General features: G+C 39.3%; 3 protein-coding genes, 1 long non-coding RNA gene and 1 pseudogene across 5 annotated transcripts; 4 read left to right on the top strand and 1 right to left on the bottom strand.

The window, feature by feature from the left end:
* Positions 1–408: 408 nt before the first annotated feature.
* LOC118562438 (lipopolysaccharide-induced tumor necrosis factor-alpha factor homolog) lies at positions 409–5,451 on the top strand. 2 transcript variants are annotated; one of them, XM_036134826.1, is made up of 5 exons: positions 409–457; positions 545–646; positions 2,636–3,016; positions 3,317–3,464; positions 5,231–5,451. In XM_036134826.1, exons 3-5 carry the CDS (start codon positions 2,641–2,643, stop codon positions 5,334–5,336), a joined length of 630 nt encoding a protein of 209 aa, XP_035990719.1. In that variant the 5' UTR covers positions 409–457; positions 545–646; positions 2,636–2,640; the 3' UTR covers positions 5,337–5,451. The 2 variants fall into 2 exon arrangements, with proteins under 2 accessions (XP_035990719.1, XP_035990720.1); XM_036134827.1 differs by having other exon boundaries at positions 422–457; positions 545–583; positions 2,636–2,848.
* An 11,740-nt stretch (positions 5,452–17,191) lies between these two features.
* On the top strand, positions 17,192–23,077 carry LOC118562439. Its single transcript, XR_004930618.1, has 4 exons — positions 17,192–18,010; positions 18,580–18,621; positions 20,472–20,552; positions 22,401–23,077. It is a non-coding gene; the product is annotated as an uncharacterized LOC118562439 (long non-coding RNA).
* Positions 23,078–33,842: 10,765 nt separating this feature from the next.
* Positions 33,843–35,854, top strand: LOC105920057 (cell death-inducing p53-target protein 1 homolog). The gene is made up of 3 exons (XM_021312325.2): positions 33,843–34,123; positions 34,226–34,373; positions 35,618–35,854. The coding sequence occupies exons 1-3, from the start codon at positions 33,844–33,846 to the stop codon at positions 35,721–35,723; spliced, it is 534 nt and encodes a 177-aa protein (XP_021168000.2). The 5' UTR covers position 33,843; the 3' UTR covers positions 35,724–35,854.
* A 3,816-nt stretch (positions 35,855–39,670) lies between these two features.
* Positions 39,671–41,951, bottom strand: LOC118562434 (annotated as a pseudogene).
* Positions 41,952–47,994: 6,043 nt separating this feature from the next.
* Positions 47,995–52,959, top strand: LOC118562437 (DNA translocase FtsK-like). The gene is made up of 5 exons (XM_036134825.1): positions 47,995–48,045; positions 50,562–51,134; positions 51,321–51,353; positions 51,462–51,609; positions 52,526–52,959. The coding sequence occupies exons 2-5, from the start codon at positions 50,567–50,569 to the stop codon at positions 52,629–52,631; spliced, it is 855 nt and encodes a 284-aa protein (XP_035990718.1). The 5' UTR covers positions 47,995–48,045; positions 50,562–50,566; the 3' UTR covers positions 52,632–52,959.
* The last annotated feature ends 2,074 nt before the right edge of the window (positions 52,960–55,033 follow it).

The following is a 55,033-nucleotide window of genomic DNA, read 5'->3' as shown; positions in this document are numbered from 1 at the left end:
CTCCTGTGTGATTTTGGTGAATTGTTTTATCTTTAAAATAAACCTTTTAAATGCAAATCTGTCTCTCGCTTGATATTTGGTTCACTGATCTCATGTTCATTACAGTTTAAGGGCTAAAAAAGTGGTGTTTGCATTATATATCCCCTTTAAAAGCCCCTGAGAGACTTTTCTTCAAGACTACGAGAGTCTTGGGCAAGAAAAGTAAGACTTAGAAAAATAAAAAATACTAAAAGTAAGCTAAAACGTAGTCTAGCTTTTACTAAACTACAATGGGCAAAGTGTTGGCAGAAGACTGAAATTTTTTAAAGAAGCTACACCCATACAAATTTCCGCTTGCCTGCTGTGTTGCTCCACCTTTTCTCTGAAAGGCTGCAACAGAATATGTTACCCAGTGTCAGATTAATAAGACGCCCTGATTGTACTGGTTGTTCAAGGCATTCAGTAAATTCTTCACCAGGTAAGAAAATCATATACTTACAGTTTATTAGAAACGTTAGGATAAATATTCTTGCTTCACTAATTCTTTAACCGTTGTGTGTTTCAGCATAAAGGTTAATCGAAGTAAATTGGAATATGCAATCCGGTGAGACTTCTTTGTCAGAATAAAAGTACCTTTTTCAAAAAAAAGAAAACAACCTATAAGCAGGTATTAAACATACTGTTCTTAAAAATTGTTCCATAAACTTTGTTATGCTCTGGTATTCTATTCTAATAGCCTGCAACCGCCCCTGAGCAGGTAATTTGGTGAGCAGAAAAATATTCATAATTAACAGAAATAAAGGCTTGAAAGCATCAGTCTGTGTATAATAGTTTCACACGGAACTGAGTTACAGAAGTAAATTAACTTCTTAATAATATTGTAATTCATAGGCTGCACCTTTATTTGCACTTTTGTATGTCTTTCATTACCCGTTTAAAGCCTGATACATGCAAATGTGAAGAATATTCACATTAAAAAAAAGAAAATCTTTAAAAAAAAATACAAAATAAAACATTAGGCTTTCAACTTTTCTTTGCATCGTAGTTGATACATTAGACCAAAAAATACATTTTCCTGATGTATTCATTTGTATGTTGTAAATTGTATGTTTAGAAAAATTCTGACTTTGTTGAAGAGGTATAGGTCTATTTGAATTAAAAATGATACATTTGGAGCTATAGTCAAAGATGATACACATTTCTTAGAAAATAATGCTAGAAGGTGTGTGTCAGTCATTAGGTTGCAGCTAAGGGGAAGAATTGTGTGGAAGAAATGCCTTTTATTCTGAAGAAGCGTCAGTAGCAATCTGTATAGATCGCAGTGTATGAAGAGGAGGGTAACTCTGTTCCAAGAATTAGGTGAACAGGTTTAACAAGGAGTGCAATCTTAAACTGCATTTCTTTGTATTTTCCATAACCAACTCCATTCCTGGCATTTACCACTTTGTAATGAAAATGACTCATTACTCCATTCCTATTTTAGCAAAAGCTTAAACTCTGTGTTACAGTGGACAGTCCAATTCGAGTATACTTTTGGTATGAAACAGGTGTTTTCTTTCAGGCAAACCTTGCTCATCACTCCAGCACAGTTATTCTGAGAGAGAGGGGTGAGAGCAGGACCAAAACTGACAGATCCCTACTCTTTGGTGCGAAGAGCAGTAATGGCTTTTTACAGGCCTGCAGCTCCCACAGAGATCAACTTATTTAACCTCCATTTTCTGAATACATAATGTACTGACTACTTTCAGGATGGAAGGACAATATTACCCAGTATAGCAAAAAGTGTTTTTTGAACAGGATTACCAACTATAACCTGACTCTCGCCAGATGCATCTCGTTCCGCCTAGCTTCACTCACATCCATCTGGGACCTCTCCCATAGAGAGGGATTTCTCCAACCAATTTTATTGTCTAGCCAATCAGGACGCAGGGCTGGAGTTTCATAGATGTGACGTAGTGGAGAAGCGACCGTGACATTAAAACTGTTTTGATTCAGATAGCAATGGCGACTCGCATCGAGGAAGCAAGCGTTAACATTGATGCTGCTATTTCTTCCGTGTTGTCCAATCTACCTAATATTGTTTCATTAAAAGAACATCAGAGAACGCCTCTGAAGGCTTTTGTTGGTGGAAACGATGTTTTCGCCCTTCTCCAGACCGGATTTGGCAAGTTTGTTTGTTAGCGCGAACCATGTTAGGAGGATTTTAGTCCTCGACGCGGTCGGCCTGGGATCGACTCCGACCCGCGGCGCTTTGCCGCCTGTCTTCCCCCCTCTTCCTGTCAGCTCATTGTCAATAAAACGCGTGCCACTAGAGCCGCAAACACATTTAAAAAAAAAAAAGTTTTGTTTTTTCCTGCATCGCTATCATCAGCGTCACGGGTTAGCTTCGGTGTGAGTGGTTGAAATAGCATATCGAAAAAGATGACAGACAAGTGGCTTATCCAATCATATGCAAGGATTTTTGATAAGGCCCAGCCTTCAAAAAAGTCAATTCCTATGGAGATGTCCCAGATGTATGTGAGTGAAGCTAGGCGGAGCGAAATACATCTGGCTAGAGTCAGGTTAACCAACTATAGCTTTAATACCACAATGTTAAACATTTAAATTTGTTGTCATGATCACATAATGACGATAAAGATTCTTGATTCTTTGACAGATAAAATGGGAAAAGGCGACGCACCTCCTCCAATTTCTTCAGATATCCCAGCGCCACCATATCCTGGTCCCCCTTTGGTCAACAACGTAGTCCTCATGCAGCCTGCACCCCAGCCTGTTGCCCAGCAAATTCCCCAGCTTGTTGTGCAACAATACCCCCAGCCTGTTATTCAGCAATATCCCCAACCTGTTGTTCAGCAATATCCCCAGCCTGTTGCTCAGCAAAATCCCCAGCCTGTTATTCAGCAATATCCCCAACCTGTTGTTCAGCAATACCCCCAGCCTGTTGTTCAGCAATATCCCCAGCCTGTTATTCAGCAATATCCCCAGCCTGTTGCTCAGCAAAATCCCCAGCCTGTTGCTCAGCAAATTCCCCAGCCTGGTAAGAAATCACAGACCATATTCAGTGTCATTTACCTTACATGCCATTTTTCTTTTAATTCTGTATCAGACCTTTTCCTCAAGTTAGTTATTCTCTTCATAAATTTGCTAGAAGCTTTTTACGCTATATTCAGTTAATTCCATTCTTTTCTTGCTTAGTTCAACATGTTGCACAAGTTGTTGAAAAACAAGATCTAAATGACTTTTTAAACATCTTAAAACTGAAAAAGTTTCAAGATTAAAATGTATATACTAAATCTCCAGAGCTAGTGGTGTCTCTTTAACAAAGTGTCATTGACAGTGACCCAACAGGTGGCTCCACAAATGAGGCTCACTGATGCTCCAGGAAGAATGCAATGTCGATATTGCCAGAACACTGTTGTGACGTCAACCGAATACAAAGTGGGCATGTGCACCTGGTTAATTTTTGGAGGCCTTTGCATTTTTGGGTGAGTGAAAACAATCATATAAAATACTCATGCTGTTGGGTGGTTGGCCTAAATAGTTGATACAAGTTACTGACAGTATAAGGGAATGAATGATTGGGTTGCCACTATACAATTATAAGATTGACATTTAAACCTTAACATAAACTTGGATACAAGGTGGACAACAATAATATTCTACTAATACAATTTTTGGAGAATTTGAGTATCTCATATCTATAAACTCTCAGTGAAACATCAAATCTTGACTGTAGTTTTAAAGGGGCCATGACCATCCATCCGTCCATCCATCCATTTTCTGACCCGCTTAATCCCTCATGGAGTCGCAGGTGTTGCTGGTACCTATCTCCAGCATTCACTGGGCGAGAGGCGGGGTACACCCTGAACAGGCCATGACAACAAATTTAATTTTCTGATGTTTTGGGGGTAAATTTCATTTGTTGTGCAATAATGAGGTCATGTGAAGTTCAGAAATTTGTATCAAAGAACCTGCTTGGGGGCGGTCAGCTTTGTCTATTTGCTGAAAAACGGTGAGGAGGGACTGAGGAGGGACATTTGGCCTGACAAAACAACAGGCCGATGTTATTTTTTTAGTAAAATTCTTTAGATAATTTACACATGTAGGCATATCAGCTACATGAAATGGTTCGTAGTGATGTCATGGCACCTTTAAAAGACAATCCTAAATAAAATAAGAACATATGGTAGAGCGGCACAGAGTAACACTAACAGAGCGCTTGATAAAGCTGTTATTGATCAGATAAATAAAATTTTATTTTCTGTTTCACAGCGGTTACCTTCAGCAGGTAAACACGCCCACAGCAACACACCTCAGCTCCCTGCAGCCCCACCGCGGGTTTCTCTGTTTCTGTCTGAATATGCACTTAAACGGCCTCTATAAAATAAACTGCACCTGTCTGAATCGCAATGAAAAGTATTGCACATAAAGACGTGTTTATTTACACGTCTTTAAGGTGTGGGGAAAAAAAACAGTCAGACCGCCATTACAGATTTTATCTCGTGCACCCCCTTGTAGCAGCTTGTGCAGCCCTCTCCCTGTGCTAATATCATCACGCCATGGCCTCCAGCAGTTTGTAGCTGAGTGCAAAGTGGCCAGGATGAAAGTCAGTTCCTCTAATTCAGAGGCCATTGATTTAAACTGCAAAAATGTGGACTGTTCCTTCCAAGTTCGGTGTTAGTCTCTACCCAAACAGGAGTTCAAGTAGGTGTCTGTCTGTCATTTCCACTCTGGCCTGACAATAAAGGATCCTTCTACTCTATTCCATGCTCAACTCATAACAGTTTATATTTACATTCATTTAAATAATACAGACTTAACTAAAGGCTAGTTTAAAATTTATTCCTAAGCTCATTTCATAACAAAACAGCGACAGCACCAATTTTACCAGAATACAGAAGTGGCAGAAAAACAATGTTTCCCATAGTTTTCTACTGCCCCCATGAGGCATTTAAACACCATTGCATATAAATAGTGAATCGTAGAGGATTGTAAACAAGTGCAGGAACAAAAGTTTAAAGCCCATATTAAAACGCTGATGCAGCATCAACTCTAGATGTATCATACATAATTAAAAGATCTTAAAAATCAAGCATTAATTTGAGTTTATGATCATAATATTTGGAGTTTTACAACTCGAAAAACAACTCATGGAGATTCAAAGATAGTTAGCTTACCAGCTTTAACAAGTCACACATCAATGCAAAGAATAAATTAACATTCTGTCTTTTTATCCTTTTCTCCACACCAGAATCTGGCCCTTCTGTTTGATCCCCTTCTGTGTGCCGTCTTGCCAGGATGTGCAGCATTCCTGCCCGACATGCAACCATGTTCTTTACGTCTACAAACGCAGCTAAAGCATTGAATCCTGCATTGAGTGAAATGTCTGCTGAACCTCTATTAGGTTGGACTGTAAATACATTTAGTATGTTTTCCCAATGTGTTTTAACAAATCATTAAAATGTGACATAACTTTTGCTGTGCTGTGACTGAGGTTGGATTTTTAAAGGATAATTAAAAAATTTAAGGAAATAATTATTGAGCGCAAGATCAGAATCATTTTTCTTTACATTAAATCTTTAAGCAAAGCTTTGCTCAATATTAAATGGCTTCAATACTGATAATTGACAACTTTTGTTGAAACATTTCTGCCATACTTTAACATTAAAAAGAGTTTTTATTATTGACCTTGACAAATATTGACCTTGACAAATAGTAAAATTTTTGTAACAATAATCTATATGTTAAAAATATTGAGAGATATTTTTAACTTGAATTTCATGAAATATTCGGATTAAAGTATATTTTTACCAAAAATTAAACACAAAAAATATTTTATAATTATGCAGAATTAGATCACATGGACATTTATATTTACTTGATTATTACTTCAAAAAACACATTCCTGAATCATGATTAATCAATGGTTAAATTGAATACCAATCCTCACTAAAATGTATTTTTTACTTTTTTGTTTCTTTAATTATTTTGAGATTGCATTAAAATCAAGATTAAGTATAACCATTTTTAAATTAAAATGTAATGTCATGTGAATATATTTTATTCTTTGATTGGGGTCAGGATGTGGTTTTGTTTACCGAAGTATATTTCTTTTATCATAAAATACATTTGATGATTGTTCAAAAACATAATCATTCTCATTATTTATAAATCAATAAAACAAGATGCTAAAATATTTTTTAAAGATCTGAAATGTTTGTTCAAATTTTCTATACTTTTCAGTTTTCCTTATACTGCAATAAGTGTTTTTGAGCATTATAAAGATTATGTATGTATGTATGTATGTATGTATGTATGTATGTATGTATGTATGTATGTATGTATGTATGTATGTATGTATATGTATGTATGTATGTATGTATGTATGTATGTATGTATGTGTGTATGTATGTATGTATGGGACTGTACTTCTTAACAGCGTTTCTTCTTTTCTATAAGTCTGTAGTAACGTGTAAGCTCTTCTGCCATATATTTGTGTTCACAAACTTTGGTTCAAGTTTTCTCAGTCTGTCAGTAAATTCTGTATCTGCTGATGTAATCTCTTGGTTTACAGCTTGGTCCTCCAAGACATTCCAAAGAGATCACATTAAAGGCATACTATGCAACATTTTTCAGTTAATTAATGTGTTCCATACTGTTTTGGATGATTAAATGAGTCATTTCAGGTCGAACAAAGGTTTTCTCGGCCGCCCTGGGGGTCTGTGGGGGAAATACCGCACTTGCAATTTACGGCCCGCACACACAGAAGTCTCGCTTTACGGCGAGAACTCCGTGTTTTTGCCCTGCCATTCACTATATGCACGCGCGAAAGCAACAACAAAGAACCGCGTGTTAACGTCAAATAAACATGCAAGCATATCGAGTTTTATTATTATTATTATTATTATTTATTTTATTTTTTTTATGTTGGCGAGACGCTACCGCGGCGAGGCGGTGGCGGTAGCGTCTCGCCAACATAAAAAAAAAAAAAAAAAAAAAAAAAAAAAATAAATAATAATAATAATAATAATAATAAAACTGGCGAGGCGGCCGCGGCGGCCGGCCGCCTCGCCAAGATAGCGCTGCGGGAAGCTTGATGTTCATACCTTCACTGTGTTAGTCATTGTTTGTACTGCCGTTTTTTCCACTTTTCGTTGCGTTCGCCTGTCTGCTAAGCTCAAAACAACCGCGCCTGGCTTGACGGAGAACCAGAACAGCTGAGCATCTTTACGACAGTGCACTTTTACTTTCGCCCTCTGGGGGGAGCCTCGCTGGAAAATCAACCCCGGTTGCATAGTATACCTTTAAGGCTGGTTCACACGGCAGGATTTATAGCTCGATTTTCGCCCCGATCTCCCCTTCGGCGTGTCTCTTAAAATAATCTTAAGAGAATAATTTGCCGTGTGTGGTGTCTCACAAAGACAAATGAGTATGGAGCCTGTTGAATGTGGCTTGTCAATGAGATTCCCTACCAACTGTGAATTGATTTAAGCACTGCTACCTCTCAATCCATTTTGATTTTCTTTTTTTTTTTATTATTTATTTCTTTTGCATGTCCTATTGAGTAGTAAGTAGTGTTTCCTAGTGTTTTATTAAGTAGAATAATGGCTGTAACAGGGAATTATTAGTTTAATAAATAATAACTTGTGAAATCGTAGTTGTTTGTGATTATTTTAGTCCAGAAATTGAATGGTCTCTAAGAGCTATCGAATTATCTCCTTTTAAGTTAATAACTGAATCAACTGAGACATTGTGATTGGCTTGTGGTAAAGGAGTAAAGATTAAAACTCTGATTGCAATTCTAATTTGAGTTATCAGCGTTTGCTGGACAAGTCTAACCGGTCATCATCTGGTTAAATAGCACTTTTCCAGTATAAATAAGTTAATAACTGCTAATTAATAAACAAATTGTTAGTGTTAATCATTACAGTCTCATAGCCCTTCATCACAGCCATTTTAATTAAATTTGCTATATTTGAATTAAATTTCCTGACAACTATAAGGACTGTAACCCCCCATCCCCCCATACAATAATAACATATGGACTGTCCTCACACACACACACATACCATGGACTGTTCCCCTCACACACAATTTGTATACAATCTGTATAGATTCTGTAAATCTTATCTGCCATTAATTATCTTGTATTATAAACCCGCTAATTCATATATAATCCTATTTCTAACATTCCTGTATATTCTGTATAATCTGTGCATATAGCTCACATATTTATATTTATACACAACATTGTACAGTCCCCTACTATTACTTTTACTTATACATACACTTAAAAATAATATTTATATCCTGTATAGCACTTCTGGATAGATGCAAACCACATTTCACTGCTTTGTACTTGTGACAGTGCAATGACAATGGAGTTGAATTCTATTCTATTCTATATATTATTAAATTATAATAGCAAATTATAATTAATAATAATCTTCATAATCATACAGGTGTTGTTGCATAACACACGTTAATTAGGGATATTGGACGATAGCTGGTAGGAAACATAGGATTTTTGCCTGGCTTACGCACATCTGCGATGTGTATAAAGATTGTTAGAAATTAATTAAGGTGTTATATATTTATTTTCAAATCTCGAAAATATATTTACAAAGAAACATTTATTTATATAAATGTGTTTATTTATTTGTATGTCACATTTTTATATTTGTATTTTGTTTATTTATTTGTATGTCACATTTTTATATTTGTATTTTGTACTTGGATATTTATAAATGTATGTATATGTATATATATCCTTTTATATTTATTCAAATCTTTTTAAGACAATCCTCACTCCATAGAATGAGGGGTCATCGACATTTGGGCCATAAATACTAACAATACATAACTTTTGGTTATAAATAGATATTTTTATTATTATAAATCTACTTTCAGGATCTATAATTTTGTCTAATATTGTAAAACTAATGTTTTTGTTGATTAAAATTGCTACTCCTCTTTGTCTAGAGTCATAGTAGGCAGCAAACACGTTAGGGAACTCAGGTGATTTAAAGGCATACTATGCAACATTTTTCAGTTAATTAATTTTGGATGATTAAATGAGTCATTTCAGGTCGAAAAAAGGTTTTCTCGGCCGCCCCGGTGGTCTGTGGGGGAAATACCGTACTTGCAATTGCAAGAGCCTTCGGCCCGCACCCACAGGCTCAGAAGTCTCGTGCAAGACCGCGAGAGTCGGTCTTGCTTTACGGCGAGAACTCCATGTGTTTTTGCCCTGCCATTCACTATATGCACGCGCGAAAGCAACAACAAAGAACCGCGTGTTAACGTCAAATAAACATGCAAGCATCTCGAGTTTTTTTATTATTATTATTTTTTATTTATTTATTTATTTATTTTTTGAATGTTGGCGAGGCGGGAAACCCTGATGTTCATACTTTCACTGTGTTAGTCCTTGTTTGTACTGCCGTTTTTTCGACTTTTCCTTGCGTTCGCCTGTCTGCTAAGCTCAAAACAACTGCGCCTGGCTTGACGGAGAAACCAGAACAGCGGAGCATCTTTACGACAGTGCACTTTTACTTTCGCCCTCTGGGGGGAGCCTCGCTGGAAAATCAACCCCGGTTGCATTGTATACCTTTAAGATCGTTTACAGTTCTAACTGATTTATCAGTTTCTTGCAATAAGACTACATCTGCCTTTAATCTTGTAAGCTGGTTAAACATTTTCAACTTTTTCGCTCTTGTGCCAGCTCCATGCACATTCCATGTCACAAACCTTAAATACACCATAAATGTGAGCGACAAGCTGAAGCTGGAAAGTGCATGTCCCTATAGAAACTGATATACATAGACCCAGGGGACTTCATATAAAGTGCTTGTGATTGTCTGATCGACAGGAAAGAAGCAGAGGAATAATATAAAGGAAGACAGAGAATTAAGAAAGTGCAGAGTGAGAAGGGGTGGAAGAAAAATAATTACAACCCATGCCCCATGTACCCGGCCGTGACTAACAACCATACCGTGCCAATGTGCTCTTGAGCTGTGCATACATTTAATCTATCACCGTGTTCCATTCTTTTCTCTTTTAACAAGTGTCACATGGTTTAAATTGACCTGCTGTGCAGTGTTATGGCTGCAGTGGGTCTCTACCTTATTTTCCTTGTCGGGTTAGAGAAACAGGCCTTCTGCAGGTGGGATGCATTTCCCTGATTAGTGCGCTGCTGCTTTAAAGCTGCTATGCTTGTAGCAGAGGAGAGGCTCTCTTCCTGCTCTCCCTCCTCAGATCCCCATTTGGTTTGATTTGGTTGGTAGCTTGTCTTATGGTTGCGTTTTGTTAGGTTTGTTTTGCATTTGCTTATTTCTGGTTAGTCATGGTTTCTTATTTCAGGTATTCTCTCTTTGGGATTTTATTTCTTTAGTATAATTTAATAAAATTCAGTTTTAATTTAACCAGAAAATTCTTGTGTGGTCTCCTTGTAATGTTATCCCATCAAACGAGCCTGGTGGACGTAACACAAGTATATGTGCATTATCCATAGTAAATAGACTCAGAACCTTTAAAAGCAAATGCTGCCCAATCGGAGTGTCTGAGCATAGTGGCGTTATGGCCAACAAAAATGACTGAATGATCAAATGAATGTTGTGCGTTTAATGGCAAAAAGAAAGCCTTTCTCAGAGATGGCAAATGAACCGCCAGCAGATTCAGAGGGTCTAACCACATTTATGAAGTGAGGTCATCTAAGACATGTTTGGAGGACAAAAACAATATTTCTGTAAACAGCAGGTTATAGAATAAAATAAAAGGAATAGAAGAATGAAGTATACAGTTAAGTTGACTTTTTTGGTGTGTGTGTGTGTGTGTGTGTGTGTGTGTGTGTGCACTTGTCTCTCTATACTTGTGTGGCTCAATCCCTGACGGAAGACCAACATTGTGTGGAGATTCTCAGTTGTGTGGACATTTTGCTGGTCCACACAAAAATAATCATGCAATAGGCTCCTTTGACCCTAAAAATTACCCTGTAAATTTTTTACAGGTGGACCCCAGTGAGATAGGAGTCACTGAAAAGTGTGTGAATGACTCTGCTCTAGATCACCCTCTAATGGAAACTCTCTTGCACTGCAACGAAATAAGTGGGATTTTCTGATTGGCTTGTGTTGGGAATTTTCTGATTGGCTTGTGTGGGGAATTTTCTGATTGGGCAGTTCTGATCATGTGACACCATACTTAGGATGCCACTCAGAAAAGGATTCAAAGCCAAGTCCATTCTATATTAAGAAGAGAGGATGCTTTTTATCTAATGTTTTACTTGTTTTACTTGTTGAAATTAGATCTATATGGAGTTAACAGATTTTTTTGCAAATGGATTTCTTTTTAAAATAAATAAATAAATGAATGAATAATATTAATAATAAAAATAATGATTATTAATAATAAATGATAATCATAATTACACATTTTAAAGGCAGTGGTCTATTTATAGTAGTATTTTAAAAGCTTGGCATCTAGTGTCAGTATTAAAAAAATATTTAATTGACTTCCTGGTAATTATAACTTGAAACTTTTGGAAAAATATTTCCCACAACAAAAAGAAACAATTTCTGTTGAAAATAAACAACATTTTTGTAAAGACAATTATTGATTAAAAAATGACTGTTATATTCAGAGGGTCCTTTGCACATTTGTAAGTTTTTTTACATGTTTATTTTCAATTTGTGTTATTGAAATAATCAACTTAGAAGATATTTTAATTTATGTCTCACAAAATTATTTATCTTTGGGTTGGAGATAATCATTAAAACTTGATTAAAAAATGACAACATTTATAATTTAATTTATATCCCCACAAGACAATATTGTAATGAGTTTTGAAAAAAAATAGTTTGTGGTTGCAAAAAAATATATCCCAGATATTTGTCACCAACATCTGATATTTATAAAATGTGATGAAAATGGGCAAAACCAGGTCAACTACTACATTTGTGAGGAATATTTTTCTAACCTTCAACTCTATTGCATTCTTCAGTCTATCTGGAGCCCCTCAGGCCGATTGCCCATCCCCAGAAAAAGGGAGATTTTTGATCTTTTGGTGGAAAACAGAACTTTTTAAAGTTTTTTTATCCCCCTTTCACAGTACTGCAGGTGCCCCAAGGTTTTCAGCTTATGCCTTAATAGAAGGCCTCAGAAGCCTGAATCGGCCATTCAGCGTTGGGTTCTGGCACTTAGTAACTGGTTACAGAGATACTGGTGGTCTCATTTTAACTGTCTAATCAGGCCCTTCGCAACAACACCAAGTATGCCCCAATCGGACTTTCATAGCCCAAGCAGCAAGATCAAACACACTACCCTTTCTTGTATGTAAATGAAGCACAGCAGCACTGAACACTGACCATTTTGCGAGCTGTAGGGTGGAGTTAAAAGTTCATGCATGGGTCAGTTTTCTTGTCAGGTGTTCCCCTTTCAAAGGTGCCATGCATGAGTGCAACAAACTAACCTATGTGCAGAAGGAAGCAAATACAACTGTTTTACAAAATGGTGGATTTTTCCTCACAAATCCATTCAAAGTTATTGCAGTGCCCTAAAGAAAATGCCCTTTGGGACAAATCAAGGCTTATGGTGGAAGGTAGGAGTGGCCTTTCAGGATATTGGTGGTCTTTTTTCGATCGTCGTATTGGGTTCTTTCCAACAGTGTTAAGCTCGGCTCAAAATAATGCTCCAACGCTGAGAAGGCCCTCCAAACACACTCCCTTTTTGGACCTGTTCCCCTTAGAGTGTGTTTTCAGTTAACCTTTAAAACAGCTTTCTCCCAGCCCATGGAGCAGATAGAGAGCCCATATTCATAGAGCACCTTCCTCTTGCAACCTAAATCATGTGTGAAAGTTTTGGTAAGTCTATGTTAACTAGAATTTTCGCAGGTGTCTCTTTTTGCAGCAATACATCTTCTGGTGCTCCTTTAACCCTATTTGGATCTGCAAGGGTCGACAGAATTGTTGAGTTTGTCATAGAGGGCTGATTTTTAGAAATGTTGTTGTGGGTGAGAGACTAAGTGGATTCTGTGGCTTTGGTATCTCTGGGTCGTTTTAGCTGGGTATGACAGAGGCAAGAAAGGGCAAATAATTTAACCTTTGACACCTCATAATTCAAAGACACCATGTCTGAGCTAGGCCAAAATCGGTATGCAGCTTCCCCTGCAAAGCCCCTACAGGCATGTAAAATACCAGCTCACAAGGAACTTCCTACAGCTACTTCTGGCTGGCAACATGCTAGCCGTTAGCCGCTAATGGGGTTATGTTCAACAACTCCTGGAGATGCCACTCCATGAGTTGGGTCGAAATCCTTTGCTGGGAACTGCCTCAAAAAGGAGGAAAACCCCAAAGGTCACGAAAGGTCAGTAATTAGATTGGCCTTCTTCAGCCACGTAGACTCACAGAATCTGGCTGCAAAACTCAACATTTAACTAAAAAGTGGTGTAGTGTCATTCCACACAGGTTGGTGTCACAGTGGAGCCTGGGTGGGTCATTGCTTGGGCGTCCGCCTGGTCTTAATGGGGTCAGAGGCCCAAAGGCAGTCTCAATCTGACATTGAAGGAACCCTTATTCAACCTCCTCTGCATGTCCCTGTGGTCTATCTGGAGCCCATCAGGCTGGTCGCCCATCCCCCCTTTCACAGTACTGCAGGTGCCCCAAGGTTTTCAGCTTATGCCTTAACAGAAGGCCTCAGAAGCCTGAATCGGCCATTTAGGGTTGGGTTTTGGCACTTAGCAACTGGTTACGGAGATACTGGTGGTCTCATTTTAACTGTCTAATCAGGCCCTTCGCAACAACACCAAGTATGCCCCAATCGGACTTTCATAGCCCAAGCAGCAAGATCAAACACACTACCATTTCTTGTATGTCAATGAAGTACAGCAGCACTGAACACTGACCATTTTGCGAGCTGTAGGATGGAGTTAAAAGTTCATGCATGGGTCAGTTTTCTTGTCAGGTGTTCCCCTTTCAAAGGTGCCATGCATGAGTGCAACAAACTAACCTATGTGCAGATGGAAGGAAAAACAACTGTTTTGCAAAATGGTGGATTTTTCTTCACAACTCCATTCAAAGTTATTGCAGTGCCCTAAAGAAAACGACCTTTGGGACCAATAAAGGCTTATGGTGGAAGGTAGGGATGGCCTTTCAGGACATTGGTGGTCTTTTTTCGATCGTCTTATTGGATTCTTTCCAACAGTGTTAAGCTTTGCTCAAAAGAATGCTCCAACTCTGAGAGGGCCCTACAAACACACTCCCTTTTTGGACCTGTTCTACTTGTAGTGTGTTTTCAGTTAACTTTTAAACAGCTCTCTCCCAGCCCATGGAGCTGATAGCGACCCCATATTCATAGAGTGCCTTCCTCTTGCAACCTAAATCATGTGTGACAGTTTTGGTAAGTCTACATTAAGTGGAATTTTCGCAGGTCTCTTTTTTGCAGCAATACATCTGCTGGTGCTCCTTTAACCCTATTTGGATCTGTAAGGGTTGACAGAATTGGTTGAGTTTGTCATAGAAGGCTGATTTTCAGAAATGTTGTTGTGGGTGAGAGACTAAGTGGATTCTGTGGCTTTGGTATCTCTGGGTCGTTTTAGCTGGGCATGACAGAGGCAAGAAAGGGCAAATAATTGAACCTTTGACACCTCATAATTCAGAGACACCATGTCTGAGCAAGGCCAAAATCGGTATGCAGCTTCCCCTGCAAAGCCCCTACAGGCATGTAAAATACCAGCTCACAAGGAACTTCCTACAGCTACTTCTGGCTGGCAACATGCTAGCCCTTAGCCGCTAATGGGGTTATGTTCAACAACTCCTGGAGATGCTACTCCATGAGTTGGGTCGAACTCCTCTGCTGGGAACGGCCTCAAAAAGGAGGAAAACCCCAAAGGTCACGAAAGGTCAGCAATTAGATTGGCCTCCTTCAGCCACGTAGACTCACAGAATCTGGCTGCAAAACTCAACATTTAACTAAAAAGTAGTGTAGTGTCATTCCACACAGGTTGGTGTCACAGTGGAGCCTGGGTGGGTCATTGTTCTGGTGTCCGCCATGTCTTAATGGGGTCAGAGGCCCAAAGGCAGTCTCACTCTGACATTGAGGGAACCCTTATTCAACCTCCTCTGCATGTCGCTGTGGTCTATCTGGAGCTCATCAGGCTGGTTGCCCATCCAAAAAAGGATGATTTTGACCTTTTGGTGGATAACAGAACTTTTTTAAGTTTTTTTATCCCACTTTACCAGTACTGCAGGTGCCCCAAATTTTCCAGTATATGCCTTAATAGAAGGCCTTAGAAGCCTGAATCGGCCATTCAGGGTTGGGTTCTGGCACTTAGCAACTGGTTACAGAGATACTGGTGGTCTCATTTTAACTGTCTGATCAGGCCCTTCGCAACAACACCAAGTATGTCCCAATCGGACTTTCATAGCCCAAGCAGCAAGATCAAACACACTACCATTTCTTGTATGTCAATGAAGCACAGCAGCACTGAACACTGACCATTTTGCGAGCTGTAGGGTGGAGTTAAAAGTTCATGCATGGGTCAGTTTTCTTGTCAGGTGTTCCCCTTTCAAAGGTGCCATGCATGAGTGCAACAAACTAACCTGTGTGCAAATGGAAGGAAAAACAACTGTTTTGCAAAATGGTGGATTTTTCTTCACAACTCCATTCAAAGTTATTGCAGTGCCCTAAAGAAAACAACCTTTGGGACCAATTAAGGCTTATGGTGGAAGGTAGGAGTGGCCTTTCAGAACATTGGTGGTCTTTTTTCGATCGTCTTATTGGATTCTTTCCAACAGTGTTAAGCTTTGCTCAAAAGAATGCTCCAACTCTGAGAGGGCCCTACAAACACACTCCCTTTTTGGACCTGTTCTACTTAGAGTGTGTTTTCAGTTAACTATTAAACAGCTCTCTCCCAGCCCATGGAGCTGATAGCGACCCCATATTCATAGAGTGCCTTCCTCTTGCAACCTAAATCATGTGTGACAGTTTTGGTAAGTCTACATTAAGTGGAATTATCGCAGGTCTCTTTTTTGCAGCAATACATCTTCTGGTGCTCCTTTAACCCTATTTGGATCTGTAAGGGTTGACAGAATTGGTTGAGTTTGTCATAGAAGGCTGATTTTCAGAAATGTTGTTGTGGGTGAGAGACTAAGTGGATTCTGTGGCTTTGGTATCTCTGGGTCGTTTTAGCTGGGCATGACAGAGGCAAGAAAGGGCAAATAATTGAACCTTTGACACCTCATAATTCAAAGACACCATGTCTGAGCAAGGCCAAAATCGGTATACAGCTTCCCCGGCAAAGCCCCTACAAACATGTGAAATACCAGCTCTCAAGGAACTTCCTACAGCTACTTCTGGCTGGCAACATGCTAGCCGTTAGCCGCTAATGGGGTTATGTTCAACAACTCCTGGAGATGCCACTCCATGAGTTGGGTCGAAATCCTTTGCTGGGAACTGCCTCAAAAAGGAGGAAAACCCCAAAGGTCACGAAAGGTCAGCAATTACATTGGCCTCCTTCAGCCACGTAGACTCACAGAATCTGGCTGCAAAACTCAACATTTAACTAAAAAGTAGTGTAGTGTCATTCTACACAGGTTGGTGTCACAGTGGAGCCTGGGTGGGTCATTGTTCTGGTGTCCGCCATGTCCTAATGGGGTCAGAGGCCCAAAGGCAGTCTCACTCTGATATTGAGGGAACCCTTATTCAACCTCCTCTGCATGTCGCTGTGGTCTATCTGGAGCTCATCATGCTGGTCGCCCATCCCCCTTTCACAGTACTGCAGGTGCCCCAAGGTTTCCAGCTTATGCCTTAATAGAAGGCCTCAGAAGCCTGAATCGGCCATTTAGGGTTAGGTTTTGGCACTAAGCAACTGGTTAAGGAGATACTGGTGGTTTCATTTTAACTGTCTGATCAGGCCCTTCGCAACAACACCAAGTATGCCCCAATCGGACTTTCATAGCCCAAGCAGCAAGGTTAAACACAGTACCATTTCTTGAATCTTAATGAAGCACAGCAGCTTTGAAGATGGATGATTTTGCGGGCTGTAGGATGGATTTGAGTCTGGGTTGATTATCTTTGGAGCCTATTAGCTGTTCTTGAGGAGTAGTTCCCCTAATAAACCTAATATGTATATCCATTGCTCACTTAAAGTACAATAATGTTGTGCAGCAATGTTAGGAATATATTATTACCTAGTAGATGCCTAAAACCAGGTAAAACATTTATTTTAAGAACAGGCAGAAATAAAATACAAAGTTTAAAATGTCTTAGTTCTGAATGGACTTAATTATTTTTGTGTAGTGGGGGAAATCACACTGAAATGTAGCGGAGGCTGAGGTCCAAGAGATGAGCTAAAACAAACTCTCTTTGGATTAAGATTATCAGATGTTTTTCTTCTTTTTTTTTTACAACCAATTTTTTGCATCTGTAGTTTATTTCAATTAAGTAATCTTACACATGTAATATGATGTGCATGCATTTATATCAATGTTTACACACAATATTATTTAACAAGTCACTCCTAAAAGTTACATACCCAAAGAAATAAACTATGTGTAGTTATTACATCTTTAAAATCAAGTTACTGTGACTTATAATGTCTTCCATTTCGATTTAGATTTTAGCAGACCACAGAAAAGTGTAAGGGAGGGGGAGGGGAGCCTTCAGTTGAACACCTGCACTGCTGACCTTTCAACAAGCCTAGTTGAATTCATGGGAAATGGGAATCTGTTAAACTAATACAAAATGGATCTATGCAATGTCTTCAAATGATTCTGCATCATGTAAAAAAACATGTCTAAAATTCTAGTTCAACAAGATAATATGTTAGTAAAACTAGTTGTTGTTTTTTTTTTTATAAATTTTCTTCCAACAAGCACATTTGCCAATAGAACTAAACATTCGTACAGGTCTTAAACGCATCTCAAGAAATGTATCAAAAGTCACTTGCAGCAGGAGCAGAAACAGGAGCCAGGTCAAGAAACAAGTCTTGTAATCGGAGATAACAGCATTTTTTCCGAAATCTTGGGAAACATCATAGAAGGTATGATTTTTTTTATTTGCATATCAAACCTGTTGTTGCTTTCTGCTAATAAGACAGGGAGGGTTGCTTTGTAAAGCAGTTCATATGATGTGATTTTTACACCCACAGCCCTGCAGTGTCTGTTGTTCTAATTACTACTCTGCAATAAAAACAATGCAGTAGAAAAGCTTAAAATACTGTAGTGGTGTGCTATGTTGAGTTTGTGTAGAGCTCCACTTGCTTTCTGAGTTAGGCTAATCAGATGCTAACTGTGCTGAGTGCACCGGGAGTTGAGGCTTCATTTACAGCTTTGGCAGCTTGAAGTGCTACAAACTTGTATATAATATATTGGTTTTAAGGGTGTAAATGTATTTTTTAATACCTGCTGTGAATAACCTTAAGTGCTTTGCATGTTTTGTTAAACATAATCAACATTTACTCAACCATAGACTTTGTACATTTTGGCTTTTGAAAGCTGCTGCAAAAATGTGTTTTATTTATATTAAAAATATATGATATGATATAAATATGATATTTATATGAAAGAGTTTATTTCTGTTTTTATATTTATGCAATGGTTTTCTCTGCAGATAATGATCAGCAAAACAAAGGAAGGATGAGGGAAGGAAAGGGTATGTTTACTTTTTCTATATTGTTATTATTATTATTTATTTATTTTATTTTCACAACAAAATATAAAAAACAGAATCCTGTTTCACTAAAAGAGAAGAAAATGTGATGGACAACTGCCAAAAAACCCTCAAGGGGCTTAATGAGTGGCAGTCTCCATACTAACAAATATATTTCAAGAAGAAAAAGAGAAAAAACAACAACAACAAACAACAACATTTCAATATATAAAACAGTTAAACATTTAATTTAGACCACAAATCTATATGGAAAATTTAGACAACTAAGTAGCAGCAACTTTCCTCTCCGTTTAAATTCTTCTTTAGAAAGATCTGTCAGTGATGTGGGAAGACTGTTCCATATCATTGATCCTCTGTATAATAACTGTGTTTGAGTTGTACAAGAGTAAGGAGGCCTGATAAGACAACTACTACGAGTTGGATACTGGTGAAATTCATTATTAAAAGTAAAAATATTACAAAAGTGCTGAGGAAGTAACTTTTTTATAGACCTATAAACGAATAAAGCTATTTGAAGTTGATTCACTTGATAAACACTAAGAATACTTGCCTGAGCAAACAGTGGTTGTGAGGGGTGTCTACGATTTACACAAAATATTAGCCTTAAAGCTCGCTTCTGAAGTCGAAAAACAGATTCCAGTTTAGTTGGGTGGGTACTAGCCCAACCAACATTACAGTAATTGATATATGGATATAACATTGAATAATATAACATAATTGCAACTTTTTTGTTAATCAGGTGACAGATTTTTCCTAGTATACCAACCACTTTGGCTAGTTTTGTACTTATGGCACTAATGTGGGGTTTCCAGGATAAAGAATCATCTAGAATAACACCAAGGAAACGAGCAGATCTAACATTAATAGAAATATTATCAATTTGAATTTTCAATTGGAGGTTTAAACGTATCAAACTTATAACCAAAAAATATATAACTTATTTTTTTATGTTAAGTGACAATTTGTTGGACTTGAACCAATAGGATAACTTGTCAAGTTCTTCATTAACTACCTTTATTAAAATTTCAGGATTTTTATGGGAGTAATACACACTTGTATCGTCTGCAAATAAGATTTTAGAAAGTTTATCTGAAACATTAGGGAGGTCTTTAACATATATTAAAAATAACAAGGGACCAAAGATGGCCTCCTTATGGTAAACCGCACTAAAGAGTATATGAACTATAGAACATAGAACTTTACATTAGTGCTGCCAAACAAAATTTTATTCTTGCTTAACTCTTATCTCTGTGCTGTTTGTCACAGCTTGCAACATTTTGCATTTTTGACATACTCTCACCTACCCCTTATGATACCTCTGAACACAGCCATTATTGTCTAAAATGCTGGCAACCATCTCTGAGCACACCCTTAAGTGAAAATGTCCAAACTGTTCCCAAAGTGTCAATATTTAGTGTGACTATTATTTTTCTACCAATGCCTTTGCATGGATTTCATTAGAGCTTCACATGTTTCCACTGGAATCCTTTTTCACTCTTCTGTGATGACATCCCGTTACCCTCAGTCTCTTCTGGCAAGGCAGTGGTCATCTTGTGAGTGTGTAAAGCGTAGTTATGTTTGAATACTGCTTTAATCTCTGGACACTGTTGCAACAGGTCTTTAAAAGTGGGGCGTGTGAAATGAGAAAGGAGCATTAGTTAGAACTTTTATATTATGGACATATACAAGTTCTAACTAATGCTCCTCTCTCATTTCACACAATTTCAAAGTTTTGTAAATTCCTACAGAACACTTTTGCTACACAGGTTTATTTCTTTAATGTCTTTTAAACATAGGGGTGTTAAGGTGACAGGCATGTTCTTTTGTTCTAGAACTTGATGCAGTGACCCTAAGATCTCCAAGTGAGAACCAAGGAGAACCATCAAAGCAGTCTAAGCAGGCAGGAAAAACTGGTAAGCTTTTTTATTTAAACTATTGGATTCTTTGTTTTGATAATCCTTAATGCATTTTTTTAATTTGATTTCCCTTTTTGTAATATTAAAGTATAAAACCGAAATGAGTTTTTTTAAATAAGTCCAGTCATATGAGAACTGAATTGGAGTCATCAGCCTTTAGCTGGTGTTCTAATTTATTTTTTTTGTGATATCAGTGAGACTTCAGAGATATGTTCCTTCTGATATACTGACAGTCCAGTGGCAAAATATCAAATGCTTTTTTTTCCAAGTAGCGGCACAGGAAATTGTCCCAAAACGGGGTTTTACTAGTTCACCAGTCTGACAGAAATAATCCACAGTGATTTGTAAAACTTGCAAGGAACCGGTAAAAACAAAGTCTGGTAACGCAACCAACTTGTTTCATTACGTAAACTGCTCACACCCGCAGCAGCGCGAGCTGTTTTAGCCCCGCCCCGCTCCGCGTCATCTTCGGAGAAATCTTATGGAGCTTCTTCCAAAACAAAGCAGGTATAGCAGCTAAACTGAGCTCCCTTCTTTGTGATAAAATGGTATTGGTGTATTTATTTTGGTAATTTTACTGGTCACTTTAGTTTATTCTTTGTCAGTATTTAATAACATAACTCAGGTCTCTTAAGTTATTTTTCTTAAAAAATATCTGTTATGGTTAAAGTTGGTTAAAAAAGATTTAATTGAAATTCTGTGTCTGTGTTCTTTATTAAAATGAAATAATTTAGCAATATCATAAAATATCCAGGCAGAGCTGCACATAAAATATGATATTAAATATTTTCAATAATTATCGATATCGATCAATATGCATTTTTTATCGATAAACTTTTTTTCTATATCGTTCAGCCCTAGTACAACAGTTACTATTGAATTAGCTTGTAAAGCGCAGTGCCTCACCGCACAGAGACATCACAGGATGTGATGTCAGGTGGACATTTTTCCCCAAATATGGGCAATAATGGCCGCCCCCCCTACACAGTGATCAAGAGACAATTTATGCTTTTATTTTCTTATTGATTAATGCTAAATTCATTTAATCACCACGGGCGTATTAGTTTAAGGTATAGTTAATGATTCACTGATTTTCCCTTGTTGACTGGACTGGTCCTTTAAAAAAACTTATAATAGAAATTTCATGAATTTGATATATCACAAGCAGTTGGACATAAAAATATAATGATGCTCAAGGGCCCAGTTTTTGTCTCTCTATGCACTAAAAATTTTGTTATGTGCTTAAAGACAGCAGAGTGAGAAGAACTGGGCATTTTGCCCCCAGAAACCCAAGTTTAGAACAACCTATTACCCATTTTCCATTCATGGTTCCAGCAGTACATGGCTCCACTCAGCTCGGCAGACTGCTGCGGTTCATATGCAATTAAACTTGCATATGAACCTTTTCTAGAGAGTTGGGGTCTCTGGTATGCCCAAGTGGGAGGTTCTTGTTGTGTGGAAGGAGTTTATGTGAGATATTATTGGTCAGTTTGACTATTGTCGTTGATTGGTTGTATTGACTTGCCATGTTAGGTACACTGAAATGTAATTTAACTAAAAATGTAATTTAATGTATGACAAACATGCAAACAAATAAGAGATCAGGTAGAATGCAACCACGTTTTCACACCAATGTATGGTAAACTGGTCATTTTGGCTGTAAATTAATCTATTGCTACCTTAATGTTTAAACTGATAAAATCATTGTGTCGAGATTGAGGTTTGGTATAATGGTTAAGAATTTAGATGACAAACCTTTGTTAATACATTGATGTAATGTAAATATTACCTACAATGCAAAAAATGCTAAAATGGTTTGAAGTATATTCTTTATTTGTGTTGCAGGCAAAGATCAGGATGTGAATAGACCAGCTATTGAACCTACATCTCATCGACGGCTTTGGAGTAAGGCCGAAAAGGCATCAGTATGGCAACAGCTTTGCCAATATGTAACCTTAGAGAGTTCCTGGTAAAGAACCATGTCTTGAAGCACTTAAAGTTGAGCCTGCACTGACAAGCCAAACTTGGAAAGACATAAAAAACAAGTTTACAATACTATTACTGTTCAAAAGCCGAAAAAACATTCTACATTAGATATGGTCAATCTTACATTGTTTGGTTAAAACTACAAAAAAAGTTGTAAGCAGTGCATATTTGGCAATGGTCCTTTGCCTAGTGTTTGGACAGCAGCACAAATATGTATTTTTGTTCCATAAACAAATAAAATAGTTTGCATTCGGTCTCCACATTGTGTTCTTTAGTATTTAAAATGTTTATCTTAGTTCACAAAGCCTGTATAATGTAGTTAAATTGGCACTACTATATCTATAAAGGACAGTATATGTGAGAAGATATGATGCCGGGGGTTAAGGAAAAAAATAATTAATTATTAGAAGCTTAGAATGGCTTTTTTGATGAAAGAAAGCTTGGCTGTTGGTGAGAAAAAACACACCCAAATCTACCTGGCAACAACAACTGGTCCACACAAGTCCACAAGAAAAAGATTTATTTTATTTTGAGCTTTTGGTTATCTAAGGTCACATTCTGAATCTACATTTTTTTCTAGTGGTGGCAATGTGTTTTGCACTGTTCTATATGCAGTGGAAGTAGTGGTCCACACAATGAACTATGAGGACGGAGTCCACACAATGTATTAAAGACATGTATGTGTGTGTGTGTGTGTGTGTGTGTGTGTGTGTGTGTGTGTGTGTGTGTGTGTGGTAGCGGCAGGTGTAGAGGGGGGTCCAAAAACACTGTGTTGTCCCGGGCCCTAGCAAAGCTGTCAGCTGGCCCGGAGGTAGCTCTCAAGACTGGTCAAGGTCTCCTCGTCCAGTTTGTTTTCTCATGAAATATGAGACAATTGTTAATGTTTAGACCTTACTTTGTTTAATTTTCTATTATTGGCTTGTTCTTACCTGGGTGAATCTAATTCAAACTACATGTATACCGCCATTTTTACTTACACACAGCTCTCGCGAGAACTCAGCAGCTCATTTCCGCCGCACCAACACAAAACTTCTTTGAATAGCTCAAGGACCCTTCATTACTTTCCATTTAAATTATACTTAGCCTGCTTACTAACTTGGGTTTGTGGCTCTATAAGACTGTAAGGTATCTTGTATAATCTAGTCATAGCCTACAGTTGCTGTTACATCTTGCCAAGTTTGTGAAAAATGGCTTCTACTTGAGTTTAAATGTGAAGAAATTAAGTGTATCTTATGAAACATCAACTTCTGGCACAACTATAGAGTATGCACGTTATTTATAATGTCCCCTTATTTTCCACGGTGGGGTAAATTGAGATGAATGATGTAAAATCGATTTTTCCAGTGCATCAGGATCGGGTAAGTTGGTTTTGCCATGACATTACTATCAATTCTAAATCCTGATGCTTAATCCACAGTAAATGAGTGCCTGCAAAAGCTTAAACAATATTTGATGTATCAGTCAGCAAATATGTCTGACTACCCTTCTGGTGGAGCCAATTCAAGCATTCGGCAAGCCAGCCTGAGTGAATCTTTATCAGTACTGATAGTATAACACAGCATGAGAATGACCTGCTTTATTATTGTGTCAGTGCTGCATTATTTGACTTGCACGGTTAGCCTCTGTGTGTAGTGTGTGTGGTATATATGGCATCACCAGCTTGTGACGCTTATATTTTGTGGCATGTCCAAAAGCAACCCCCAGCAACCTCCCTTAGCTGAAGATCAAATTGGGACTTAGAGCAAATGTATAAAGGTGGCACCAAAAACGGAAACATGTCCCTTTGCTCCATTAATTCAACAGTATGTTTAGAAATTAAGCTAAAACAGAAAATCAGCCAACTGTCAGTTTAAGTCTGGTTTATAATAATAATGATCATAGTAACCCAAGCTTAATCTTAGTAGAAAGTGCTAGTCAAAGGTGCCATAACATCACTGTATAAACCATTTCATGCAGCTATTGCTGCATATGGAAATTCTCCAAAAAATATAATTTAAAAAATGTCATCTCATGTCATCTCTCATAAAAGGGTTGATTGTGGTAATGATATGCAGCTTTACCTTGCTATCTTCACATTGATTGGCTACAACCATATTTGGAGAACCAGTTAAACCCGCAAGCACCAATTTCATTGGTATAATGCTATATGAGGCCACATTAAGTCCTCCACTCCAGCCACATGAGGTCCATTATATACATTGGTATACTGGACCTCAGGTGACTGGAGTGTGTCAGCAGTTCCTGCAAGACGAAGGAATTGATTGTATGGACCTGTTCACCAGACCTGAATCCAATTAAGCACATCTGGAACATCATGTCTGGTTCCATCCACCAACGCCACATTGCACCATAGACTGTCCAGGAGTTGATGAAAACGTTAGTCCAGGTCTGGGAGGAGATCCCTCAGGAGACCATCCCCCACCTCATAAGTAGCATTCCCAGGCATTGTAGGGAGGTCATACAGGCATGTGGAGGACACACACACTACTGAGCCTTATTTTGACTTGTTTTAAGGACATTACATCAAAGTTGGATCTGCCTGTAGTGTGTTTTTCCCCTTTCATGAGTGTGGCTCCAAATCCAGACCGCTATGAGTTAATAAATTTGATTGATTTCAGTCTGTCAGAAATCTGTACTGTTGTTTGGTTTCTGCAATGTAGGAGTCTGAGGAGTCCTTGCTGCATCAGATACACAACGGCGCTAAGCTGTGGTTTGCGTTTTCTGTCTTCGGGATGAACCAGATTTTGTCTGATGGTGTTATTAGATTTTAAATTTGCCTGTATGCTGTAATTTGAGATAATTCTCCAGAGTTTCTCAGAAAAACTACACATATATGGAATGCTAGTGCTTTTGCTTCTGTCTGTGTTCTCCTCTGTGTTAGACCCAGTGTTGTTTTATATGTTAATTTTGTAAGCTGACCTGAAAAACACTCAGTTTAGATAACAACATGCTTGAAGTTATTTCCTGACGTGCTTGTGTTGTTTTTGTTTCGCCTCTGTAAAAGAGGCAATGTTTCCATCCGATAACTCAGAGATATGATAACAGAAAGTTTGTGTTCCAGTGGCCGAAAGTACTCAAAATTAACATCTTGATCTGTGTGTGCATGTTTCCAGTAAACTTCCGTGTTAAAACTCCCTTCTTCCTCAATGTGCCCAGCTCTGCTAAAGTGAGCAAAAGGAACATAGAGGTGAGTGGTAGAGGAATATCTGAGAGGGAGTTGAAATTTGAAGTAGATCAGAAAGATAGGGAGGGGCAAGATTGTGAATGACAGGAGAATTTTCAACTGGATTCTGAACTTGACAGGGAGTCAGTGAGGGCAAAATGTTGTTGTTGGCATTCTCTCTGGTAAACCTGATGTTGCTGTCCACTGAGTTGATGTAGTTAGTCAATGTCTCAATTTTTATGGTTTGGATTTTGACCCAAGTGTTATCCCAGGATGACAAAACATGCCGGAAGCATGGCAGAACTCTAAAACCTTGCTAATGAGGTGGTCAGGAACGTACAGGCGGTTCTTGAGGCAGGTCTCTTCTGAGAGCCCCACTGACCTCCCTTTCCAAATCGATCATTGTGATCGCGCACCTTACAGAGTCCGGGAGCACAAACTCCTCTGCACCACTGGTACTCTCCTTGTCTGCCTCATACATCCTGGAGAGAATGTTGGGCTTAACATTCTTGGTCCCGGGTCTGTAGAGAGTGAGAAGTTGAATCGCCTGAAGAAAAGTGCCCATCTCGCCTGTCTGGAATTCAATCTCTTAGCGGACTTGAAATATTCCAAGTTCTTATTCAGCCAATGCCTCCACTCCTCCAAGGCTAACTTGACAGCAAGCAGTTCACGGTCCCCCACATGGTAATTCTTCTCTGCACTGGACAGACTTCTCGAAAACAAAGTGTACGGATGGACTCTGCCATCCAATGACTCATGACTGAAAATGGCTCCGACCCCTGTGCTAGAGGCATCCACCTCGACAATGAATTGTCTAGTAGTCGGGGGAAATCAAAACCGCAGCTGATGTGAATAAGTCCTTAAGCTTGAGAAGGCCTGCTCATTCCAAGCAAATCTAATCTTAGAGGATGTGAGGACATGTAGAGGGGCAGCTACCGTACTATAGTTCCTTATAAACCTCCGATAGAAATGAGCAAATCCTAGGAATCTCTGAAGCTGCTGAGGATCCTTAGGAGTGGACCACTCAGTAACTGCACTAACCTTGGCTGGGTCCTTAACAATATGATCAGGTGAAATCACAAACCCCTGGAACAACATCGTAGAAACGTGAAACTCACATTTCTCTGCTTAAACGAAAAGTTCTTTCTGTAACAACCGAAGCAGAACGGATCTGACATGTTTCCTGTGAGCCTCCAAATCCTTAGAGTAGATGATAATATCGTCAAGGTAGACAAACACCCAGTGACCAACCTAATATCCCAGCACTTCATTAACTAAATGTTTGAAAACATCAGGGGCGATAGTGAGACCAAAGGCATAACTAAATACTCATAGTGACCAGTGGGGGTGGTGAAGGCTGTCTTCCACTCATCTCCCTCTCTGATCCGTACTAGATGGTAAGCATTACGTAGATCCAACTTAGTGAATATTTTAGCCCCTCAAATTAGGAAAGCAGAGTTTATCAAAGGAATAGGATAGCGATTCTTTACCATAATCTCAGGCAGACCTCAGTAATCTATACAGGGCCTGTGAGAACCGTCCTTCTTACCCACAAAACCCCCCCCCCCCCCCCCCCCCAGAAGATGAAGAGGGATGGATAATACCTGCCCGTAGGGAATCAGAAATGTACCTCTGCATTGCCTGAGATTTGGTAACAAATAATGAATACAATCTACCCTTAGTGGGTGTAGAACCAGGCAGTAAATCAATACCACAGTCAAAAAGGCGGTGTGGAGGTAGAGCTGTGGCCCTACACTTGTTAAATACCTCCTTAAGATCATGATAATCAGACGGGACCTTTGAAAAGTCTGGGTAAACCTCCTACACCTCATTACCCGGAACCTACAGAGGCTGAGCAGACCGTAAACTCGGGCGGTGATAAGCACAGCTCCTGATTGGCCGAGGCAGCGGCACATGACGCAGTTTCAGGAGCTGACATAGGCAGAAGTTCCGGAGCGGGTGCTGCTTGCTCACGTAAGTGGGACAATATCTCCCGAACTCCACTTTCAAGTTGTGAAATAGACTGCTCTACTCCAGCACGCCACTGACTGTCTGGAGATGGATCCATGTTTACGGCCAGATTATTCTCTAATGAAAGGATTTTACGGATCCAGTTTTCGATTCAGACAAACAGTTTTTTAATATCTGCGTCAGCGCTTCGGGAAGGACCTCTTCTCTGCGCACAGTCCGGGGAGAGTCACAAGCAGAGAACCCAGCCGGCTGGCTGTCGGGTGTGTGCAGCTGCTGCTGCTGCGGAAGTTTTCGTGAGGAACTCCAGCAGAGGCCGGTGGTCAGAAAACAGGCAGAGGATCTGAGCTGTGGAGGTGATCATAGGCAGGATGAGCCAGATGCCGAAGTCGATCACAAGGTCCGAGGTCAGAGCCAGGAGATCAGACGTCCAATGAAGCGCCAGAGGAAAATCCAGAACTAGGTCGAGGCACAGAGCTTTGTTTATTTTTGTCAGCTGTTGCAGGAAAGCTGACGCGAGACGGCGCAGATCGGTCGCCTTCCCTCACCAGACAAGCTGGGAGCTCAGAGACTGCATGCCGGACCTCTGACCGGCCTACACCGACCACATTTCTGCAAGCCCCGGGGCTGTTAGCCCACTGCTGAAATAACCAACGTTTTCCTGGACCACTTCTTTTCCTTGGATGCCCAAAGTGAACCGAACTCACACGAGGCACCAACAGGTTTGGCAGAGAAACAAACAGGGAAAGTTAAATGGTTTATTTAGAAGGTTTACGTAATGCATTTACATGGTGTTTTAAAACACATGGAGCTGACCGACATAGCTGGCGTTAGCATTTTGAGACCATGCTATTGCCGATGTAATTCGAGTGTGTTTTTATGGTTAGAACAATCGTTATCTCCACAAGGGTTTTATACACGGATGGGATATTGATGTTTGTGTTACCCGGTCCACTCATCACGATGAAGATAAAGCCGAAGCTTTTTAAAATTAGAGCTGAATGTCCGCTAGCCTAAATGCTATTAGCTTCCAGTAACTTCCAGCTTCCCAGATGTGACTACGATTTGTTTCAAACACAAGGTGTGTTTCGCTTCGCTCCACTATCGTTCGATGGTGCTAGGAGGGTTATTGCCGCCTTAATATGGAATATATCGATGTAAAGGCGTGTTGTTTAGCCGATTTTAGCGACCGATCGCTACAGCGCCCCTTAGCCTCCCGGAGGTATAATTGCATTAATACAATCAAGCGTCCCTAAAGTTATTGATTTTACTGAGAAAATCTTTCTTTAAAATGTTATTTTATCAAATAATGTTTTGTTTAACTCAGGATTAGCATGGGTCGAAACACATACCAAATGTTGTTATGAATTAGTGAAGCTAATTTAACGTCAATTCACATTCTTTAAGATGAACTTTGGTTCTTTAACTCAGATTTGCAGTGAACCAGGATTCACTGAATTATTCTGATGATGCTGATGATCAACCACTTTGTTTTGTCTTTTGTTTCTTTTGTATGTACATAGTTCCTTAGCTTCTTTTTATCTTAACTTTGCTTAGTAGTTTTAGTTAAGTTTCACTAGCCTCGTATAGAAGATTTGTTTATTGGAATATAGTTAAAAATTCAGATAAACAGCGTTATATAGTGATGTTCTCTGGATGTTCATTTTATTTCTGTTAATAAATTCTTGAACTTGAAGAGAACTTGTCACTCCTTATTCTATGTGTGTGTGCAGAGTTTGCTGTTAAAAGACCGCCAGTGCTCAAATTCATCCCTTTCAACTATTGTCCTGATATCAGCTCTAGAGCTGATATTCACCGGACAATACCTAACTGGCAGAGAGTTATTTACTAAACATTAAATAACTTTAAAACAGTGTGTAATTACACAACGTTCATGGTGTCTCTGGGTGGGCGATTGTAAACACAGCTTGTGTACTGCACACATATGAGAATATCACCTGTGACATTTTTAGACTTTTAGAAAAAATAAAAGTTAACTAAAAATGTTCCCAGGTAGTGATAATCCACTAAATCCAGATGCTGTGACGTGTTCTCATGTTTGCATAACCACAATTCTTAAATGAAAAGTCCAAAGTTATGCGCTTTCAAAATTAACTTCCAGTCCAGAGGAGTTAGATGCTCCAATATCTAACCTCAAATCCTCTGCATATTTGTCAAATAAAACATTTTAAGATCTTATTTTGTGTTGTGTAGAACAGATTTTTTTTCCAGATTTAACTCCTAGTTAATCTGAGGTGCCACCCTGTTCATGTGGAGAGGGCGGGGTGGGGTGGGTGGTCGGGGGGGGTACTCATAAACCTAAAAATGTTAATTTCCATTAAAAGAAAGGTGAGAAGCTTAAGCTTAAAAACCTTGTAATTTCTTAAAAGGTTAAGCCTTGTGCAAATGCTATTAAATCCTAAAGAAAGGTCAAAGCAGGCGCTACAGAGCTCATAATTCCTAAAGGTTTAGCATCGTAACACTGAAAGAATAGTGTTGTCATAAGCCGCATGTTGAACGGTCAACTTGCGCACCTGTTTCTACACACACACACACACACACACACAAATAAGTATGTTTAAACATAAATGCATAGCTAGGCATGCACTGACTGGATCTTAGGTTATTTTGAAAGTTTTGTCATAACTTGTATTTGTTTTGTGTTAGCAACATGGAGCCAGAGCGTCTCTAATCTGAAGCTATACCTGTGGTTGATTTTGCAAACATAGAGAGGCAGAAGGTTGTAGTTGCCAACCTCATCAGTTTATCTGCAGATGAGTGGAATAATTTAAATAGTTTCAACCTTGCTACATGCGATGAAAAGATTAAGCAACTAATGAATTTTATCGAAATCTGATTACAGATGTTCTTTGCCAGATCACTCTGTTGCATCAGCGAAAATCCCAACTGAAAGCTAAACAGTATTTTCAGTTGCAGGTTGAGCATCAGCTGGTTTTAGACAGAGTGAGTGCTGCCAAACTTGAGCTCTCAAAGGCCGAGGTGAAGATGGAGGAAGCTGAAGCTGAGACAGAGGAACTCGAAGCTCACTGTTTTACCAGAGAAGTGATTCCCCCACCCTTCAAGTGAAATCCTCACATGATCAACCCCAGCAAGTGGACTCTTTGCCAGAGCTAGAATCACAGAACAGCTCTGCAGTTTCTAACGCAGCACCTACAACAGAGCCAGTCTTGCCAAAATTTAGAACAGAACCTCTACAATTTGAGTTTACAGAAAGTACTTCCACAGACTCCATGGGGTGGTCAGACTGTCCACAGTGTGATTGTGTAATTGCACAACACCTGGATATTCATTTGTTTCTGTTAATAAATTCTTATACTTGAAAAGAAGTTGTCCCTCATGTATTCCATGTGTGTGAGTTTGCTGTTAAAAGAATGCCAGTGCTTGAATCACCGTTTCAGCTATTGTTCCTGATATCAGCTGGTTGGCTGACATTCACCAGACAATACCTAACAGACCAAGAGTTATTTAATGCATATTAAATAACTTAAAAACATGCATAATTGCATTGGTCCTATCTTTTAGTGATTCATCATGTCTCAGCTGAGTCCTGACAGTGTTCACTCTCTCTCATGTAGGAAGGCAGGTTAAAGGGGACATCAAAGGAAACAATGGTTTCAACTGTCTCAGGTCAAGTCTCAGGTTTTGGCTTTTGGAAATGAAGTCTGTTGAATTTTATATTTGGTGTGGAGCATATCCAACCAGCGAAGCCAAAATCCTTTTACAATGTTGCATGTGACAGAGGTAATACTGCTGACAATGGGTCTAAGTAGTACCTCTTGTTTGTGTATTTTGGGAAGTTCATATATATGACCAGTTATAAAATGACTTCTCCAAGTGTGGTCAACTCAAAGAGCTACATTTTATAACCTACGTAAGTTGACTGTCAGGGGAGGGTTAGAGCTGAGGAGGGATAAGAGATTTGTAGAAAAAAAAACATAATGCTGTGTCTTATATACCGTTGCAGTAGATACAGTTGTTTTATTTCATTATTTTTGGTTCATGTACAGCACTTTGAATGTCTTGTTAATGAAAAGTGCTATATAAATAAACTTACCTTATCTTACCTTATGTTTACTTTTAGTCATTAATTAATCAATTTAATTATTATTGATTGTCAATAAAAAAGTAAAAATAAATTTATAAATATGCATCTCAAAAATCCAGGTACAAAAAAACACCAGAAATTGGATAGGTCCTCTGTATGGGTTCTTTGTTAAAACGTTTCATCTCTTGTCAAAGATAATTCTTCACTGAAGAGAGACTTTTCTTCAAGACTACGAGAGTCTTGGGCAAGAAAAGTAAGACTTAGAAAAATTAAAAGATACTAAAAGTATCTTTTAATTTTTTTAATTAAATTAATTAGTTTAATTAGTAAGAGTCTAGCTTTTACTAATCTACCATGGGCAACATGTTTCCAGCAGACTGAACTCTGCTAAAGAAGCTACACCCACACAAATTTCCCCTTGCCTGCTGTGTTGCTCCACCTTTTCTCTAAAAAGATGCAACAAAATATGTTACCCAGTGTCAGATTAGTAAAACGCCCTGATTGTACTGGTTGTTCAAGGCATTCAGTAAATTCTTCACCAGGTAAGAAAATCTAACACGTACAGTTTATTAGAAAGGTTAAGATAAATATTCTTGCTTCGCTAATTCATCAAAAATTGTGTGTTTCTTAATTAATCCCAGATTGCTGTAATTCCAATATTTATTACAATATAAAGGGTTAATCTAAGTAAATATGAATATGCAATCCGGTGCGACTTCTTTTTTCAAAAAAGAAAACAATCTTTCAGCAGGTATTAAACATACTGTTCTTAAAAATCTTCATTTGTTGTATGAATTTTGTTATGCTCTGGTGTAGGTTGTAAACCATTTTTGCCCCCTGAACAGGTCCTTTGGTGAGCAGAAAAATATTCATACTTAACAGAAATAAAGGCTTGAAAGCATCAGTCTGTGTATAATAGTTTCCCAGAGTGAACTGAGTTACAGAAGTAAATGAACATCCTAATAATATTCAAATTCACCTTCATTTGCACTTTTGTATGTCTTTCCTGATACAGGCTATTGTGAAGAATATTCACATTAAAAAAAAGAAAATCGTTTAAAGAACACAAAATAAAACATCAGGCTTTCAACTTTTCTTTGTATCGTGGTTGATACGTTAGACCAAAATATACATTTTCCTGATGTATTCATTTGTATGATGTAAATTGTATGTTTAGAAAAATTCTGACTTTGTGGAAGAGATAGAGATCTCTGAAATATTTGTATCAAAAATTATACATTTGTAGCAATAGTAAAAGATGATACACATTTCTTACAAAATAATGCTGGAAAGTGTGTGTCAGTCATTTTATATATCATTTAAAATAACAACAGGTTGTAGTTCCATGGGATCAGTTGTGTGGAAGAAGCATCAGTAGCAATCTGTATAGATTGCAGTGTATGAAGAGGAGGGGAACTCTGGTCCAAGAATTAGGTGAACAAGTTTAACAAGGTGTACAATCTTAGACTGCACTTTTTTGTATTTTCCATAACCAACTCCATTCCTTGCATTTACCATTTTGCAATGAAAATGACTCATTACTCCATTCATATATTAGCAAAAGTTTCAGCTCAGTCACAGTGGGCAGTCCAATTCCAGTATACTTAGGGTATAAAACGGGTGTTTTCTTTCAGGCAAACCTTGCTCAACACTCCAGCATAGTTATTCTGAGAGAGAGGGGTGAGAGCAGGACCAAAACTGTGACAGATCCCTGCTCTTTGGTGCGAAGAGCAGTGATGGGTTTTTACAGGCCTGCAGCCCCCACAGAGATCAATTTAACCTCCTTTTTCTGAATACATAATGTATTAACTACTTTCAGGATTGAAGGACAATATTACCCAGTATAACAAAAAGTGTTTTTGAATGGTAAATGGTAAATGGACTGAACTTATATAGCGCTTTTCCAGTCATGCTGACCACCCAAAGCGCTGTACACTATAGCCACATTCACCCAGTCGCTCTCACTAACGCGCACACATTTATACACCAAGACGCAGCTCGGTAATATGATTACCAACTATAGCTTTAAAACCATGTTAAACATTTAGATTTGTTGTCATGGTCACATAATGAAAATAAAGATTCTTGATTCTTTGACAGATAAAATGGGAAAAGGCGATGCACCTCCTCCATTTACTTCAGATATCCCAGCGCCACCATATCCTGGTCCCCCTTTGGTCCACAATGTAGTCCTCAATAAGCCTGAACTCCAGCCTGTTGCCCAACAGTACCAGCAACCTGTTGCTCAGCAATATCTCCAGCCTGTTGCTCAACAGTACCAGCAACCTGTTGCTCAGCAATATATCCAGCCTGTTGCTCAGCAGTATCAGCAACCTGTTGCTCAGCAATATATCCAGCCTGTTGCTCAGCAAAATCCCCAGCCTGGTAAGAAATCACAGAAAACTCACTGAAAATGAGTTTTAAGTTTAAAATGGAGACTAAATCTCCAGAGCTAGTGCTGTCTCTTTAACAAAGTGCGATTGACAGTGACCCAACAGGTGGCTCCACATGTGAGGCCCACTGATGCTCCGGGAAGAATACAATGTCGATATTGCCAGACCACGGTTGTGACGTCAACCGAATCCAAAGTGGGCTTGTGCACCTGGTTAACTTTTGGAGGGCTTTTTATTTTTGGGTAAGTGAAAATAATAACATAAAATACTCATGCTGCCGGGCGGTTGGCCTAAATTGTGATATGCGTTACTGACAGTATAAGGGAATGAATGATTGGGTTGCCACTATACAATTATAAGATTGACATGTAAACCTTAACATAAACTTGGATACAAGGTGGACAACAATGATATTCTACTAATACAATTTTTTGAGAATTTGAGTATCGTATATCTAGTGATACATCAAATATTGACGGTAGTCTTAAAGGGGTCATGACAACAAATTTAATTTTTCTGAGGCTTTGGGGGTATAATTTTATCTGTTGTGTAATGATGAGGTCATTTGAATTTCAGAAATTTGTATCAAAGGACCTGCTCAGGGTTGGTCAGCTTTATCCATTTGCTGAAAAGAGGTCAGATGAGAAAAAAGTTACATTTTCTACATAGGGTATTTTGCATGTTATTCATATTCTGCAATCAAAGCACACGATCAAGCAAACAGACTTCCCCAGTTACTGCCAGTAGCAGTAACACCATAACAATGGATTTGTGACGGAGCTTTGCGGCAAGAACAGAGATGTGGATGGAGGGGGAAAGTGGTGTGGGGGGCTGCTTTTGACCGGTTTCCCAAATATGGTTGTAGCCAATCAGAGTGAAGTCAACCAGGTAGAGCTGCATATCATTACTGCACCCAACCCTTTTAGTGAGGAGGGACATTTGGCCTGACAAAACAACAAGTTAACATTATTTTTTTAAATGAAATTCTTTAGAGAATTTACACATGTAGCAATATCAGCTACATGAAATGTTTTTTAGTGATGTCATGGCACCTTTAAAAGAGAATCCTAAGGCCAACAAAAGCAGACCTTTAGTTCTTTAATTAAATGTCTTTCAGTTTGCTGTCTTTCTATTCTTAGCACAATTGGCGATCTTCAAAGAATAGGCATTTAAACACCATTGCACATAAATAGTGAATAGTAGAGGATTGTAAACAAGTGCAGGAGCAAAAGTTTAAAGCCCATATTAAAAGGCTAATACAGAATTAACTCAAGATTTATCATGCATGATTTAAAAATCTCAAAACTCAACCATTAATTTGAGTTCATGATCATAATATTTGGACTAAAGTTTTGCTTTCTTTCTTACAACTTGAAAGACAACTCATGGTAAATCAAAGATAGTTAGCTTACCAGCTTTAACAAGTAACACATCAATGCATAGAATAAATTAACATTCTGTCTTTTTATCCTTTTCTCCACACCAGAATCTGGCCCTTCTGTTTGATCCCCTTCTGTGCGCCACCTTGCAAGGATGTGCAGCATTCCTGCCCGACATGCAACAACGTTCTTTACATCTACAAACGCTGCTAAAGAATAATGTTGAATCCTGCATTGAGTGAAATGTCTGCTGAACCTCTATTAAGTTGGACTGTAAATACATTTAGTAAGTTTCCCCAATGTGTTTTAACAAATCATTAAAATGTGACATAACTTTTGCTGTGCTGTGACTGAGGTTGCATTTTTAAAGGATTTGATATTTTATTTGAGTATAATTATTGAGCACACGATCAGAATAATTTTTCTTTACATTAAATCTTTAAGTAAAGCTTTGCTCAATATTAAATGGCTTCAATACTGATAATTGACAACTTTTGTTGAAATATTTTTGTCATACGTTAACATTAAAAAGAGTTTTATTATTGACCTTGAGAAATATTAACAACATTTTTGTAACATTAAACAGTATGCTAAAAAGATTGAGAGATATTTAAACTTAAATTTCATGAAACATTCAGATTAAAGTATATTTTTTATCAAAAATGAAACACAAAAAATATTTAATAACTATGCTGAATTAGATCACATAGACATTTACATTTACTTGATTATTACTTTAAAACACATTCTTCAATCATGAATAATCAATGGTTAAAGTGAATGCCGGTCCTCACTAAAATGTATTTTTTTACTTTTTTGTTTCTTTAATTATTTTGAGATTGCATAAAAATTAAGATCAAGTATAACCATTTTTAAATTAAAATGTAATGTGATGTGTATATTTTATTCTTTGATTGGGGTCAGGATGTGGTTTTGTTTACCAAAGTAGATTTCTTTTATTATAAAAATACATTTGATGATTGTTCAAAAACATAATCATTCTCAATATGTGTAAATCAATAAAACAAGGTGCTAAAATAATTTTTAAAGATCTGAAATGTTTTTTTTCTTTACTTTTTCATTTTCCCTTACACTGTAATAAGTGTTTTTGAGCATGTATGTATGTATGTATGTATGTATGTATGTATGTATGTATGTATGTATGTATGTATGGGACTGTTCTTCTTACAGAAGTTTCTTACCTTTTATATTGTAAAAAAGTAAAAAACAAAACAACTGGACTTTTTTCTGAAGTTTGAAGACGTTTCGCTTCCTATCCCGGAAGCTTTCTCAGTTCAAAAAGTCTGGAGTAATTTGGAGTTGCAAGCTTTATACTACTGCCCAACAAAGGCCTTGAAATGGCTTAGATAACATTCAAATTGAACTGAAACAGGTCCACCCCTTAGTAATGGGGAGTCGTTAAAGTAATTGTATGCCTGCAGATTGAACCGAAACTGGTCCACTCCTCTTTAACAGGGAGTTGTTAGGGTCATTATTGGCCTGGATTACAGGAACGATGTTTTGATCACCCGGGTGAGGATTGAGGTGATGATTGGCCAGAATAAACCCTATAGCTGTATTGTAAGTTTTTGAGAGTTGGAATCTAAACCCCCCTCCTCTGTTTAAGGTTGTTTTTTTCTCTCTTAACGTAGATGGCTTCCTTCACACCCCTTTCAAACCATCTGTCTTCTTTGTCTAAAATGTGAACATTTTGGTCCTCAAAAGAGTGTCCTTTGTCCTTTAGGCGTAAGTGGACAGCAGAGTCTTGTCCTGAGGAGGTAGCTCTCCTGTGTTGAGCCATGCGTCTATGGAGAGGATGTTTGGTTTCTCCAATATAAGGATCAGAACATTCCTTACTGCACTGAATTGAATACACCACTCCGCTCATCTTAGGTTTGGTTGTTTTTTCCTTAGGATGCACCATCCTCTGTCTGAGGGTCCTGGTTGAAATGTACTGGGATTTTGTGTAAAGGCCGCCTGATGTCAGGCGGCCATTATTGCCCAAATATGGGCAATAATGGCTGCCCCCATACACAATGATCCAGACGACAATTTATGCTTTTATTTTCTTTTTGATTAACGCTAAATTCATTAAATAACCACAAACATATTAGTTTTAGTTATAGCTAATGATCCCCTGATTTTTTCTTGTTGACCGGACTTCCCCTTTAAAGTTCGATGAGAGTAAGACTGAGGTCATGGTTTTTAGCGGCAGAGTTGAGACTCCCTCCATTGAGCTAGGTTACCTATCCCAGTACAAGAAGTCAACCATCACAAACCTTGGTGTTAAAGTGGAGGCCAATCTTAAATTTGACAGCCAGATTAGAGCATGTGTAAAGACAAGCTTTTTACATTTAAGGCAGTCTGCCAAAATAAAGCACATTCTTTCTAAAGAACATTCAGAGACGGTAATCCATGACTTTATCATTACTCGGCTGGATTACTGTAATGCACTTTATGTGGATGTTAGTGGCTCCTGAGTTACCCAACTACAGAGAGTGCAAAACGCTGTGGCACTTCGTTTGTGGGGCACTTGCAAATATGAGCGTCTTACCCCTATCTTAGCTTCACTCCATTGGCTCCATATAAATTTTAGGATTCAATTTAAAGTTAAAGTTTGCTGTGTTTGGTTTTGTTGATGATAAACTAGTCGCGCCGGCGCCTGAACCCAGGTCTCTCTCTCTCTCTCTCTCTCTCTCTCTCTCTCTCTCTCTCTCTCTCTCTCTCTCTCTCTCTCTCTCTCTCTCTACGTTCAGATTCCCGGTATTTCCTGGACCTATCTAACATTCCTGGTATGTTAGATAGGTCATCAGGGCCGCCTCCTTACGCACCACACGCAAGGTCGTAGGTCATATGTCGTCACAGTCGCCGTCTTGGGAAAGGACCAAGTAGCTCGAAGCGGTTAGCCCTAGGTGGTTGTGAAATAACATTAGCTAGCTGCCGTAAGCTGGGTGCCACCGGTACTAGAAGGAGTTAGAAGCTAACCATGCATGGACATTGCTAGCAACTAGTTGTGCAAGAAGCGTCCTCCATCTTGGCTTCAGGTCTGTTGCGGTATACCAGTTTTGCTAGCTCAGAACTATTTAGCCCATGTTCTGCTGTTACCTCAAAGTGTTGACATGTTGATTGTGATGGTTAATGTGGATGTCAATGAGATTCCCTACCAACTGTGAATTGTTTTAAGCACTGCTACCTCTTAATCCATTTTGATTTACTTTATTTTCATTTATTTCTTTTGCATGTCCTATTGAGTAGTACGTAGTGTTTCCTAGTGTTTTATTAAGTAGAATAATGGCTGTAACAAGGAATTATTAGTTTAATAAATAATAACTTGTGAAATCATAGTTGTTTGTGATTATTTTGGTCCAGAAATTGAATGGTCTCTAAGAGCTATCGAATTATCTCCTTTTGAGTTAATAACTGAATCAACTGAGACATTGTGATTGGCTTGTGGTAAAGGAGTAAAAATTAAAACTCTGATTGCAATTCTAATTTGAGTTATCAACATTTGCTGGACAAGTCTAACCGGTCAACAGCTGGTTAGATAACACTTTTCTGGTATAAATAAGTTCATCACTGCTAGATAATATACAAATTGTTAGTGTTAATCATTACAGGCTCATAGCCCTTGATCACAGTCATTTGAATTAAATTTGCGATAGCTATCCTTTGACTTTTAATGGTATTTTATTAAATTATAATAGCAAATTATAATTAATAATAATCTTCATAATCATACAGGTGTTGTTGCATAACACACGTTAATTAGGGATATTGGACGATAGCTGGTAGGAAACATAGGATTTTTGCCTGGTTTAAGCACATCTGCGATGTGTATAAAGATTTGTAGAAATGTCTGAAGGTGTTATTTATACTTTACGGATGACATAATGTATTACCAGTTTAGTCTTTGACTGCAATTATAGTTGTTTTTTCTTTGTTTATTTTTAGCTGATTAGCTAAGAAGCTTCCTGACTTATTGCCATGTTCAAAGTTTTCTATTCAAAGTCTTTGAATTAAAAAACTGTATAAACCATTTCATGCAGCTATTACTGCATATGGAAATTCTCCAAACTATACAAGATACACCTCATGGATGCACTGGGACGCATCATCAGTGATGTATCCTGGGGTCATTGGGTGTTTCGGGTCTCACAACATCATACACCCTCACCCAGGCGACCCAGCCGGGGGTGATCAGGCCCCGACTTGCGTCCCAGTAGCTGCCCACGGATCTGCCCTCCTTATCCAAAGCCACCTAGTGGCCTTTTCACCGGCTTCACTTGCGGATTTGATGGCCCTCTTCTTAGATGCTCCTACGATGCCCAGGCGGCTGAGGACCTAACACAGGGACCTCCCTGCAAAACCCCTACAGCCTACCTCTATAGGCTCATAGAATGTCTTCCAGCCTGCCCCCCTGCACTCCTCCACCAGTTCCTGGTATTTAGCCCTCTTCCTCTCATTGGCTTCCTCGATGTTTTCTTCCCAGGGCACTGTCAGTTCCAGTATGATCAGATGTTTTGATGACTGAGAGGTCATGATCATATCTGGGCGGAGGGTTGTTGTTGCGATGTGCTGGGGGAACCTTAGTTGCTTACCCAGGTCGACCTGCAGCTGCCAGTCAGATGCTGTGTAGAGCAGGCCTATTGTAGCCCGTTGGTTTGCTCTGGGTTTTTCTCCAGCTCTGACAAAGGAGATTGCCTTCTTTGGAGCCTGTTGTTTGTTGCTGGAGTTGATGGCTGAGGCTACGCTCTCAGCGACTGCCTTGAGCACCTGGTCATGGCGCCAGCGATAGCGACCATCTGCCAGAGCCTTCGGGCAGCCGCTAAGGAGGTGTTCTAAAGAGCCTCTACCAGAGCATAGCGGGCAGGAAGGGTTCTCACTTTTTCCCCACACATGGAGGTTTGCTGGGCTTGGCAGGGCATCGTAGACAGCCTGGACGAGGAAGTGAACCCGCTGGAAATCTGGCTGCAAGATGTTTGTCCAGGTAATCCTTCGCTGTAAAACGCTCTCCCATCTTGTCCAGGCCCCCTGTTGCCGTAGTCCTACTGCCCTACTCACACGCTCTTCCTCCACACCTGCTCTGACTTCCTCCTGGATCAGGTGGTGCCTTTCCTTCCTTCGTGACTGGCTTATGAGGGTCTTTGGGAAGTATCCCAGGCCTGCTCTGCCTGTTGCCACAGTTCCCTCTAGTGCCTTCTGTCGAAGGCGCGACTCTGCCAGCTCCAACGCTTCCCTGGCCTTCCACTTCCTTCTTGTTCTCACCTCTATGCCAGCTGCTGAAACTTTGCCGTCCTTCGAGTCCCTGTACTGCAGCGCTTCTCTGGTGCGTGCCACCATGAATTCTTCTGTGAGACCACTGAGAGGAAGCTGCAGGATGTTACTCGTCCCATACAGGGCAGCGCTGGTGAGGCTGCGAGGAAGTCCCAGCCACTTTCGAAGAAAGCTGCTGATCTTCCTCTCTAGGGACTCCACTGCTGTCATTGGGACTGCATAAATCAGCAGAGGCCAGAGGATGCGGGGCAGGATTGAGTGCTGGTAGATCCAGGCTTTAAACCTACCGGGTAGGCCAGACTTGTCTACCTTGGTAAGCCAGGCTCCAAGTTCCAAGCTGGCCTTCTGGATGGCTACTGAGTCCTTCAGGGTGGAGTCGAAGAGTTTCCCCAAGCTCTTCACGGGTTGCTCTGTGATGGTTGGGATGACAGTTCCTGAGATGGAGAACCGGAACTTGTCCATCACCTTCCCCTTATTCAGGACCATGGATCTTGACTTGGAGGGCTTAAAACTCATCCTTGCCCAGGAGATAAGCTTTTCGAGGCCATGCAGGATCCACCTGCACCCTGGGACTGACGCAGTCGTTACGGTCAGGTCATCCATTTAGGCTCTGATGGGAGGCTGTCGCACACCTGACTTGGTCAGGGGCCCTCTACATTCCACCTCAGCTGACTTTACCACCATGTTCATGGCTAAAGAGAAGAGGACAACAGAGATGGTGCAGCCTGTAATTATCCCCTTCCCAATACGATGCCAGTCCGAAGTCTCTGACCCAGAAGTAACTCTCATCCTGAAATCATTGTAGTAATCCAGGATCAGGTCCTTGATCTTACTGGGAAGATGGTGGAGCAGGTCCAACCACAACACAGCTAGGTCGCCTTTGTTCTCATGGGCCTCTCTGATGAGTTGTGTGACGACCCCAGTGTGTTCCAAGCAGCCAGGAGTCGAGATCCCTCCCTTCTGTACAGATGGGTCAATGTAGCTGTTCTTGAGGAGGAACTCTGTCAGTCTTCTTGAGACGATGCTGAAGAACACCTTCCCTTCCACGCTCAACAGTGAGATGGATCTAAACTGACTGATGTCTTGTGAGTTCTCCTCTTTGGGGATCCAAACTCCTTCAGCATGCCTCCACTGGTTGGCCACTTTTCCCCTTCTCCAGAAAATCATTTAAAAAATGTCATCTCATTGTCAGGCCAAATGTCCCTCATCAGTAAAAGGGTTGATTGTGGTAATGATATGCAGCTTTACCTTGCTATCTTCACATTGATTGACTACAACCATATTTGGAGAACCAGTTAAACCCGTAAGCACCAATTTCATTGGTATAATGCTATATGAGGCCACATGAGGTCCTCCACTCCAGCCACATGAGGTCCATTATATGCATTGGTATACTGGACCTCAGGTGACTGGAGTGTGTCAGCAGTTCCTGCAAGACGAAGGCATGGATTGATTGTATGGACCTGTTCCCCAGACCTGAATCCAATTAAGCACATCTGGAACATCATGTCTGGTTCCATCCACCAACGCCACATTGCACCATAGACTGTCCAGGAGTTGATGAACACGTTAGTCCAGATCTGGGAGGAGATCCCTCAGGAGACCATCCCCCACCTCATAAGTAGCATTCCCAGGCATTGTAGGGAGGTCATAGAGGCATGTGGAGGACACACACACTACTGAGCCTTATTTTGACTTGTTTTAAGGACATTACATCAAAGTTGGATCTGCCTGTAGTGTGTTTTTCCCCTTTCATGAATGTGGCTCCAAATCCAGACTTTTGACTGTCAGATTTCTGACAGATTTCAGTCTGTCAGGAATCTGTACTGTTGTTTGGTTTCTCCGATGTAGGAGTCTGAGGAGTCCTTGCTGCATCAGACCGCATACACAACGGTGCTAAGCTGTGGTTTGCGTTTTCTGTCTTTGGGATGAACCAGATTTTGTCTGATGGTGTTATTAGGTTTGAAATTTACCTGTATGCTGTAATTTGAGATAATTCTCCAGAGTTTCTCAGAAAAACTACACATATATGGAATGCTAGTGCTTTTGCTTCTGTCTGTGTTCTCCCCTGTGTTAGACCCAGTGTTGTTTTATATGTTGATTTTGTAAGCTGACCTTAAAAACACCCAGTTTGGATAACAACATGCTTGAAGTTATTTCCTGACGTGCTTGTGTTGTTTTTGTTTCGCCTCTGTAAAAGAGGCAATGTTTCCATCCGATAACTCAGAGATATGATAACAGAGAGTTTATGTTCCAGTGGCCGAAAGTAATCAAAATGCAGATCTTGATCTGTGTGTGCATGTTTCCAGTAAACTTCCGTGTTAAAACTCCCTTCTTCCTCAATGTGCCCAGCACAGCTGAAGCAAGCAAAAGGAACATAGAGGTGAGTGGTAGAGAAAGATCTGAGAGGGAGTTGAAATTTGAAGTAGATCAGAAAGATAGGGAGGGGCAAGATTGTGAATGACAGGAGAATTGTGAACTGGATTCTGAACTTGACAGGGAGTCAGTGAGGGCAAAATGTTGTTGTTGGCATCATCTGGTAAACTTGATGTTGCTGTCCACTGAGTTAATGTGGTTAGTGAATGCCTCAATTTTTATGGTTTGGATTTTGACCCAAGTGTTATCTATGTATCTAAACCAGTAAGTTGGTGGTATTTCCTTGTAAGCAATGAGTGCTCTGCTCTCCACCTCCTTCATAAACAAATTGGAATGGGTGAAACTGGAGAGTGCATGGCACAGCCATTTTTCTGTTTGTAAAAGCTGTTTCTGTACTTGAAATATGTCATTGAGAGACAGAGGTCCAACAGGTCACAAATCCGGTTTGACATTAAATATGTTGGGATATCAGCCAAGGGAGAACTTAAATCCTCCTTAATAACTTTCTACTAACCCTAGTAAACATAACTGTGACTTGTTTAGACATAGTGCTTGTTTTCATTTCGCTCTAATCGTCCATAGTGCTGCAAGTGTTAGTACAGCATTAATAGGGAACATTGATGTTGATTTAAGGGTGTTTTGTGTAACTTAAGAGTAACTCATCACGGTTTTTCTTTAGCAGATCTTTCTTTTAAAATGTTAATTCCTCAAATAATGTTTCATGCAACTCATTGCATTGTGAATGGGTTGAGACACATACCAAATGTTCTAAATTACTTAAGCACATTTAACCTGATTCCATATTTTTTACTAAGAACTTTGGTTCTTTACCTTAAATCTGCAGTCAACCCAAGATTCACTGAATCAGTCTTATGATAGTTTTTAACTATTTTTATTTGTCCTTTTGTTCTTTTGTGTGTACATAGTTCCTTAGTTTCTTTAATCTTAATTTTGCTTAGTAGTTTAGTTAAGTTTCGCAAGCCTAGTAGAGATAATTTGTTGATTGAAATATAGTATTAATTCAGATAAACAGTATTCTATAATGGTGTTTCCTGTGTCGTGCCATCTTGCCATGGACTAGAATTCAGATTGAATTCCGAACATGTACCATGGGGGAGAAGTCGGGATGGATTGTGAGCAAAGGGATTTCACACATCCACGCAGAGACAGCCACTAACAGCAGGGATGCCCTGCTATAGAGCCAGACTACACCTCTTTCTTTCACACACTTCTTGCCTGGGACTCTGAAGGAGAGGGTGGCTGAGGAGACCAGCCAGCCGTGCTCCCTCATGCGGCTCTAAAGACCCACAAGCTGAGTAAAAATGTGCTTCTGTGAAACTCAGTTCCTGCTGCTTCATTGGGACAACAACCAGGGGAGATTCTCATTTTCCTCTGGGGAGCGGAGGACCTGACTGAGTTTGGAAATCTGCCGACTAGATCGAAGCTAACTTTGCAGTCTCGCTTCTGCGCAACCAGCCGCTGCAGAAAAGGAGCCAAAACAGCTTTGTTTATTTTTGTCAGCTGTTGCAGGAAAGCTGATGCGAGACGGCGCAGATCGGTCGCCTTCCCTCACCAGACAAGCTGGGAGCCCAGAGACTGCATGCAGGACCTCGGACCGGCCTACCCCAACCACGTTTCGGCAAGCCCCAGAGCCATTAGCCCGCTGCTGAAATGACCAGCATTTTCCTGGACCACTGCTTTCCCTTGGATGCCCAAAGTGAACCAAACTCACACTAGGCACCGACAGGCTTGGCAGAGAAACAAACAGGGAAAGTTACAGTTTTCGTTGATTGCTTTGACCTGTTTGAAGAAACTGGCAAGCTCTAAGTTTTCATTATCACCACCTCAGCAGAGCAAAAGAAGGTATATGATCACTGTCCCTATGAGCAGATGCCCTTGCTCAATGCAATGACTGGTGCTGCCGATGATATAGATGCAGAGGCATGTCAAGAAGAAGATTTGCCCTAGGTGCATCGCAAGGGAAAATATTGAGTGTGATGAAGATGTGGCCATGTGGCCTATTCGTCAAGAGAGAAGAGACTAGAAGAGACAGACAGCTCTAGTATCTTCTGTTGGAATATTTCATTTGTAGCCACAATCTGAAAAAAAAAAGAATGAATAATCAATAAAATTTGGATCACAGCATGTCTGATTCTGGATCCATTTTTTTCATGAAGGCAAATTTGACAACAAATGACACTGACATGTAAGCTACATACAGTCTTTGGCTACAATGAAAAAGCAATGCTGCACTGATTCACATTGAGTTTGGTATTTCGTATTTTGTTGCCCCTTGTGTAACGAATGATTGGAAGGGCTCAAACATTTGTGTGCAGGTTGTGTTGTTTGAGGGCAAGATTTGCTTTTGATTCTAATTTTAAATGTTTTGGCAGAGTTGGAACCTTTCGCAAACAAAATGTGTCATTTTGACCATTGTTGCCACTGTTTAGGCCTCTGCGTTAACTGTTTTGAAAAATATTGGTTTTGAGTTGACTGCTGCGTCAAAGCAATCAATTAAAACTGTAGATGGTTTATTTAGAAGGTGTCATGATTTGTCTTGGATGAACCCGGACACAGCACACACACACAGAGCTGGTTTACAGAGTTTATTGAAGCAGCAGGAAGTGGATGATGAAAGCCAGAGTCATTTTACCAGACGCGGTTGTAGGGGTGCAGGAACTGGCAGACGGTAACAGACCAGAGCAGACGGGAGCAGGACCAGGAGACGACCGGGAACAGGACAGGCATGATGGTCAGAAGACTGCAGACGAACCGGTGATCAGGAAGAGACTAAGGTGAGTATATATAGTGGTGTGAGCAGGTGGAATGAGTCCATGGTGATTGCAGCCTGCCAGGTGTTCCCAATCAGGGCTGCACTGGGGAAGGATCCAGAAATGTTCAGAGTGCAGCCTTCAGGCTGCATCATGACAGAAGGTTTACGTAATGCATTTACATGGTGTTTTAAAGCACATGGAGCTGACTGCTTGACTACTTGATTTTGCAGACATAGAGAGGCAGAAGGTTGTTGCCGACCTCATCAGCTTATCTGCAGATGAGTGGAATAATTTGAATAGTTTCAACCTTGTACACGCGATGAAAAGATTAAGCAACTAATGAATTTTATCGAAAACCCAACTAAAGATGCTCTGATTACAGATGTTCTTTGCCAGATCACTCTGTTGCATCAGAAAAAAATCCCAGCTGAAAGCTAAACAGTATCTTCAGTTGCAGGTTGAGCATCAGCTGGTTTTAGACAGAGTGAGTGCTGCCAAACTTGAGCTCTCAAAGGCCGAGGTGAAGATGGAGGAAGCTGAAGCTGAGACAGAGGAACTCGAAGCTCACAAGGTCAGCGGACCTATGTTTTACCAGAGAAGTGAGTCCCCCACCCTTCAGGTGAAATCCTCACATGATCAGCCCCAGCAAGTGGACTCTTTGCTGGAGCTAGAATCACAGAACAGCTCTGCAGTTTCTAACGCAGCACCTAGAACAGAGCCAGTCTTGCCAAAATTTAGAACAGAACCTCTACATTTTGAGTTTACAGAAAGTACTTCCACAGACTCCATGGGAGGGGGGGGGGGGGGGTCAGACCGTCCACAGTGTAATTGTGTAATTGCACAACACCTGGATATTCATTTGTTTCTGTTAATAAATTCTTATACTTGAAGAGAAGTTGTCCCTCATGTATTCCATGTGTGTGAGTTTGCTGTTAAAAGAATGCCAGTGCTTGAATCACCGTTTCAACTATTGTCCTGATATCAGCTGGTCGGCTGACATTCACCAGACAATACCTAACAGACCAAGAGTTAATTAATACATATTAAATAACTTAAAAAAATGCATAATTGCATTGGTCCTATCTTTTAGTGATTCATCATGTCTCAGCTGAGTCCTGCTAGTGTTCACTCTCTCTCATGTAGGAATGCAGGTTAAAGGGGACATCTAAGGAAACGATGGTTTCACCTGGTGCCAGTGTCGGGTTATGGCTTTTGGAAATGAAGTCTGTTGAATTTTATATTTAGGGTGGAGCATATCCAACCAGCGAAGCCAAAATCGTTTTACAATGTTGCATGTGGCAGAGGTAATACTGCTGACAATGGGTCTAAGTGGTACCTCTTGTTTGTGTATTTTGGGAAGTTCATATATATGACCAGTTATAAAATGACTTCTCCAACTGTGCTCAACTCAAAGAGCTACATTTTATAACCTACGTAAGTTGACTGCAGGAAAGGTTTAGAGCTGAGGAGGGCTAAGAGATTTCAAGAAAAAAAACATAATGCTGTGTCTTATATACCATTGCAGTAGTTACAATTATTTTATTGTATTATTTTTGGTTCATGTACAGCACTTTAAATGTCTTGTTACTGACAAGTGCTATATAAATAAACTTACCTTATCTTACCTTATGAATACTTTTAGTCATTAATTAATTAATTTAATTATTATTCATTAAAAAAGTAAAAACTAATTTATAAATATGTATCTCAAAAATCCAGGTACAAAAACCCCCAGAAATTGAATAGGTCCTCTGGATGGGTTCTTTGTTGAAATGTTTCATCTCTTGTCAAAGAGAATTCTTGACAGAAGAGAGACTTCTCTTTGAGACTACAAGAGTCTTGGGCAAGAAAAATAAGACTTAGAAAAATGAAAAGATACTAAAAGTATGCCAAAAGGTAGTCTAGCTTTTACTAATCTACCATGGGCAACATTTTGCCAGCAGACTGGACTTTTTTAAAGAGGCTACACCCAAACAAATTTCCCCTTGCCTGCTGTGTTGCTCCTCCTTTTCTCTAAAAGGCTGCAACAGAATATGTTATCCAGTGTCAGATGGCTAATCAACGCCCTGATTGTACTGGTTGTTCAAGGCATTCTGCAAATCCTTCACCAGGTAAGAAAATCTAACACGTTTATTTGAAAGATTAAGATAAATATCCTTGCTTCACTAATTCCTCAAAAATTGTGTGTTTCTTAATTAATCCCAGATTGCTGTAATTCCAATATTTATTACAATATAAAGGTTTAATCTAAGTAAATATGAATATGCAATCCGGTGCGACTTCTTTTTTCAAAAAAGAAAACAATCTTTCAGCAGGTATTAAACATACTGTTCTTAAAAATCTTCATTTGTTGTATGAATTTTGTTATGCTCTGGTGTAGGTTGTAAACCATTTTTGCCCCCTGAACAGGTCCTTTGGTGAGCAGAAAAATATTCATACTTAACAGAAATAAAGGCTTGAAAGCATCAGTCTGTGTATAATAGTTTCCCAGAGTGAACTGAGTTACAGAAGTAAATGAACATCCTAATAATATTCAAATTCACCTTCATTTGCACTTTTGTATGTCTTTCCTGATACAGGCTACTGTGAAGAATATTCACATTAAAAAAAGAAAATCGTTTAAAGAACACAAAATAAAACATCAGGCTTTCAACTTTTCTTTGTATCGTGGTTGATACTACTTAATTAAGGCTTGAAAGCATCAGTCTGTGTATAATAGTTTCACACAGTGAACTGAGTTACAGAAGTAAATGAACATCTTAATTTTATTCAAATTCATTGAGATGCACCTTCATTGGACTTTTGTATGTCTTTCATCAACCCTTTGAAGCCTGATACAGGTAATTGTGAAGAATCTTTACATTAAAAAAATAAAATCTTTTAAAGAACACAAAATAAAACATCAGGCTTTCAACTTTTATTTGTATTGTGGTTGAGACGTTAGACCAGGGATTCCCAAAGTGTGGTGCGCGATCAGTCAGGTTGCGTGAGATGAAAACTGTAATGGCGGTCTGACAGTTTTTTTCCTCCACACCATAAAGACGTTTGCAGTTTTCCATTAAAACTGCAAATTTAATAAATAAATAAATTAAATGTATTCACACCGAAAATCTATTTTAAAAAGTCTTCTTCTACGCATTGTGCTTAATATGCGCACCTAGCTTGTTCCCCTTTACTTCATTCATTCTGGCAAATATGCTCAATTGGCTTAAACCAGGGAATCGGAGGCAACAGACGAGAGAATTGCAACGGATCTGGGAGAAGACAAATGTCTATCTCTCTCCTCGGTTCACATCGTTTACGCCAGTAGAGGGAAAATTGAATTCAGGCGGAAAGTTTTATTTACAAGATTAAATTGAGTGACATGGTCTCTCCATCGATCGCACAGCGCCTACAAACAGTGCTGCTCATGGTGCCATGACTCTGAACCACTACCAGCACTGGCGCGCATGACACGCCCACACCGCTGCAGCCTCCGCTGCTGCTCGGGGGGATATTAGTGGTAGACGTCGTTTCTTGACTATGTTCACGCACAGAGCTGCAATACGCTTCATTGTGATTCAGACAGGCGCAGTTCATTTTAAAGATGCGGTTTTAGCGCATATTCAGACAGGGACAAAGTGCCGGTGGGGCTGAGGGGAGCTGAGGTGTTGCCGTGGGCGTGTCTACCTACTGAACGTAACCGCTGTATAAGTTTTTATTTCTCTGATTAATAACATCTTCATGGAGAGCTCTGTTATTGTTACTCCCTGCTGCTCTACCAAAGTGTCCAAAGTGTTGGTCAGGCTCAGATTTGGAAGCAGCTACATGAAATAAACAAAGTGAGAACACACACAGGTAGAACATCAGAGTTTAGTCCGTGAATCCACCAGGATGGCCACTTCAGAGACATTTCAGGTTGTGGAGGTGTGGACATGTCAAAGCAGATTTCTTACAAAATAATGCTGGAAGGTGTGTGTCAATCACTGTATATATCATTTTAAAAGAACAATGAACAGGTTGCAGCTTATGGGACAAATTGTGTGGCAGAAATGCCTTTTATTCTAAAGAAGCGTCAGTAGCAATCTGTATAGATCGCAGTGTATGAAGAGGAGGGGAACTCTGTTCTAAGAATTAGGTGAACAGGTTTAACAAGGTGTGCAATCTTAGGCTGCATATCTTTTTATTATCTGTAACCATCTCCATTCCTTGCATTTACCAGTTTGCAATGAAAATGACTCCATTCATATATTAGCAAAAGCTTCAACTCTGTGTTACAGTGGACAGTCCAATTCCTGTATACTTTGGGTATGAAACAGGTGTTTTCTTTCAGGCAAACCTTGCTCATTGGCAAACCATTTCATCACTCCAGCACAGTTATTCTGAGAGAGAGGGGTGAGAGCAGGGCCAAAACTGTGACAGATCCCTGCTCTTTGGTGCAAAGAGCAGTGATGGGTTTTTACAGGCCTGCAGCTCCCACAGAGATCAATTTATTTAACCTCCTTTTTCTGAAAACATAATGTATTAACTACTTTCAGGATGGAAGGACAATATTACCCAGTATAACAAAAAGTGTTTTTGAACATGATTACCAACTATAACTTTAATACCACAATAATAAACATTTAAATTCTTGATTCTTTGACAGATAAAATGGGAAAAGGCGATCCACCTCCTCCATTTACTTCAGATATCCCAGCGCCACCATATCCTGGTCCCCCTTTAGACCACAATGTAGTCCTCAATAAGCCTGAACCCCAGCCTGTTGCTCAGCAAAATCCCCAGCCTGTTGCTCAGCAAAATCCCCAGCCTGTTGCTCAGCAGTACCAGCAACCTGTTACTCAGCAACATCCCCAGCCTGTTGCTCAACAAAATCCCCAGCCTGTTCCGCAGCAGTACCAGCAACCTGTTGCGCAGCAGTACCAGCAACCTGTTGCTCAGCAATATCCCCAGCCTGTTGCTCAGCAGTACCAGCAACCTGTTGCTCAGCAATATATCCAGCCTGTTGCTCAGCAGTACCAGCAACCTGTTGCTCAGCAATATACCCAGCCTGTTGCTCAGCAGTTCCAGCAACCTGTTGCTCAGCAATATATCCAGCCTGTTGCTCAGCAGTACCAGCAACCTGTTGCTCAGCAATGTCCCCAGCCTGTTGCTCAGCAGTATCAGCAACCTCTTGCTCAGCAATATCTCCAGCCTGTTCCTCAGCAAAATCCCCAGCCTGGTAAGAAATCAGTGACCATATTGAGTGTCATTTACCTTACATACTATTTTTCTTATAATACTGTATCAGACATTTTCCTGAAATTAGTTCTAAATGTGCTAGAAGCTTTTTATGCTATGTTCAGTCAATTCCACTTTTTTTTTTTTTTTTTTTTTTTTCCCGGCTTGGCTCAACAACTTATACAAGTTGTTACACAACAAACTGTAAACGCCCAGCCAGGTGAGTGTCTTTGTCAACTTTCTAAAACTGAAAATTTGTTTAAGTTTAGAATTGATATACTAAATCTCCAGAGCTAGTGGTGTTTCTTTAACAAAGTGTGATTGACAGTGACCCAACAGGTGGCTCCACATGTGAGGCCCACTGATGCTCCAGGAAGAATGCAATGTCGACATTGCCAGACCACTGTTGTGACGTCAACCGAATACAAAGTGGGCTTGTGCACCTGGTTAACTTTTGGAGGGCTGTTTATTTTCGCGTGAGTGAAAACAATAATATAAAATACTCATGCCTTTGGGTGGTTGACCTAAATTGTTGATTCAAGTTAGTGACAGTATAAAGGAATGAGTGATTGGGTGCCTGTTTGGGTTGCTACTATACAATTATAACATTGACATGTAAACCTTAACATAAACAGACTTAACTAAAGGCAAGTTTAAAGTTTAGTCCTAAGCTAAGCTCTTTTCACAACAAAAAAGCTACAGCCCCAATTTTACCAGAAGTCGCAGAAAAACAATTTTCCCCATAGTTCTCTACTGCCCCCATGAGGCATTTATACGGCATTGCACATAAATAGTGAATAGCAGAGGAACGTAAACCAGGGGTCACCAACCTTTTTGAAACTGAGAGCTACTTCGGTACTGTGTCCTGCGAAGGGCTACCTGTACTAACCTGTGAACTACAAGAGTCTAAGCTCACCTTAACTTTATGTGATATAAACATGTTTTAATGCTTTTATCCATTTTAAATCTATGTAAGTATTATTGAAAAGGAAGAGTAACTGAATAAAATAGCATTTTAAAAGCTACTCACTGGAGGGCTGTGTTATTTCTTTGCACAGCTTGAGGGCACCACATATGGTCCCGGAGGGCTACCTGGTGCCCGCGGGCACCATGTTGGTGACCCCTGACGTAAACAAATGCAGGTACTAAAGTTTAAAGCCCATATTAAAGCGCTGACACAGCATCAACTCTAGATTTATCATGCATAATTAAAACATCTTAAAACTCAAGCATTAAATAGAGTTCATGATCATAATATTTGGACTAAATGTTTGCTTTCTTTCTTACAACTTGAAAAACAACTCATGTTGAATCAAAGATAGCTTACCAGCTTTAACAAGTAACACATCAATGCATAGAATAAATAAACATTCTGTCTTTTCTCCACACCAGAATCTGGCCCTTCTGTTTGATCCCCTTCTGTGCGCCACCTTGCAAGGATGTGCAGCATTCCTGCCCGACATGCAACAACGTTCTTCACATCCACAAACGCTGCTAAAGAACAATGATGACTCCTGCATTGAGTGAAATGTCTGCTGAACCTCTATTAAGTTGGATTTTAAATACGCTTAGTCAGTTTCCCCAATGTGTTTTAACAAATCATTAAAATGTGACATAACTTTTGCTGTACTTTGACTGAGGTTGCATTTTTAAAGGATTTGATATTTTATCTGAGTATAAGTATTGAACGCAAGATCAGAATAATTTGTCTTTACATTAAATCTTAAAGTAAAGCTTTGCTCAATAATAAATGGCTTCAATACTGATAATTGTCAACTTTTGTTGAAATATTTCTGTCAAACTTGAACATTAGAAGGAGTATTATTATTGACCTTGACAAATATCCACATGTAGAAAATGTAACATTAAACAATATTTTAAAAATATTGATAGATATTTAAACTTGAATTTCATGAAACATTCAGATTAAATATATTTTATAATTATGCAGTATTAGATCACAAGGACATTTACATTTACTTGATTGTTACTTTAAAACACATTCTTCCATCATTAATAATCAATGGTTAAATTGAATACCAATCCTTACTAAAATGTATTGTTTACTTTTTTGCTTCTTCAATTATTTCGAGATTGCATTAAAATTAAGATCAAGTATAACCATTTTTAAATTAAAATGTGATGTGATGTGTATATTTTATTCTTTGATTGGGGTCAGGATGTGGTTTTGTTTACCAAAGTAGATTTCTTTTATCATAAAAACACATTTGATGATTGTTCAAAAACATAATCATTCTCATTATGTGTAAATCAATAAAACAAGATGCTAAAATCATTTTTAAAGATCTGAAATGTTTGTTCAATTTTTCTTTACTTTTTCCATTTCCTTTGCACTATAATAAGTGTTATATACGTGTATATAATAAGTGCCACCAAAGACCATGATTTCTGTCTTTTCTTAATTAAAATTCAGAAAATTTAAAGACATCCAAGCTTTAATGTTGTGTAAGCACTTTAGCAGTGGGTCAACAGAGTAGGAATCAGACTTTTTGAGGGGGACATAGATTTGGCTGTCATCCGCATAACAGTGAAAGGAAATGCCATGTTTCCTGAGAATGAAGCCAAGTGGGAGAAGATAAAGAGAAAATAAAAGAGGGCCGAGCACAGAGCCCTGTGGGACCCCACATGAGAGAGGAGCAATGGAGGACACAGAGTCATCAAGGCTGATACAGAAAGTCCGATGTGACAGATAGGACATGAATCATTCCAGTGCTGAGCCACTGATGCCCACCCACTGCTCTAAACAAGCAATCAGGATTTCATGGTCCACTGTATCAAATGCTGCAGTCAAGTCTAAAAGTACAAGGACAACACAGTGTCCAGAGTCAGTAGCTAAAAGAATGTCATTAAAAACTCTTAAAAGCGCTGATTATGTGCTTTTAAGTATAATATAAGTGTTTTGGATCATGATAAAGATGTGTGTGTATGTATGTATGTATGTATGTATGTATGTATGTATGTATGTATGTATGTATGTATGTATGTATGTATGTATGTATGTATGTATGTATGTATGGGACTGTACTTCTTAACAAAGTTTCTTATCTTCTATAAGTCTGTAGTAACGTGTGAGCTCTTCTGCCATATATTTTGTTTTCACAAACTGTGGTTAAAGTTCTTTGAGTCTTTCAGTATATTCTTTATCTGCTGATGTAATCTCTGTTTACAGCTTGGTCTTCCAACACATTCCAAAGAGATTACATTAAGGCTGGTTTACACGGCAAGATTTTTAGCCCCATTTTCGTTCCGATCTCCCCCTTCCGATTATCGGCGTGTCTCTTAAAATAATCTTGAGAGAATATCTTGCTGTGTTAAGAGTGATCGGATCTGCTCAGTGGAACGTCAGGACCGCTCCGACCTCAAATCGGGGATATGGCATTGATTGTGAAAAATTAACAGTATTTCCTCACAACACTGTGCTATCTGATAATTTTTTAATAACATTTGAGTTTAATTTAACTGAGTTCTCGACCCCCAAAAGAGGGTTCCATTATAGTAGATCTTTATCGGACAATGCTGCATCAAACTTTAAAGAGTTTGTCCCCCTTTTAATATCGTCAGTATTGCAGAAATACCCTGCAGGTAGCAGCAATGTTGTTTTATCCCATTCACAAATAGATGTCTTTGTTAACGGTGTGACTTCGTCATTGCTTTCTGCATTAGTAGCTCCCTTGAAAAAGAAGGTGATTATTCTCAGGGAGCTGGCTCCTGATTTAATTCAGAGCTGCGTTACTTGAAGCACAATGTTAGGAAATTGGAGAGAAAATGGCGCTCTACACACCAAGAGGAATCCTATCTAATCTGGAGGGACAGTCTATTGTTGTATAACAAGACCCTTCGCAGAGTTAGAGCAGCATATCTTTCATCATTAACTGAGGA

Source organism: Fundulus heteroclitus, unplaced genomic scaffold, assembly GCF_011125445.2.
Source record: "Fundulus heteroclitus isolate FHET01 unplaced genomic scaffold, MU-UCD_Fhet_4.1 scaffold_92, whole genome shotgun sequence".
NCBI lineage: Eukaryota > Metazoa > Chordata > Actinopteri > Cyprinodontiformes > Fundulidae > Fundulus > Fundulus heteroclitus.
This window is presented reverse-complemented; position numbering and strand designations above follow the sequence as displayed.

What these genes read in the sequence shown, in the direction of transcription:
- LOC118562438 (XM_036134826.1), top strand. Translation starts at nt 2,641, where the DNA reads ATGGGAAAAGGCGACGCACCTCCTCCAATTTCTTCAGATATCCCAGCG. An exon ending in TCAGCAAATTCCCCAGCCTG is followed by an intron (nt 3,017 to 3,316) that starts GTAAGAAATCAC and finishes TGTCATTGACAG; the next exon opens with TGACCCAACAGGTGGCTCCA. An exon ending in GGAGGCCTTTGCATTTTTGG is followed by an intron (nt 3,465 to 5,230) that starts GTGAGTGAAAAC and finishes TCTCCACACCAG; the next exon opens with AATCTGGCCCTTCTGTTTGA.
- LOC105920057 (XM_021312325.2), top strand. Translation starts at nt 33,844, where the DNA reads ATGGGAAAAGGCGATGCACCTCCTCCATTTACTTCAGATATCCCAGCG. An exon ending in TCAGCAAAATCCCCAGCCTG is followed by an intron (nt 34,124 to 34,225) that starts GTAAGAAATCAC and finishes TGCGATTGACAG; the next exon opens with TGACCCAACAGGTGGCTCCA. An exon ending in GGAGGGCTTTTTATTTTTGG is followed by an intron (nt 34,374 to 35,617) that starts GTAAGTGAAAAT and finishes TCTCCACACCAG; the next exon opens with AATCTGGCCCTTCTGTTTGA.
- LOC118562437 (XM_036134825.1), top strand. Translation starts at nt 50,567, where the DNA reads ATGGGAAAAGGCGATCCACCTCCTCCATTTACTTCAGATATCCCAGCG. An exon ending in TCAGCAAAATCCCCAGCCTG is followed by an intron (nt 51,135 to 51,320) that starts GTAAGAAATCAG and finishes AACTTATACAAG; the next exon opens with TTGTTACACAACAAACTGTA. An exon ending in AACTGTAAACGCCCAGCCAG is followed by an intron (nt 51,354 to 51,461) that starts GTGAGTGTCTTT and finishes TGTGATTGACAG; the next exon opens with TGACCCAACAGGTGGCTCCA.